The sequence below is a fragment of the Budorcas taxicolor genome, chromosome 5, assembly GCF_023091745.1.
Source record: "Budorcas taxicolor isolate Tak-1 chromosome 5, Takin1.1, whole genome shotgun sequence".
Lineage (NCBI taxonomy): Eukaryota > Metazoa > Chordata > Mammalia > Artiodactyla > Bovidae > Budorcas > Budorcas taxicolor.
Window position 1 is genome coordinate 153700033 of NC_068914.1, and position 53385 is coordinate 153753417.

Below are 53385 nucleotides of genomic sequence, written 5' to 3' on the forward strand. Positions count from 1 at the left end.
CTTAACCTCACGTCCATTGAGTCAGTGATGCCATCCAACCATCTCATCCTCTGTCATCCCCTTGTCCTCCCACCTTCAATCTTTCCCAGCATCAGGGACTTTTCAAATGAGTCAGCTCTTCACATCAGGTGGCCAAAGTACTGGGGTTTCAGCTTCAACATCAGTCCTTCCAATGAATATTCAGGACCAATTTCCTTTAGGATGGACTGGTTGGATCTCCTTGAAGTCCAAGGGACTCTCAAGAGTCTTCTCCAACACCACAGTTCAAAAGCATCAATTCTTTGATGCTCAGCTTTCTTTATAGTCCAACTCTCACATCCATACATGACTACTGTGAAAAACCATAGCCTTGACTAGATGGACCTTTGTTGAGAAAGTAATGTCTCTCTGTTTTTTAATATGCTATCTAGGTTGGTCATAACTTTTCTTCCAAAGAGTAAGTGTCTTTTAATTTCATGGCTGCAATCACCATCTGCAGTGCCTTTGGAGCCCCCCAAAATAAAGTCAGCCACTGTTTCCCCATCTATTTCCTATGAAGTGATGGGACCGGATGCCATGATCTTCGTTTTCTGAATGTTGAGCTTTAAGCCAACTTTTTCACTCTCCTCTTTCACTTTCATCAAGAGGCTTTTTAGTTCTTCACTTTCTGCTGTAAGGGTGGTGTCATCTGCATATCTGAGGTTATTGATATTTCTCCCAGAAATCTTGATTCCAGCTTGTGCTTCATCCAGTCCAGCATTTTGCATGATGTACTCTGCATATGAATTAAATAAGCGGGGTGATAATATACAGCCTTGATGTACTCCTTTTCCTATTTGAAACCAGTCTGTTGTTCCATGTCCAGTTCTAACTGTTGCTTCCTGACCTGCATACAGATTTCTCAAGAGGCAGGTCAGGTGGTCTGGTATTCCCATCTCTTTCAGAATTTTCCATAGTTTGTTGTGATCCACACAGTCAAAGTCTTTGGCATAGTCAATAAAGCAGACATAGATGTTTTTCTGGAACGCTCTTGCTTTTTCCATGATCCAACAGATGTTGGCAATTTGATCTCTGGTTCCTCTGCCTTTTCTAAATCCAGCTTGAACATCTGGAAGTTCACAGTTCACGTATTATTGAAGCCTGGCTTTGAGAATTTTGAGCATTACTTTCCCAGCGTGTGAGATGAGTGCAATTGTGTGGTAATTTGAGCACTCTTTGGCATTGCCTTTCTTTGGGACTGGAATGAAAACTGACCTTTTCTAGTCCTGAGGCCACTGTTGAGTTTTCCAAATTTGCTGGCATATTGAGTGCAGCACTTTCACAGCATCATCTTTTAGGATTTGAATTAGCTCAACTGGAATTCCATCACCGCCACTAGCTTTGTTTTTAGTGATGCTTCCTAAGGCCCGCTTGACTTCACGTTTCAGGATGTCTGGCTCTAGGTGAGCAACCACACCATTGTGATTATTTGAGTCGTGAAGATCTTTTTTGTATAGTTCTTCTGTGTATTCTTGCCACCTCTTCTTATATCTCCTGCTTCTGTTAGGTCCATACCATTTCTGTCCTTTATTGAGCCCATCTTTGCATGAAATGTTTGTTCCCTTGATATCTCTAATTTTCTTGAAGAGACCTCTAGTCTTTCCCATTTTATTGTCTTCCTCTATTTCTTTGCACTGATCACTGAGGAAGCGTTTCTTATCTCTCCTTGCTCTTCTTTGAAACTCTGCATTTAAATGGATATATCTTTTCCTTTTCTCCTTTGCTTTTCACTTCTCTTCTTTTCACAGCCATTTTGCTTTTTTGCATTTCTTTTTCTTGGGGATGGTTTTGATCCCTGTCTTGTGTACATTGTCACAAACTTCCATCCATGGTTCATCAGGCACCCTGTCTATCGCATCTGGAGGTCTCAGTGCCGCCTGAGTTTCTGTCTTTCTAGTCAGACCTCCATGTCATAGTCTCCTTTCCAGTGTATCCAGGATCTGAGGGTGAGCTCAGTTCAGTTCAGTCGCTCAGTCGTGTCCGACTCTTTGCGACCCCATGAATCACAGCACGCCAGGCCTCCCTGTCCATCACCAACTCCTGGAGTTCACTCAGACTCACGTCCATCGAGTCGGTGATGGCATCCAGTCATCTCATCCTCGGTCGTCCCCTTCTCCTCCTGCCCCCAATCCCTCCCAGCATCAGAGTCTGTTCCAATGAGTCAGCTCTTCGCATGAGGTGGCCAAAGTACTGGAGTTTCAGCTTGAGCATCATTCCTTCCAAAGAAATCCCAGGGCCGATCTCCTTTAGAATGGACTGGTTGGATCTCCTTGAAGTCCAAGGGACTCTCAAGAGTCTTCTCCAACACCACAGTTCAAAAGCATCAATTCTTTGGCGCTCAGCTTTCTTCACAGTCCAACTCTCACATCCATGCATGACCACTGGAAAAACCATAGCCTTGACTAGACGGACCTTAGTCGGCAAAGTAATGTCTCTGCTTTTGAATATGCTATCTAGGTTGGTCATAACTTTTCTTCCAAGGAGTAAGCGTCTTTTCATTTCATGGCTGCAATCACCACTGCAGTGATTTTGGAGCCCAAAAAAGTAAAGTCTGACACTGTTTCCACTGTTTCCCCCATCTATTTCCCATGAAGTGATGGGACCGGATGCCATGATCTTCGTTTTCTGAATGTTGAGCATTAAACCAATTTTTTCACTCTCCACTTTCACTTTCATCAAGAGGCTTTTTAGTTCTTCACTTTATGCCATAAGGGTGGTGTCATCTCCACATCTTAGGTTATTGATATTTCTCCCGCAGTCTTGATTCTAACTTGTGTTTCTTCCAGTCCAACGTTTCTCATGATGTACTCTGCATAGAAGTTAAATAATCAGGGTGACAATATACAGCCTTGATGTACTCCTTTTCCTATTTGAAACCAGTCTGTTGTTCCATGTCCAGTTCTAACTGTTGCTTCCTGACCTGCATAAAGGTTTCTCAAGAGGCAGGTCAGGTGGTCTGGTATTCCCATCTCTTACAGAATTTTCCACAGTTTATTGTGATCCACGCAAAGTCTTTGGCATAGTCCATAAAGCAGAAATAGATGTTTTTCTGGAACTCTCTTGCTTTTTCCATGATCCAGTGGATGTTGGCAATTTTATCTCTGGTTCCTCTTGCGTTTTCTAAAACCAGCTTGAACATCTGGAAGTTCACAGTTCACATATTGCTGAAGCCTGGCTTGGACAATTTTGAGCATTACTTTACTAGCATGTGAGATGAGTGCAATTGTGAGGTAGTTTCAGCATTCTTAGTATGAAAAGGACCACCAGGGAAGTTCCTTATTCATGTATTTTTAAAGCATGATGTTGGTATCAAACTGCATGGTATTTAAATTCCACTGGCCACCTGACGCGAAGAACTGACTCACTGGAAAATACCCTGATGATGGGAAAGATTGAAGGCAGGAGAAGGGGATAACAGAAGATGAGATGGTTGGATGGCATCACCGACTCGATGGACATGAGTTTGAGCAAGCCCCGGGAGATGATGATGGACAGGGAAGCCTTGGCGTGATGCAGTCCATGGGGTTGCAGAGTCGGACATGACTGAGTGACTGAACTGGGATGCATTTGAAAGAGTGATATGACAGCTTCATTTAAAAATGTTAATGTTTCAGTGTATCATAAATTACATCCTTTAAAACAATTTAAACTGATAATTTTAAAAGTTTAGGCAGTAACCTATTTTTTCAGAATTTTTTTAGCAAGTATGATTTGAAGGGCATTAATCTAAAAAAGTGAATACATACCAGGTAGGGCCTGAGGGAGCTGGAAAGCCATGCTCCATCTAAAGCAGCTGCTTTACTGTCCAGCCAATTATTGCCAAGCAGAAATTTAGACACAGAGTTGTTGATTATTAACTAATAGAATGTGTGTGTTAGTGACTTCTGTATTAAAGAGGCATAAAAGAATGGAATCCCAGGTGTTTTTCCGTTTTGCTAGTCTGTAAGTGTCTTGTTTCCTATGACCTAAAGACCCAGCTTTAGCTCCACAGTCTGACATTCAGGGCTTCCAAATTCTGCCTCCAACCTCATCACCTCCCTGCTTTAACAAATCTCTATTCTCTACTACCCACCCCACCCCCCGCATTTCCCCCCAACCTTTGTGATTATTTTTTTGTTAATCTCTCTAGAGGCATGCAAATAGGAAAACTCAAGGTTCACTTCTGCTCCTCCCCCCACCTTGGAATCTTAGCTATGTGATCTCTTGTCCTGTGGCACTTAGACACCACCTGAAAATGTTGTTGTTTTTTTTTTCTGTTCTCTTTATAGATAACGGGGGCAGCTGTTCAGTTCCTCCGCTCAACACACAGCACACACGCTGGCTGAAAAAGAGTGTACAGACTGTAGAGCCAGCTCACTAGGGGTGAAACAGAATTACAGAGAGTGACTCAGAGGATATAACAGTATTAATACATCTCGAAAGCTCTAAATGAGAAAGGGGGATAATTAACAAGGTGTGACAAATACTACATTCACACACAAATGTTTGGCACTTATCTTTAGGAAAGCACAGGGTTGCTTCATCCACAGTGCCCTTTGCCTCAGCACATGGACCTTTCTAATCAGTGTGGGAGAAAAAAATATTATTTGATGACAAAAAATTGTTACAGTTCCCTAGCAGCCTTCTAAGTTAGGGAATTCTAATGGCTGAAGCCTCTTTGGTTTGTTGAATATAAATGAATTTAAAGATGGTGTTGCCTTTTGCCTTCTGAGATGGCCCACACTCTGTCTGTGGGCCATGTTTCTCCCAAGGCCATTCTTGCCTTTTGACATGGATCCACTCTATCTATGGAATGTCTGTCTCTCTAAGTAAATACACAGATACACTTCTTACCTTTCACTTTGTATCTCACTGATTCTTTATGAGATGAGACATATACCTACTGAGCTTCAGTCCTGAAACCAGATGGTTCTTATTTTAATTTCTTAAAGATGGGTTTTGATGAACTTCAGACTCCAGGTGGATGATGTTCTTTCTTCTAATCTCTTGGTTCTGGAATCTGATCCTAGTTTGAAACTGAGCAGGACCCTGTAGGGCTCCCAGGAACTAAGGTCCCCACCTAGGTGGAGGATGGCAACTTCAAGCTTAGCTCAAAATTCCTGCTACCTCCTAACCAGTCAGAAGAAAGTCACCCACCCTGCAGTCCTCACCCCAAATTTTGCCTAAAAACTTCTCCCCCAAAACCATCAGGGAATTTGGAGTTTTTCAACATGAGCCACTTATTCTCCTTGCTTGGGCCTGAAATAAAGCTTTCTATGCTCCAAAAATAAAAAGCAAGATAAAAGACAGTGTTAAATGATGAGAATGGGAGAGTAAAATCTAAGAAGCCAGAAAAAGTAAAAAAGTTTTGTATGGGCAAAGTGGGGGAAGAAAATAAGATAATGACTTCACCTTCAATAATTGTTTAGTCGCTCAGTTGTGTCCGACTCTTTGCAACCCCATGGACTGCAATACACCAGGCTTCCCTGTCCTTCGCTATCTCTCAGAGTTTGCTCAAACTCATATCCATTGAGCCAGCAATGCCATCCAACCATCTCATCCTGTGTCATCCCCTTCTCTTCCTGCCTTTAATCTTTCCCAGCATCAGGGTCTTTTCTAATGAGTCAGCTCTTCACATCAGGTTGCCAGCGTATTGGAGCTTCAGCCTCAGTCCTTCCAATGAATATTCAGGATTGATTTTCTGCAGGATTGACAGATTTGATCTCCTTGCTGTCCAAGGGATTCTCAAGAGTCTTCTCCAGCACCAGTTTGAAAACATCAATTCTTTGGTGCTCAGCCTTCTTTATGGTCCAACTCCCACATCCATACATGACTACTGGCAAAACCAGAGCTTTGACTATACAGACCTTTGTCAGCAAAGTGATGTCTCTGCTTTTACTGTCTAGATATGTCATAGCTTTCCTTCCAAGGAGCAAGTGTCTTAATTTCATGGCTGACAACATCAACAGTGATTTTGGAACCCAAGAAAATAAAGCCTTTCACTGTTTCCATTGTTTCCCCATCTATTTGCCATGAAGTGATGGAACCGGATGCCATGATCTTAGTTTTTCTGAGTTTTAAGCCAGCTTCACTCTCCTGTTTCACCCTCCTCAGGAGGCTCTTTAGTTCTTCACTTTCTGCCATTAAAGTGGTATCATCTGCATATCTGAGGTTGTTGGTATTTCTCCTGGCAATCTTGATTCCAGCTTGTGATTCATCCAGCCTAGCATTTCACATGAAATGGGCTCAAGAGGTCTCAAGAATTAAAGATCAGACCTGCCAGTTAGACTATGCCTGCTGGTGCCTGGGAGGCCCTGGGAGTCTCTTGAACTATAGAGAAGGGTCTTGTCTTTGCTGGGAAATACAGACAAGTCTTTCTTTTTCCTTGAAGAAAACCAAGGTGATTTGAGATTCTTGGTTTGCTTCTGACAAGCATAAAGAGGAAAGTCAGTCCTCAAAGGCTGGAGGGAAGGAGTGCATGCTGAGTTGTTTCAGTCATGGCTGACTTTTTGTGATCCTGACTGTAGCCTGTCAGGGTCTTCTGTCCATGGGATTCTCCAGGCAAGAATACTGGAGTAGGTTGCCATGCCCTCCTCCAGGGGATCTTCCCAACTCAGAGATTGAACCTGCATCTCTTCTATCTCCTTCACTGGCAGGCAGGTTCTTTACCACTAGTACCACCTGGGAAACCTAGAGGGAGGGAGTAGGTAAATGCTAAAATACAGACCAAACTCAGTAGCTGAGCAAGAGTTAGAGAGGTGGGTTCATGTTTTTTAATAGATTACTCTGTGTTGCTCAGATAGATACAGCAGTGTTGAAAAGATATGGAGCTGAGTGGAGAGTCAGAGAGGAAAGTTGGCAACAACCTTCTAAGAAACAGAATGGAAAGGAAGAGAATTGACCCCAAAGTATATAATTATGTTACAGTCAATTATATTCTAGAAATAGACTTAATAATGTGAAGAAAAACAAACTGGCATCAACAATTAGAACATAAGGACAAAGACAGTGAAAACATCAATAGGTCAGTTAAACACCAACTGGTGTCTCTAAGATATTAATGAGAAGGAAAATGCTGGTATTTACATAATTTTGATCACAAAGGCAAAATATAATTTGCACACACTTAGAGGAAAACCAACTAGCATTAGGGTTATCTTTGATAAAAGACTACCAAACAAGGACACCAATCCCAAATAAACACACAGCCCTACCTCATACGGAGGTGGTTCATATTGGTACTGGGTGGAAATCAACTGGAATTGAAAGAAGGGGCTTTTGCTTTAGTATACATATGTAATTCTAGACATCTTTGAGAATTTAAGGAAGTGCTGCAGCTCTATTGTTTCCCCTTAAAATGACTCCTGCTCAGAGTAATGAAGGGGACTTACCTGGTATCTCAGTGGTAAAGAACCCGCCTGCCAATGCAGGAGACTCGAATTTGATCCCTGGGTTGGGAAGATCCCCTGGAGAAGGAAATGGCAATCCACTCCAGTACTCTTGCCTGGAGAATCCCATGAACAGAGGAGACTGGTGGGCTACAGTCCATGGGGTCACAAAGACTCAGACATCACCGAGTGAGCACACACACACGCACTTCCTAATACACTGAAAATATACATATGAATGAATGAAGATCAATGTGATGGGCTACCAGAACCCATTAATAATTCAAATTTTATGTCCAAGCAGCCTTATTCTGAATCTGTGTCCATCAAGCATATTTAGCTTCAAATGAACTTGCTCACTGAGGCAATGGGCTGGCTGTTCAGGTCAATCTTCACATCTGGTCTGCCTGACATTATATTCTACTCTTCAGTGTCACTGGCGTCCTGGTATACTCTCCCTGGCAGCTTGTGTGTTTAGTCAGGCTGAAGTTAATTTCTCTAGAAATTAACCAGTACTAGGGCACTAAATGGGCTTCCCTGGTAGCTCAACTGGTAAAGAATCTGCCTGCAATGCAGGAGACCCCAGTTCAATTCCTGGGTTGAGAAGATTCCCTGGAGAAGGGATAGGCTACCCACTCCAGTATTCTTGGACTTCCCTGGTGGCTCAGATGGTAAAGAAACTGCCTGCAGTGCTGGAGACCTTGGTTTGATCCCTGGGTTGGGAAGATCCCCTGGAGGAGGGCATGGCAACCCACTCCAGTATTCTTGCCTGGAGAATCCCCATGAACAGAGGAGCCTGGCAGGCTGCAGTCCATGGGGTTGCAAAGAGTTGGACACGACTGAAGCGACTCAGCATGCATGCACCCAGGGCACTAAACATACTGAAGATGAACGCTGAAGGCCTGACCCTGAGGCATGGAACATTCACCACCATATGAAATCTCCTGGGAAAAAAATCCAGCTAGCTTTTCCAAGTTGAAACCCCTTTCTCTGGGCCTGCCTTCAGACTTTCATAGTCTTTAAAATGTTATTTAAATATTGAAGTCATGAGTTTCTATTTAACTTTCCAAGAGTTTGTCTCACATCCCTGACCACATTGTAAGTTCTTGAAGACAAACGCCCCACCCCAAAGGGCTCAAAACAGTACCCTGTAGAAGACTGTTGTACTGATGACCTCCAAGAAAGCACATTTCCTGGTATTCAAGCCCTGGTGTAATCCCCTCCCACAATGACTCTGGACCTCTTGTGTGATTTGCTTTGGCCCATGAGACAGTAACAAGCATAAGGCAAGGAGAGGCTTGCTAAGCATTTGCCCTTTTGGAACCCAGTTGCCATGTAAAGCAGCTCAGGCTAGACTACTGAATGATGATAGAAGTCTCACTTTTTCAACCATCCCCACGAAGATACCAGGTATACAGGGAAAGCCATCTTAGACCCTCCAGCCAAACCATAAGCTGAATGCAGCTGTATGGGTGAGCTATTTCCTTGCTCCTGAAAGAATACCTTGTCTTTTTCTAGATGTTTTCAAGTTAAGATGTGAAGGCAGAACTTCCATAGTCATCTTCTGACCAAAGTGGGGCTTTTAGAGACCTATAACCATATGAGGGGAAGTGAAAAGAAAGAGCATGAACCCTTGATGATATTATAGAGTTGCTGAATTAACTAACATAGCAGTTGGTTGACTTCTGCACTTTTTATTATATGAGATAGCATATTTCCTCATTGTTTAGGCTACTTTCAGTTGGGTTTTCTGTTACTTGCAGCTGAGGGCATTCTACCTGATGAACTCCTCAACCAGCTTTACTCGTACAAGTATAAAACTCCTGAAGTGCTCTGCCTTGTATACAGTAATAGAAATTTGAGAAATTTGTCATTGCTGAGAAAGTGAAAGAAGATTTTGTGGTAGAAACTGGTTGTTGCTTACCAATAGCCATTTTCTTCCCTCCTTAATTATAGAACTACGATTTTCAGCTGGGGATGCTGCTGCTTACAACAAAAGACAGTATTTCTCACGTCTTTGTACATTGATAGAGCCATATGACTGAGTTCAGGCCAATGAGATGTAAGCAAAAGTGTTTTGTTGGGAGAGGGCTTCATAGGAGCTGACTCAGCTGGAAAGGACCCTTTTTGGCCCTTTTACCTTTCATTTTTATTTCCCCAACTTGATCTCTCTGACCATAGTTCCAGTATCATCTTAGGCTATGAGCTGATGCTGAGAATGGAAGCCAAGAGCAGGATGGAAGCAGAAAGCCTGGAGTCCTGATTACAAAGTAGAGCCACTGTAATTGTTCTGGACTTGCCTGGCTTCAGATTTCTGTCTACGAGAGAAAAATAAACCTTGATTTTGTTTAAGATACTGTTATTTTGGGTTCAGTCAAGTAAAATTCTAATAGTCTTTTCAACAACTTCCCTTTTAAAATATTGAAGACTGGTATAGAACAGTATATGAATAATGAGGAATCATCCACCTGAGTGTTAAGTAAGCCCTTCCTGGCTTTCTTTTTTTCCAGTCCCCTGAAGCAGCATTTGGCTGTCACCTTGGTTGGAGTTCCAGACTGCAAGTGATAGAATCCAACTCTGACTAGTGAAGCAAAGATAAATTTATCAGAAGGACATTAGGAGTCATTGAATTGTCAGGAGGCTAGAGAACTACCATAGGAAAGGACAGGAGTCTAAATAACTGTGCAGTTTAGGAGTCAGAAGCCTGCAGTCTAGTAGCAGGAACAGCTTGTTCAGGTCAATGGCACTGCTGCCAGCCTTCCTGCCCTTTCTGTCACTGCATGTATTAGTGACCTCTAATCCATGCTCTCATCCTTGTGACTGTTGCTCAGTATCCAATGTCTCAGGATAGACTACATGAATTGGGAAGAGGTGACTAAAAGAAAACCAGAGTGTTATTATAATGGATAAAGGAAAACTGTGCAACCAAACAGTGATAAACATTCACCATATCCAATAAGCCTGAGTCAGGTGAAGGAGACAACTGGCTGAAACTTGGTGTCTAAGGTTCTGATCTCTCTCCTCTCCATGAAAGATATCCCTTTTCTGAGGCTGGTGTACCGTATTCCCTATTTTTGGCTTGACCACCCTATTCTGATCTCCTAGCTTTCTGTCCTTGTTTTCCTTTGCTCTTTATTTCAAACTCTTCATCTTCTAAATATACACTAGGTTTCCCCAGATCTTGCCTTCCATGCTTCTGACTAGCAGGTATTGAGTTCAGGTTGTGCATCCTGGTGTTTGACCATTAACTGTGTCTGATTCTTACCGTACTTCTTTGTGTCCGCCTTAAAATTCGTATGTTGAAGTCCTAACCCCAATTCATCAGCGTGTGACCTTATTTAGAAATAGGGTCACTGTAAATGTAATTAGTTAAGCTGAGGTCTTACTGGAGTAGGGTGGGCCTCTAATCCATTATGACTGGTATACTTATAAAAAGAGGAAATTTGGACAAAAAGACAGGCACACAGGGAAAAAACCATGTGACGATGAAGACAGAAATCAGCTTGATTCTTCTACAAGCCAAAGAATACTGAAAATTACCAGAAGCTAGGGGAGAGGCATGGAACAGATTCTCCTCATAGCCCTGAGAAGGAACCAATCTTGACCTTGGCCTTCTAGCCTCTAGAACTGTGAGACAATAATTTCTGTTGTTTAGACTTATGGTTGCTGGGGGGAAGGGACAGTTAGGGAGTGTGGGATGGTCATGCACACATTGCTGTATTTCAAACAGATAACTAACAAGGCCCTATTGTATAGTGCATGGACCTCTGCTCAATGTTATGTGGCAGCCTGGATGGCAGAGAGGTTTGGGGGAGAATGGATACATGTATATGTATGGCTGAGTCCCTTCGCTCTTCACCTGAAACCATCACAGCATTGTTAATCAGCTATACTGCAATACAAAATAAAAAGTTCAAAAACAGTAATTTCTGTTGTTTAAGCCATCTAAGTTTGTGGTGCTTTATTATGGCAGCCTTAGCAAACTAATAGAAACCTACCCTCCCAGGTAAAGTCCTTAGTCTTTATTTGACACTTCTTCATTTGTATTCGTGATACAAACATAATCTCCTCTCATAGTTTAAAGAAATTTGTCAAGTCACCTGTGACTCTGCCTTCTCTTCCTCTCTTTATATTCAGTCTCACACTAAATCTTAACTACCTTTTTGAACTGTCTATCCATTTCATTGCTACCACCCCAGGCCCATTCTTTATCACCTAACAATTGATTTATCATAACTGTTTCCTAAATTAGCTCCCTGATGCCAGTATTATTTCCCTTATCTATTTTCCACATCTCTATCAAATTAATCTTCCAACTCTCCATGCCAACAGCCTCCAATCAGAGCATACCTGAAGCCTTTCCTTCTTTCCTCTATAAAGCCTTCCCATTCTTCTGCCTGCCTTTGCTTCTCTACCAAAAGCAAATTAGGTCACGGACTCTGGCTGTAGCAACTCTGAATAAATAGCCTCTGTTCTCATTTGGTGGTTTTTGCTTGTTTCCACAGAATGAATAATCTATGGAGGAAAAAGGCATGCCTTTTCTAGTGGGATGTAAGTCTAGAGCTACAAGCAGCATTTTGGCTACTTACTATGTGGGGAGAGCCTAAGAAAGAACAATAGCAGCATGCAAACGAGCAGAGCAGGAGACAGAGGCAGAGAGAAATGTCCTGATGATTCTGTCAGACATCTTGGCTCCAGCCGTGGATGGCTAAGGTCATCACCTCTACTTCTGGACTTTTCAGTCTCTTGAGCCAATGAATTCATGTCTTGCATTTGCTAGTTTGAGTTTCTGTGGCTTGCAATCAAAATAGTCCTGACCAACAGCATCTCTTTTTTGCCCCTTGGAATAAGAAGCCAAAGTGATTTCTATAGTCAGATGGAGGAGGAAGACTGGAAAGACTTAATACTTTGGTCAATGGTGGCAAATAGAACCTGGCCTAGAAAAGTTCAGTGAGCACTGCACAATCTGCTGTGCTTTCCCAAAGTTGGGCCCCAAGGTTATAGGCTTTTTCTGTTTAGTGCACATTCACATGCTTAGCTAGAGTGGCTTGATCCAGAGAGGTTTCCAGCCTTAGCCATGTGCCACATTGAAACCAGCTTTTCCCACAGAACCGTAGTCCTTGTGTTTCCACCTCTATACCAATGGGTAAATTCTTCTTTTCTGGGCATACACAGCTTAACCTAGAACATTTTCCTGAATTTCAAATCTTAAGAGCTTTATTTCCTGTCCTACTAAGAAAGCTCTGCGCTCCTAAACAGATTAGTCCATTCCCTCTCCAAGAACTGGCGTAACAAGGAATCTCTTAGAAATGCTCAGTTTTTATCAAGTAGTAAAACCTTCCCCTCCTCAGGAAAAAAGTGTGCATTTATATTTGCACACTAAAAAAAGGCCAAAAAGTGACTTTGCAAAAATATAAAATGACTTTAACTTCTGCTTATTCAGGGGAGCAGCTTCTGAGATTTAAAAATAATAGTAAAATTTAAAAGTTCTTATTTGCCATTACTTCACACTATAAACAATTTCTGCTTGCCAAGTTGGTCTCTGTTCCTAAATCCTAGCTTTTATACATCTGCATATGCTATCCCACAGCTTAACTGTTCCTCCCCCACTTCTGGAATCACAGACTCCAAAGTATTTTTTAATCATTTGCTCTCTCATTCTTTCATAAACATTAGGAGTTTCTTTCAACTAGTATATACATTCTTTTGAGGGCAGGAACCATACTTCTTTTGTAGATTGTTTAGACTTAACATTCACTTGGTGAGTGAATGATTTAATGGATAATCAAATACCTTTTGTAAGAAATGGTACTTTTAGCACTTGAATTCTCATACAAGTGGATGCAACGTAAGAAATTAAACCTTTTTGAGACCTATAAAGACTGTCAGTGTAAATATTATTACTGTTTTAGTTTATAAATATTTTTATTATACATACATTTTGAAAACCAGATTTTATTTTTAACACTTAGAAAAAACAATATTTTTACACATTTATAAAATTAGTATACAAAAATTTTACATTTCAATTAACCCTTAGTATTTTTAAAAAGATTTGAATTCTCTACCCAAAACTTAAAATATAAAAGTCACACTATATTGACCACCTAAAATTGTAAAGATCTTAATTACCTTTGCTTTTATCTTCCCAATCAGAAGTACATTTAAAAAAAATAATTTCAATTTGTCTAAAAGTCAAATGATTTAAAAATTTAGCTTAATTTAATGTTTCATTTCTATTGCTGAAAATGTGAATGTACTGTTTGATATCATAAATAAAAAAGCTTTTTTGTGTGTGTCCCGTAAACATTCCTCCCTCCTTTGTAAGTTTATTCACTTCTGTGTTCATGGGGAAGTTGCAGGAGAAGGGGACATTTCTGAGCTCTTAGACTTTCCATCTGCTTAGTGGCTCACTTTGGAAAGCTAAAGTGAGGTAATCCCTCCCTAACTAATTCTCAAAATGTTTATTCACTCATATACATATTTATATTCCTGAATTGACATATAATGTATAGTTATTATAAATCAGAGACTTTTAAAATAAATATGAGTTAAATCTCTTTTGCTGACTTTCCATTAGTAACACATCAAAAAAACCAAACTCTTACTTCAAGATCTGAAATTTAAGACTGCTTTTCCATTTCTTCAGCTCCTAATAAGCACTAAGAAGCAATCTGCATCAATTCGCCACCTACTCCTTGGCATCCCCAATTCCTCCAGCAGTTATTGCGAAGGTGGCTTCATTTTCAGGCATCTCAGGGCTAACAGAATACAAGGGAACAGAAGTTTATAAAAAGCTCTATTGCTATAAATACTGTATTCATGTCACAGGCATCATATTCCTATTAGTCTGAGTCTCCTGAGACATGTGAGTTGGTACAGCTAAATGTGGATTGCAGAATTTATCTACAAGTATTATCAACTGTCACAAACATTTATAGAATAACTTCTATATAATAACTTCTAAGGTTCTGGATGTCAAGAAAAATTACCCTAAACTTGGAAGTAGGCAACAAGGATAACTGGGTGTTCTTACAGTGCACTATCAGGCATTGTGCAGAAGACCTTTAGGGGTTTACTGATTCTAAATGGTATGTACCTCATACAGCTCAATAACAAAAAAAACAACCCAACTGAAAAATGGGCAGGAGACCTAAACAGACATTTCTCCAAAGAAGACATATAGATGGCCAATAGGCAAATGAAAAGATGCTCATCATCGCTAATTATCAAAGAAATGCAAATCAAAACTACATTGAGGTACCACCTCACAGTGGTCGAAATGTCCATCATTAAAAAGTCTACAAATAACAAATGCTGGAGGGGATTTGGAGAAAAGAGTACCCTCCTACATTGTTGGTGGGAATGTAAATTGGTACAGCCACTATGGAAAACAGTATGGAGGTTCCTTTGTTTTTTGGAGGTTCATTGAAAAACTAAAAATAGAGTTGCCATATGATCCTGTAATCCCAATCCCGGGCATATATCCAGACAAAACGATAATTCAAAAAGAGACATGCACCTATATGTTCATAGCAGCATTATTTACAATAGTCTAGACATGGAAACAACCCAATGTCTATTGACAAATGAATGTATATATGTGTGTGTATATATATGTTTATGTCATATATATATATACACACAATGGAATATTACTCACATAAAAAAATAAAATAATGCCATTTGCAGCAACATGGGTGGATTTAGAGATTATCATACTAAGCAAAGTAAATCAAAAAGAAAGACAAATACCATATCACTTATATGTGGAAACTAAAATAAAACACAAATGAACAAACATATGAAACAAAACAGACCCACAGATAGAACAGACTTGTGGCTGCCAAGGCAGGGTGGTGAAGGGAATGATTGAGAGTTTGGTATTAACAGACGCAAACTATTTTATCTAAAATGGATAAACAACAAAGTTCTTCCTCATAGCACAGGGAACTATATTCAATATCCTGTGATGGAAATGAATATGAAAAAGAATACATATATATGTATATCAGAATCACTTTTACAGCAGAAATTAATGTACACTGGAAATCACTTATACTTCAATACAATTTTTAAAAAATAATAAAATAAATAGTGTGCATCTTTCCACGACTAATATAGGGAAAAACCGTGAAAGACTTTGAAATGAACTAAAAGATTACTGAGTACCTTCAGTGGAAAAATAGGTTGCCTAACACATCCTTCCAGGTTATACAAATCTATGAGGATTCCATGGTTTTCGTTGTCTTTGAGCTATTTTACAACTCCATGAGCTGCAGAAAGCTATGAGTAATACAAATTATTCTTGTCCATAGAAATGTAAATTATGTGAAGAGGAATGCAACTGATTATTGTCCTGTGGATGCTGACCCGTTTTTATCAATTTAGAATTCATTTCAGCATTACTTATATGACTGCATCTGTGTGTTAATTTGATTTTTCCTTTGATCAAGTTATAAAATCTTACTGGTTCCTGCATGACTTACTGAGTTAAATATGATCTTTGACATTTTATATTTGTACGAGTCATGATTACAAGCTCTTTATTTTTTTTTACCCCCCACTACATGCTCTTTTAAATTTTACATTTTAATTTATTTTACAACTCTGTAGGAGTAGGATTTATTTGTAGAAAACCGACAGCAGTGCAAATTATTCTTATGATGCCAGTCTATAACAATGGAAATGAATTTCACTGTGTAGAGAAACAATAGGTTTCTCTCCAGTAGAAACGACAACTTCAAACGTTATAACTTATTGCCTGGTAGGATATTAACCAGTTTTGAATCTATTAGCAAATTTATTTCTTCATTGAATTGACCAACTACATAAATCTCTGTTCCTCAAATTATCCTTTAAATCAGTGGTTTCTTTGTTAATTGAGATGAAGAAAATCTCTAACACATGTCCATCTTACGTTGATTTACAGAAAGTAATGTTTTTTTAACTCTTTGAAAATCAGACTTTAGCAAGTACTAGACCCCACAGAATTTATAAAATTGAGACAGCCTTTACTCTCAAGATGGAGAAGGAAATGGTAATCCACTTAGTATTCCTGCCTGGAGAATCCCAAGGACAGAGGAGCCTGGCAGGCTACAGTCCATGGGGTCGCAAAGAGTTGGACATGACTGAAGTGACTTAGAATGGATGTGTGCATTACTCTCAAGAAGCCTAAAAGGTGAACTATGATATAACAAATATGCAACGTAAGCTAAGTTCCTTAAAGTCAGTATATGTTATAGAACTCTAAGGAAAGAAGAAGTTATGCAAGCTAGGTTACTCAGGAAAGGTTTCATAGATTATAAAAGACTTCATAGAGGCCTGTGAGGCAGAAATGGGGGTATTCCATTTCTAGCATGAATTAAGAATAGGGCCATTCATGTAGTGTTCTGTAAAGCAGTGTGGAGATGGGTTTTTATTCTGACTCAAGATGAGGAGCTATTGGAGGGTTTTAAACAGAGGATAGATATGACGTGACTTGGTGTTATAAAGGATCATTCTGGCGTCTATGCTTAAAATAGACTCTAGAGGGACAATGGTAACCTAACTACCTGGGACGTTGGTTTTCTCATGTGTTATTGTTGTTTAGTCCCTGTGTCCAACTCTTTTGGGAACCCATGGACTGTAGCTAGCCAGGCTTCTCTGTCCATGGGATTTCACAGACAAGAATATTGGGAGTGGGTTGCCATTTCCTTCTCCAGGGGACCTTCCCAACCCAGGGATCAAACCTGTGTCTCCTGCATTGGCAGGTGGGTTCTTTACCACTGAGCTACCAGGGAAGCCCTTCCTCATGTGTAAATGGAGATAATAATCTCCATTTGGCACAAGGCCTAGCACATAGAACCCACTCAGTAAGTGTTAGCTAACATTGCTATTGTTTTTAGCTTCATGATCTTCTCTATTAAAATGTTTTTTCTAAAGTCAAGGAGAATTCTTTGTGAGAAATCTTTAGAAATCATAAAGAAGAAAGTACAAGCTGCACAGAAAACTATTCTGACGTTTTAAGTTCTGATCTGGTTTTGCTATTTTTATTCAAATGTATGGATATTTGACATAATGAACTTCTATGATAACTTTAATTATCCTTTGTTGAATCTGCAGAACCCTAGTGTTCTCTTAGGACCGTAAAAACTGTAGGGGTTATTTGTTCCTAAAAGTTTACAAGACTTGATTAAATATACAAATGATTGAACATGTAGACGGAATTCATTCATTTGTTAATTCTACAAATAGTTATTGAGCTCTTACTAGATGCCAAGTACCATGCTAAGTGCTTGGGACATTAGTAAACCAGACTCAGTCATTGTAGTGAGGGAGATGTACATGTAATTGGCTGATTACAATTCAGGGTGAAAGATAGTTGGGAAAGTTCTAAGCACAGCAATCTGTCCCAGATATAAACCAAGAAATTTTAGTAAAAAGATGAAACAATCTTACTCTCTACTTAATTCAACAAAGTTCATTTGTAACAAATTTCTAGAGATTGCTGAAGCTCCACAAAACATAGCACTTGCATATGTATCATACTCTATGAGGACCAGTGATGAAACATGAACTGGTCTAAAAAAAACCAGACAGAGGGACTTCCCTGGTGGTGCAGTGGATAAAAATCCACCTGCCAATACAGGGGACAAGAGTTCAATCCCTGGTCTGGGGATATTCATGCCACAGAGCAACTAAGCCTGTGCACCACAACTTCTGAGCCCATGCTCTAGGGCCCATGGACTGCAACTCCTGAAGCCCGAGCGCCCTAGAGGCTGTGCTCCGCTACAAGAGAAGCCACCATAATGAGAAGCCAGAGCACCATAAGAGTAGCCCCTGCTTGCTGCAACTAGAGAAAGCCCGTGTGCAGCCATGAAGACACAGTACAGCCAAAGACAAAAAAACCACCCAGATAGATAGGGGAACTGATTATTTAATATTTAATATTTTTAATTACAATACATAATAAGTACTATGATTCATAGCTAAAACCAGATTAAGAGCTCATGTGATTTCTTTTGGCTGATTTTTTCCTCCCTAGGGTTAACAGTTATTACAAATCTTTACCTTGTTGCCCAAGACTGGCTAATCAGTCAGTCACAAATATTGTGCCTCTGTTATGTCTGAGCCACTAAGAATACAGTGGTAAGCAAGAGAATAGTGTCCCTGTCCTCAGGGTATTTACTATCTAGCGGGGATGATATACATAAATCATCACCAATGGAATGTAAGCTTCATGAAGGCAGAGTCTTATCTTTTTGTTTGGTTCACTGCTCCGTCCCCAGAATGGAGAACAGCTGAAGTGTAATACGTTTCTCTGTAAAAACCCACTAAGTTTGTAACTGTTTTCTTGTACTGTTTGATTTTATTGATTTTTTTACCATGTACATCAATTACCTTGTCAAAGTTTATTCATATATTTGCATGTGTCTATATATTATATACATGAAAGTAAAAGTTACTCAGTTGTGTCCAATTCTTTGGGACCCCATGGACTATACAGTCCATGGAATTCTCCAGGCCAGAATACTGGAGTGGGTAGCCTTTCCCTTCTCCAAGGGATCTTCCCAACCCAGGGATCGCACCCAGGTCTCCCACATTGCAGGTGGATTCTTTACCAGCTGAGCCACCAGGGAAGCCCAAGAATACTGGAGTAGGTAGCCTCTCCCTTCTCCAGCAGATCTACCCGATCCAGGAATCGAACCAGGGTCTCCTGCATTACAGGCGGATTCTTTTCCAATTGAGTTATCAGGGAAGCCCATGATATACATATATATATATAAATATATAATACATGCACGTACATATGTACATACATGTGAAGAGCTGACTCACTGGAAAAGACCCTGATACTAGGAAAGACTGAAGACAAAAAGACAAGGCAGCAGCAGAGGATGAGACGGTTAGCTAGCAATGGGCATGAATATGACTCAATGGACATGAATTTGAGCAAACTCCAGGAGATAGTGGAAGAGAGAGAAGCCTGGGGTGCTACAGTCCATGTGGTCACAAAGACTGGTACATGATTTAGCAACTGAACAACAACAGAAATATATGTACATCAACCCATATGTATATACATACATACTCATGTATGACTCCTTTTGAATTTGGACAGAAAACCCCAATGGCTTCAGTCTCCATAGGAGAAGCTGAAGGTGACAGGATTGTCCAGAACATTCCAGCACCATCTTTGCAGCAAGAGACAGGAGAGGGTTAAGATGTACTATGCAAACATTATAGGACATGACAGGTTATTGCTTTTTTAACAACAAAAACACCAGTCTCCTTCCATGCTACATACTTGCAAATCTTGAAAAATTCCATAAAAATCTTTAGTCCCAGCCCCATGCCAGGCTCTTGTTTTGCAGTTCATCTCTAAGCGGCCGAAATATTAGCTTTCTCACTCTAAAGATTGTTTTCTTATTCTCTCCGTTTATTGGCTTCAGGGGCTCAAGGAGCTCTCTCAGGTCAGAGAGGGGCAAGAGCTGGAGCTGGAGTCCCGAAGCCCAGCAACCCTACCAGCTGGGCGACAGCATCCTAGGTGTTGAAGCCCAGCTCCAACAGCACCCCCCATGCCCACCAGCCTCAGGGCTGAAACAAGCGCTCAGAACCGAGGGCTGCTCCTTCCACCTCAGCCTTTCCAGACCCAGTCAAAGGTATGTCTACTGAGGATCAGTTGCAGGAAGGGTAAAGGTCCCCTCCCCTGCTAGTCCTTCACAGATAACAAAACAGATAGGCAAAAATGGGGGCAGTCCACAGAGAAGGGTCAGCAGCAATGCTCAGGAAGGGGTGAGCAATGCCTCCTCAATTCAAATCACTTTAGGTTTACTATTGGCAAAATCTAAGCTTATAACTATTAATTAAATAAGTACTGTGAAAGAATATAAGGTGTAATATAGAGTATTAGCCTAGACTGTAAGGGTCAGGGAAATGTTCCTTGAGGAAGTGCTGTTTAAATTGAAACCTGAAAAGAAAACTAGCAGAAAGAAGAACATCCCTATAACATGCTGTACATTTCCTGCATTTACCTCACTTAAAGTGGAAATCAATTATTTCATTACCTAGCTTTACTGTGGAGAAGGCAATGGCACCCCACTCCAGTACCCTTGCCTGGAAAATCCCATGGATGGAGGAGCCTGGTAGGTTGCAGTCCATGGGGTCGCGAAGAGTCGGACACGACCGAGCGACTTCACTTTCCCTTTTCACTTCCGTGCATTGGAGAAGGAAATGGCAACCCACTCCAGTGTTCTTGCCTGGAGAATCCCAGGGACAGGGGAGCCTGGTGGGCTGCCGTCTACAGGGTCGCACAGAGTCGGACACGACTGAAGCGACTTAGCAGCAGCAGCAGCAGCAGCTTTACTAAGATTTGGAAGGTCAGGGACCAAGTCTATTTGTCAACAAAATCCCCGAATCCCTAGAACCTAGTACATATTAGGGACTCCCCAATGAATTTAATACTTTGTGAGAAGGAAATTCAAGCATGTAGGGTCTGCCCTTGGAATAATTATAGCCTCTCTGGAGAAGTAATTCTATATAACATCATATGCACAATAATCTAATTAAGAATAAAAAAATATTTACCTGTCATAAATCTTGGCAATTCTCAGCTCTCCTCTTCCTTTTCGCAAGCTTATTCTTGTTGTTGAAGCATGCGCCAGAATGTGTCCCCCAATGGGTTTTTTTGGGTCTGCTTGAAAACTGAATTAACAGAACACTTTTCAGGTTTCATCATATGAACTATATACAAGAATACCTGCGATTACAAGGCAACTTTTCTATGGAGAATGGCAAGGGATAAATAAGAAATAAGAAATACCCAACCCTTCTGCATGATGCTCTGATGTAAATGAGAGCAGATTGAGAACCTCTTTCTTGCTCATTAACTGTACATTGGAAACCTTCAATGTTGTACGGTTCTGAATTTGAGAAGAGTCTCAGAAATATATTTATTGCTGATGTCTAAAGTTTATTCTAAAATAGGATACAGGAAAGATAAGCTCTTACTATGATCATATGGATTCCAAAATAAATTATGATTACAAGATTATTACAAATACTGACACTCTTGAGAGATAGATATACTTACTAGGGGATGAACACTCATTTCCAAAGAGAGATGATTTTGAATGAACAAAATGGGAAATAAATGATACAATCTGCAAAAGTGCTAAGAAATCAAAATAGAAAGATAACATGGGGAGAAAATGTCCTAAAAATAACTCATAATGTAAGAGGTTATACTTATTTAAAACAAAGTACAACACAGCACAGTAAACAGCCTTAGCTCTAGAGAATATCAAACCAATTCAAATTTTATTTGTTCCATCAAAGTGTTCAGGATTCTGTGTAGAATTTCATGGGGAATTTATGGCTCTTGACTTTTCTTGTAAGTTACCAACACTTTAATAATTTAATAAAAGATATAAACTCTTCCCCTGAAAAATGCACAAATGTACACATACGAAAATTTTCATGTAAGTTTAGGAGATTCATAGCTCCTTCCTGCTCTGGTGTGGACAGGCATTAACAATAATGGTAACAACCAAGATTTATTGAGTCCTCACTCTGTGGCAGACACTCTTTTAGCTCATCTAATTATTTCCCTTTGCTGGGATTCCATATTTAGTAAATAATTTTGGATTAAAATTTGGATTCTGCCTACAGAACCCAAGGTCTGTAGGTCTGCCCACAAAGAGAGAATATCCTGGTCATAAGAACCTCAAATGAAGTTACATTTTTCTTTATCAGTAAACTGGCCCTCTGATCTTTCACTGAGTCTCATAAATTTGATTAATGTGAGCCTGCCCCTAAGAAATGGATTTGTTCTCAGTGGATGACCAAATCAATCCTCTGTAAGGGTAAGGGCCCTGAACTCTGGTCAACTCAACAGGGTGATGGACACATCCTTCCAAAGCCTATCAAATGACAGCATGCTAACCTTTCCCCTGGCATATACAGCTTTAATGTTCTATGTGGCATAAGAGATTTAGAGTTAGACCTGAGTTCAAATTTTGGCTTACCAGCCAGCCATATGACCTCAGGAAACTTGTTATTCATTCTCAATGTCTGTTTCTTGATTTTAAATGGAGAATAATAACTGTACATAACTGGTACAGTACTTCTAAGAATAAAATGAAATAGTTTAGATAAGGCAGTAACCCAGTAACTGAAATTATTATCTGCTTTCCTAATCCTGACTCACTATCTATGTTACCTTGGGCTAATTATTTACCTTTATGAATCTGTTTCTTTAACTGTAAAATGGGAACCAAAAAAGCCTCTTACTTTTTAGGGCGGTTGTGAAGATTCAAGACGTATTTCATACAACTCATGAGGAGCCTACTACATGCCAGGAACAGCGCCAGATCATTTACAAAGCATTAGCTTTGCCCTTCCAGTAATCTCGGCACACAAAAAACATCCAATAAATGGGAACTATTATTATTTAACTAAATGATTCCATTAAAAGAGTCACTCTTTCAGTGACATGTAAATCAAGAAATTTTTCTTCAAGCCTATTTGAACTTCTTGAGTGTTCTAGCAATTACAAACATGTCTTGAGGTAAAGTGCAAGAAGGTATAATACCATTCCACATTCATTTAGAGGGCTTTAATTTACTTTTATTTCTGACCAAGTGAAAACAGCTTCAGAAAGCCACCCACATCCTTCCTTTAGCCTGTTCTCTTATTTCCCCTTCTTCTATATTATCTTTTCTTCTTTTCTCCCTTTCTCAGGGGATGGGGGACTATGATGAGAAGAAGGAAGAGACAGGGGTAGATGTTAGGAATAGAGAGGCCAAGAAAAATTGTTTCATTTATCCTGCTCTGGTTGAACAGGATACAGCAAGTTATATCGTTGATGCCAAGACAAAGAATCTCCTGATCTTTCAACTTCAAATCAGGGTGCAGGGAGCATAAGATGATGGTGATGGTAGGGCAGGTGGTATTTTTCTGGGATGAAATAGGAAAAACAGCACAGTGAGGCTAAAAGAGCATCAGCATTGCAGTTACATAGTGAATAGTGAAGTCACTCAGTTGTGTCCGACTCTTGGCAACCCCATGGGCTATAGCCCACCAAACTCCTCCGTCCATGGGATTCTCCAGGCAAGAATCCTGGAGTGGGTTGCCATTTCCTTCTCCAGGGGATCTTCCCGACCCAGGGATCGAACCCAGGTCTCCCACATTGCAGGCAGATGCTTTAACCTCTGAGCCACCAGGGGATACCTAGGTTTAAATTCTGGCTCCTGCTTTTTAACTGTGTGATCAATCAAGTAGGCACTCTAAGCCTCGGTTTCCTCTATAAATTAGGAATAACAACAGTGTCTACCTCAAATACTGGCTGGAGTGGAGACCTTGAGGGGTCCAGGCAAGGGCAAACGTGGGAGAAAACTGGTACTCCTGGTACTTTTGACTTGCTAAGGGGCAAGCTTAAAGATGGAATTTTGTAGGAGTCCATTGAGAGACTGAGTGAACATGTCGAAAAGTGAAGAGGATGTTTTGAGATTAGAGGAAGATAAAGAGAGAAGAGTACTGCCAAAAGAGTGGAATTTTGGCAAAAAAAAAAAAAAAAGACGGCTTCAAAAAATACAGTATGTGTAAGAAGTTTTGCTAAATAACCCCACCCACTATTTCCTCTCAAACTATGCAGAAAAATCTACACATTTTTAAAAAGTTTGAAGACAGAATTCTGGGTTTTGGGTGGTGAGATGGGGAGAAATGTGGCAATATTCTGAGACTGGCTTCATAGAGAAGGGAAGTCTAGGAGGTGAGCTAGGGCTTCCTTGGTAGCTCAGCTAGTAAAGAATCTACCTATAATGCAGGAGACCCCGATTCAATTCCTGGGTCGGGAAGATCCCTTGGAGAAGGGATAGGCTATCCACTCCAGTATTCTTGGGCTTCCCTGGTGGCTCAGACAGTAAAGATTCCGTCTGCAGTGCGGGCGACCTGGGTTTGATCCCTGGGTTGGGAAGATCCCCTGGGGGACAGCATGGCAACCCACTCCAGTATTCTTGCCTGGAGAACCCCCATGGACAGAGGAGCCTGGTGGGCCACAGTCCACGGGGTCGCAAAGAGTTGGACATGACTGAGGGACTAAGCACAGCACAGTAGGCGAGCTTTGAAGGGGTGATATGAGAATTACATGAGATGATAAGTGAAAGCATTTGGCACATGGTAAGCAACCAAGAAATATAAGCGCTCTTAATTTCAAATAATTTAAATGTTCCACAAGGTCAGCATGCTAGTGATCTTGGCTTAATGTTTTTTCTCTACCATATTGCCTCTTCAGTTCAGTTCATTTCAGTCCCTCAGTCGTGTCCGACTCCTTGTGACCCCATGAACCACAGCACACTAGGCTTCTCTGTCTATCACCAACTCCCGGAGTCCACCCAAACCCATGTTCATTGAGTCAGTGATGCCATCCAACCATCTCATCCTCTGTCATCCCCTTCTCCTTCTGCCCTCAATAATTTATACTAATGATGGAGAATCAGTAAGTGACATCCTTAAAGAGTAAACTGCACATTTACAGGACTAAAAACATTCTAAGATGACTTTTTGTTTTAGGGAAACAAATACACAAATGAAGTAGGGGACATCAAGGTCTTATTTGTTGCTTATCTGATTATTTGCTGTGGTATGGAGCTTCACAGGCTGATACTTTGACTATTTCCAGGCCTTTATCAACTGGATCATTCTAGTCCTAAAATCTGTATCTGTGAGCCTTATCTAGGAATTACTGCTCTGCTGTATCATATGGCAGCTCCTCGCCTCTATAATTTTGTTCCTTTTTAATACGATGTGCCATTGAGTAGTATAATGCATGGGATATAAGCCTCAATTATTGTCAGTGTACTTGGCGACTCATACCAATTACAGTGATATTTCTCTGACAGGCTCCAGGAGAGCTGCAGCTTGGAGTTCCTTAATACTGAGAAACAAAGATATTTTCTTTATGGAAAGTATTCTAATAGCATTTGGAATTCTTTAGTTTAAAATTTCTTTTTTAATTTAGTTGTGGCAATTTATGTGCTTTACAGGACATGCATTTAATTTATATTGTCATAATATTAATACATTTTAGAATATACTAATTACAGTGAAACTTGTTTCTGTATAACCTGGCTAGGTGGAGGAGATGCTATTTCAAAACAGATTCACCAAGCAAAAATACGAGCCTTTGTTACTTTCTTTGGCTCTTTACCTAGCTTCCTTCATTACAAATCTCCTCTGCTCTCTGACTCTTCAATTATCTTCTTTCTGTCACCTCTTTATTTTTCTCTTACTGGAGTCAATTCAAAATGATTTGATTCTCTTTGAAACTTTTTACAAATATAAGAAAAAGAATCCTATCTGACCTAATTTCCACAGACTTCTTTTGCCTTCTAACTCTAGATCGACAGTTTTGGCCTCTTCAATGTTCCCTCCCGACACCTGAAGAAAGAACATTGCTCTTTTAACTTGTACTGTTTTATTTGAATGCAACCCACTTCCTCCCTCTGAGCCAATGAGTCATTTTCTCTTTTTAAAGTGAGCCTTAAAAATCTTCCATTTCTCTTCAGCTTAAAATTATTCTTTTTGTGAAGTACTTCATGTCCTGTGTATGAAAGACACCACATAAAACAGAGATTGCCCTAACCATTCAAGGACTACAGACTTTGCATGACATATCAAGACTTTAAAATTTAAATTAAATGGACATCATGTATTTTGTTTTTCCCTAATGGAGGCAAGGCAGATAGTCTCGTTTGTTCACTAGTGAATTCCCAGAATCTTGTTACATAGTATATTTTCAATAAATATATATTGAATGAATAAATAATTTCTCTCTCCCCAGTCATTTTAACATGCTTGGACTTTCCTGGCGGTCCAGCGGTTAGGACTCCACACATCCACTGCAGGGGGCTCAGGTTCAGTCCCTTGTTAGGGCGCCAAGACCCCACATGCCTCAAGGTGAGGCCAAAAAGAATGACCAAACCAAAAAAAAAACCATGTGCTTAAAACCTTTCATGTAGTTAAAACTTTTCACATTGGAATCTCTTGTAATTAAGTAGAAAATAAAAATGGTACTGAAAAGTGAGAGCTATATCAAACTGCAGAAGATGCAGCAATAATCTTAGGATGAGTTCAGAAAATGCCTAAAGAGAGATACATTCATTTCAGAACAATGTTCAGAATTTACAATATTATATCAAATATCTTCTTATATATATCAATGATTGATTTATCTGCTAACAAATGACATACTGACTCAGTTTTAAAGTAACAGAACTTTGTACTGCAGCCATCACAGTAATAACTGATTTAAACAGAATCTCCAATAGGGACTTCTCTGGTGGTCCAGTGGCTAGGACTCTGTGCTCTTAACTCAGGGAGCCTGGGTTTGATCTCTGATTAAGGAACCAGATCCCATATGTTCCAACTAAGAGCTCACACGCCCAGTGAAGATGGAAGATCCTCTGTGCCTCAACTAAGAGCCAGTGCAGCCAATAAATCAATAAATAATTAAAAACAAAAGAATCTCCAATAGATGCTAAAATCAATGGGTGCAAAACATGATACTTACATAATCTCAAAGTATCACCCCAGAAATTACTTATTAATTACCAAGGGGAAAAGGTTTTTTACAATGGAGAAATCTGGTGAACACCATCTTAATCACATGATCAAACTTAACATCAGTAATAATGGGACAAACTGAAAGGGTGACGCCTCTTGATATGATATATGGAAAAGTGATATATAACATCACTTATATAGTTTTCCTGTCAAATGTGTTTAACGTTTTAAATAATGAGAAAAAAATAAACTCCACATTGAGAGACATTCTGAGAAACAATTGGCCTGTGCTCTTCAAAAATGTCACATGCTCCCAATGCAGGCAGCATGCACTTGATGACCCTGTGTGCCGCATGGTGCGACAAAAACATCAATGTCACAAAAAACAAAGGTTGAGGAGCTGTTCTGATAAATGGAAACTAAAGAGACATGACAAGTACATGGAATGCATGTTCCTTCAAACTACAAAGGCTATTATTGGAACAACTGGAGACACTTGAATATAACTGTATATTAGACAACTAGTACACCAGTATTAAATTAGCACCCTGACTGTGCTAATTATGTTGTAGTTATGTACAGGAATGTTCTTCTTCTTAGAAGAGATATGCTGAAATTTAAGAAGTGAGGTGTCATGATGTCTGCAAATAATTCTCAATAATTCAGGGAAAAAAACTCTCAAAGGTTTCACAGAACATATACATACATATATAAGCCTGTGTATGTATGCAGTATATATAGAGATTTTACATACACATGCACACACACAAACACATATGTTAACAACTGATGAACCTAGGCAAATGATATTACTTGTGTATTTATTGTGCTAGTCTTGCAACTTTTCTCTGGCTAAAAATTATTATAAATAAAAAGCCATTGAAAAGATCTTTAAAAAAGCAATATATAGATTCAGGGTTATTTGGATTGCTTATCCAGATACATACTGCTCAAAAGTTTTGATGGTGGCAACTAACCTTTCTTAGAATTCTCTGTTTCACTAGACTACTTTCACTCTCCTTATCTTTCTATTCACTGCCATCTTTCAAGAAGAGGCATCAATATGTAAGTTATGTGCACAATACGTCAACAAAAAATGAATATTTCTAACATGGACTAGCATGGACTGAAATTCTGTTTCCTCAAATAGGAGACTTCTCTCCTAGGATCTCTTACAAATATACCCCATGTATATCCTGTAGAGAGCCTGCTTTTCTGTTTTCAGGCTAATAGCTTATCGGTGCAACAAAAACCATTCATGTATTTTTGGTGAGAGAAGTCTCCACATCACTTCCTGCACATAATAAATGTCACCTCCCCCCCCTGTAAGAAACCATTCATGTATCTTATATATAAGTTTTTATTTCCAAGATTTTTTTTATTGTTCTCCAATATCCTTTTAATCTTAGACAAAAAAGAACCCCAAATATCTCTGAAAATAGTTAAAATATTGCTTTGTTTTACAAAGAACTAGAGACAAATAGATCTGGATAACAAATAAGTGATATTTGCAATTATGAAGTAATATGCACTGTGTAAAACATGATTTGTGACAGATTTGTGCCCATATCAAGACTGATAATTTTGGAATTATTTCCTATTCTACACTCTAAACCCTTTTTTTTTCCACTTTAACGCTTCTGATATTAACTTTTGTGAAATACAAAAGCAGAATATTGGGGCTTACGTCATAGTTGCTCCTGGGTCAGCAGTCATTTGATTGGTCACAAACACAGCTACATTATATTCTGCATCAAGAAATAAAATTAAGAAACTAAGAGAATGGCAATATAAATATTAAAAGTTTATTGCTTAGATTTCAGAGTTTAGAAACACTGTGCCATGAATTTCTTTGATAAACAAGATTACATTCCTGTTTTTTCACTGTTAACACAAAGTTATTGTTATATTATTTAGGTACCTTATTGTTTTAGAATCAGTATTTCTGGTTTTAAAAAAGTGTTGTATCCCCATGAAGGAAATTTTATCTTTTAAAAAACAGATTGTCTCCTGACATTATTCTGAGCTTCTCTGCAAAGCTTATTCAGCAAATAGTCAGAGATGCTATTCTAATATCACCGTTTATTTTAAACATCTACCTTCTGAGATTTTTTGGAGTCGGGACAACATCTGGGCCAGTTTTTGCTGCCGTTCAGCCAACTCCCCACGACCACTGAAATCCACTCGGAAAAGTGCCATTATTGAATCAATGATCTGTGCAAAATTAATGTAAAAATAAATAATGCATTTGGAAATGGAAGCTAATATGAACTAAAATCAACAGAAGAAAGGTAATATGCTAAATAGCTGCAGATTGAACAGTATTTAAAAGCTTGTACCAGTAGCTTAAAAATGCCAGCTTCTTCATGGAACTTTGCTGCTACATAATCAAGTAGCTCCATCTGATGTTCACCTGATGGGAAATGCAGTGGGAAAATGTTATAAAAGCTATAAGAAGCGGAGACTAAGATCATGTATGTCCTTGAAACTCAGCAAAAGAGAACCCCTGAAGGATTTCTTAATTATTACTTTATTAAATATGGTAGCATGCATACCAAATGATACCTTATCCAAAAGAATGTTACTCTCCATTTCAAAGACAAAGAATAAGAAATAATTTGAGAGCATTTCAATGTCTAAGGACTTAGATAATAAAATCTGTGGACTGACTAAATCAATCTGGAGAAAAGTAAAATAGAAAGAGAAAAGAATAATGTTAAAATAAAGTATCGTTCAAATAATACATCAATGCTGCCAATCTTAAAACAGCCTAAGCATCCAATTGCATGGGGTTCTTACTAGTATATGCACGTGCATAAAGTACATTGTCCAGAACTGCATTATGGTCTACATTGAAGCGATCAGCAATGTCCCGAAGGCGATCTGGACGGCTGGAGTATGCCAGATTAAGGATCCAATAAATCAATTCCAAAAAGTTTAGACAACAACTACAAACAATAATGCTCTAAGTAAATGAGAGGCAAAACGCTCTACCTGCATAGGTATTCTGAGGATGCTAATAATCACCTAAAATCTATATCAGACTTTATTTTTCCTAAGTGCCTTAATTAGGTAGTAATAACAGTGATAGAAATAATGAGACAGTAATGAATTTAATATTAAATTATCTAATCTAAACAACAACCTTGGAAGTGAGTTATTATGGCCTATATTACATTTTACAAATGAGGACATTGACAGAGATTAGGCAAATGACTCAGAGGTAAGCAGCAAATCAGTTATAAGAGAAAAACTAGAAATTAAGATTTGTGAACCTCTTTTGTTCTCAGTTCTATAAAAATAGATCTCTTCTATGAAGATAATATCACTGAATTATAATTCAAGTCACTTCAAAGTGAATTAATTCACTCATGTTCCTCACTTGTTCAACACGCAACAGTTTAATATACCACTAATCACATGTTGCCAATAAATGATAAATTTGACTACATGAACCAAAGGATCAAAAAAGTCACTTTAAGGGTGCATACAGAAAGGAATTATCATATAGTTTTTCATTTATTTTGGGTTTAAAATCCACTTTCTTCTAAAGGAGTTGTAATAGCATTCTGAAATTAGTAAATTCATAGAGGGGACAAATTCGGCGTACCTGGAAAGGTATTCTGGAAGATGTTAATATTCACTTATATCTATCTAGACTATAAAGAGTATTAATAAACATCTTTTTAGGTCTTTGGTGATCCCAATATTTTCTAAAATGACATAAGATAAAATGCATGTCCATGGACTCATTTCACTTTGTTTACAGTATCTGTGTTAATACTGATCATACTATGCTGTGCTGTACTTAGTCACTCAGTCATGTCTGACTCTTTGTAACTCCATGGACTGCAGCCTGCCAGCCTCCTCTGTTCATGGGGATTCTCCAGGCAAGAATACTGGAGTGGGTTGCCATGCCCTCCTCCAGGGGATCTTCCCAACTCGGGGATCAAACCCAGGTCTCCCGCATTACACACAGTTTCTTTACCGTCTGAGCCACTAGGGAAGCCCAAAAATACTGAAGTGGGCAGCTTATCCCTTCTCCAGGGGACCTTCCCTACCCAGAGATCGAACTGTGGTCTCCTGCATTGTAGGTAGATTCTTTACCAGGTGAGCTACCAGGGAAGTATAAACCAGGGACCATTTATAACCGTATTTGTTGACACTTGGAACTAGTCCAGTAAACGTTGAACTGTCTTTAGCATTTCCCAGTCATGCTGCTGCTGCTGCTAAGTTGTTTCAGTTGTGTCCAACTCTGTGTGACCCCATAGACGGCAGCCCACCACGCTCCCCTGTCCCTGGGATTCTCCAGGCAAGAACACTGGAGTGGGTTGCCATTTCCTTCTATGCATGAAAGTGAAAAGTGAAAGTGAAGTCGCTCAGTTGTGTCCGACCCTCAGTGACCCCATGGACTGTAGCCTTCCAGGCTCCTCCATCCATGGGATTTTCCAGACAAGAGTACTGGAGTTGGGTGCCATTGCCTTCTCCATCCCAGTCATCCTACAGCACTATATATGTTTTCTTCAGAGCTACAGTGACAGCCACTAAAATCTTCTACTGCTGCTGAGTATACTCAGATGTTACTGGCAGACAAGTCAAAGAAGACAAGGAATTGAAAGAGATAAAAAAATTTTTTTTCACTATGTCAGTTTTTATAAAACCAGGTGACTATATAATCAGGAATGTAAAGTTGGGCTTACACTAAAAGGAAGTTCAAGCCAATTTACAAATGTTTTTTAGCAGATCAGCATATGGAATTATCAGCATATTAACCAATTACCAGTACAAGGCACTATGGAGGATTTAAGGAGTCATAAGATAATTTATGCCATAAGTAAGTGTAAAATATAATTATGTAGGCAAAATATAAGCACATAAAAAGAAAAATATCAAGATAGAGCAGTATACATGTAAGAGACACTGAAAGAATGAGAACATTTCACTTGGGCCCTTGCACATCCTTGTTCCCCTGCATTCCCTCTTACACATGGCTCTTAGTTGTTTCTACCATTCTGGATAAAATCCAAATTGCCAAATAGTGGCAGATATTCTTCAAGAACAATTCCTCCCTCTCAAAGAACCATATTTAATCAACTATTTCTGAAACTAGCTGAACTCCAGCTGAGCAATTCTTGCTTCAGTCCTATTGTTAAAAGCAATATCTTCTGAGCCTGACAGCTCCTCAAACTATCATTTCTTCGTCTATTTATTGGTTAATTACACACTACGTCAATTCCTTACTGTTTATTTGCAATAAGTTTCCATCATCTTTCTTTACTGCAAATGGTCTCTTGGACTCCTAATTGCAAATCTCAGTGATCTTTCTCAGTTTACACCCTCTCTCTGTATGGAACCCCTTTTCTTGTTTCAAAAAAATATTTTTTTGGCTTCGTGGTGTCTTAGTTGTGGCAGGCAGGTTCTTTCGTTGTGGCGAGGGCTTAGTTGCCCAGGACATGTGGGATCTTAGTTCTCTGACCAGGGATGGAGCCCACATCCTCTGCCTTGAAAGGCAGATTCTTAACCACTGGACCACTGGGGAAGTCCCAATCCTTTTTTGAAACTTTCCTTATGTTTGGCATCCACCACCAGATTACTTCGTCTATCCCCTCTTTCTAGACATAGGTATGCCCCAAAGTTATGCTCTCCATTCTCTTTCTGTAAACTCTCTTGCTTTTCTCTGGCCATTCCATCCATATCAAGCTGAGTCCAACATTTTCAACTGCCATATGAATGTCTTTCTGTACCTCATATTCAACATATTAAAATGAAACATCATTTTTTCCTTTGAAACATGAGCTTCTGAATTCTGTCATCATTACTCTGAGTGTGTAGACAAACCTATGAATGGTTTCCCAAACCTCTCTCCCTTTGTCGATCAAGTACAGTCATCAAATCTCATTATTTGCCTAGAATACTGCAAAAGTATCCAATTTACACCCATCATCCAGCTTTAAGGCCCTTCATGTCTAAGAGCCACATTTCCAGCCTTGCATTCTGAAATAACTTGATACTTCAACAAAACTGCAATTCTTTTTGTTACCCAAATAGGTTCTTTTCTTTTTCCTTTCGTATTTTTTTTCAGTTCAGACCTTTCCTTTATTTGAGACCATGACTTTAAATGAGTCAACAATCTTCTAATTATTAATCTAAATCTTTGGAGAAGTAGGAGGATTAAAAAACAAATAAGATATAATTTCCTCTCATGTATTTGTTTTGTTAATTTTATATCAAATCCATTTGGAGAAGTGAAACCTTTTTAAATAAAACATGATTTGATCATAGAAAAAAAGCATGGTTACCAAAAAGGAAAAAGCAGTGGGGAGGGATAAATTAAGAGTTTGGAATTAACATATATATGCTATATAAAACAACAAGGACCTACTGCCTACTGTATAGCACAGGGAACTATATTCAGTATTTTATAATAACCTATAAGGGAAAAGAATCTGAAAAAGAACATACACACACACACACACACACACACACACATATGGGCTTCCCTGGTGGCTCAGACAGTAAAGAATCTGCCTAGGTTTGATCCCTGGGTTGGGAAAACCCCTGAAGAAGGGAATGGCTACCCACTCCAGTATTCTTGCCTGGAAAATTCCATGGACAGAGGAGCCTGGCAGGCTACAGTCCATGGAATCACAAAGAATCGGACACAACTAAGTGATTAACACACACACATGTATACATATGTATGTATATGGGCTTCCCTGGTGGCTCAGAGGTAAAGAATCCACTTGCTAATGTGGGAGATGCAAGTTCGATCCCTGGGCTGGAAAGATCCCCTGGTAAAGGAAATGGCAAGCCACTCCAGGATTCTTACCTGGGAAAGCCCATGGGCATAGGAGCCTGGTGGGCTATAAACCATGGGGTCACAAGAGTTGGACACAACTTAGTGACTAAACAGTCACAACACTATACATGTGTGTATATATACGTGTGTGTGTGTGTGTGTGTGTGTGTATCTATATATATATAACTGGGTCACTTTCCTGTATACCTGAAACTAACATGACATTGTAAATCAACTCTATGTCAATAAAAATAAATACACAATTCTTAAAAAGATTTAAGAGGGAAAAAGTGATTTGAGAACTCAACTAGCAACTGTTTCCCCTTGTTTTTTTTTCATTATTATTGGTTTACAGGATAGTTATAAAAATGACACATTTCAAACAAATTCTCTTTTATAGTAATAGTACTATATCACACTATTATGTTTGCAATTTGCATAAATAAAAGGGTTACAAAGTATTTTCTGTATCGATGAAAATAATCTTTCCTCCTGAGTAGCCACCTGCTCCTGGAAGTTGAGCTGTCACTAGGAAGCAATTAAAAATTAATTAATATTAACAAGAGTGAATAAACTCTGTACAAAAGGGTATACAAATTAACATGGGATTTATTCTGGTTGCAACTCTCTAGCCATCTAGCAAATAATAGTTCTAAATAGCATGTTATATTTTTATATTACTAACCAGTGGCAAAATTATAAGTATTCTTCCAGCATAACAGTAATTCAGCAAAGAATGTTAGTATCTTTCACAATGGGAGATATTCATGAAATTTAGTTCTCCTAAAGAACAGAAGTAGAATAACAAGGTCCTAATGTATAGCACAGGAAACTATATTTAACATCCTGCAATAAACCATAACAGAAAAGAAGATATATATGTGCATAAATGAGTCACTTTGCTGTACAGCAGAGATTGGCACAACATAGTAAATCAACCATATTTTGATAAAATTTTTTTTAAAAAGAACAGAGGGAGAATTTAAATATTACTTTCCTCCTATAAGAAATAATCACAAATATAATTTATGCTATGCAACTCATTTAAGTAACTTTTCAATTAATGTATGCATTAATTTTAAATGTATTTTCTTTATATGTAGCATTAACACTAAGGAATTATTTTACATTAAGCACACACATTATTTCATTTATTTTTCAAAACAATCCTAAAATGGCCCTATCATTATTCCTATTTTACTGATGGGAAAAATCTCAAAGGTGAAGCAACTTAACGAAGGTCATGCAGCTATTAAGGGTAGACCTATTTGTATTCCAGAATCCCCTTACTAAACACTTACCCATGTTCCTTCTACTTAGGTCTAAGAAATGCAATACAATGACTTTATGTAAAAGGAGATATTTTTGCTTATTTTAAGTCTTTTTTAGTTCCACCCTTACTCTATGGAAAGTAAGGAATTCTAAAGCCTCAATAGATTCTGTGATATTCTTATAAACATGATATACAAAAGACAGAATAAGAAAAATCGAGGCCATGAACAAATACCTCTCTCCACCAATACATTCATATGTCCATTTACCTCCTCCCTATTTCCATTCAGTCGTTCAGAGTGTGGTACATGCAACATGACCTCATGTATCACACATTTACAGACCAGCTCTGGTATTTGTATAACCGTGGGGAGTTAAGTAATCTCTCTGAGTTTTAGTTTCCTTGCAAGTTTGTTCAGATTACATGAGATTATATATCCTTACCACAGAGGGTATGAGAGAGTTGGGTTTTTCCAGTTCGAAATTCTGTGAAACATAGGGAAAAAAATAGTTAATAGTTAGATTATTTTCATAAAGACTAGATATGGTCTCAGAGTATGGTTTCCTTTTCCAACTGTCAATCTCACACACGAAGTGCCTCTATGTCATGAATGGATTCTGCATATATGAATACCAGTAATAAAAAGAACTTTTTAAAGGTTTTCTTTTTCAGAACTGTCCTTTAGATGATAGTAAAACCCAAATTTTTCTTAGGAATAATCATATAAATGAAAGTGTAAGGCTCCACCACAGGAAAGAGACCCTGGAGTTTTCCCACTGATCAGAGTGAGTGAGTGAGTGAAGTCGCTCAGTTGTGTCCGACTCTTTGTGATCCCATGGACTGAAGCCCACACCAAGCTTCTCTGTCCATGGGATTCTCCAGGCAAGAATACTGGAGTGGGTTGCCATTTCCTTCTCCAGGGGATCTGCCCAACCCAGGGATCGAACCCAGGTCTCCCACATTGCAGGCAGAAGCTTTAACCTCTGAGCCAGACTGGCCTCCAACCTCAAATTGGTGGTATCTCCTAGCTACCAACAAAAGCAAATACTCTCTAGAGAAAAACATCCCCACTATACCAATTTAGGCCTATTGAACTTCAACAGATTAAAATCAAGAAATATGTTCACAAATATCAATAAACACACAAGAAGTTAAGTCATTCAAATGTGTTTCCCAGGTGGCTCAGTGCTAAAGAATCTGCCTGCAATGCAGGAAATGCAGTTCAATTACTGGCTGGGGAAGATCCCTCGGAGAAGGAAATGGTAATCATTCCAGTATTCTTGCCTGCAAACGCCCAAGGACAGAGGAGCCTGGAGAGTTATATAGTCCTTGGGGTTGCAAAGAGTCGGACATGATTTAGTGACCAAACAACAAGCCATTAAGACTGGAAGTCAACAGAAATAAACAAAGATTTATTTCTCCAAGTCAGCAGAAACATCAACACTGAACAAACAAACAAAAAAACAGATTTGGTTCTCTCAGGACTGAAAATAATGGAACTGTCAGGTGCAGTACATAAAATAGCTATGCATGGATTTCTTTTTTCTTTTTGGCTGCACCACGAGGCTTGTGGGATTATAGTTCCCCAAGCAGGGATCAAACTCAGCCCCCAGCAGTGAGAATGCAGTCCTGACCTCTGGACTGCCAGGGAATTTCCAACTTTTTTTTAAATAGAGGATACAACAAAGAGAAAAATCTATTCTCTGTGTTCCTGAAATATGCATTTCTTAAAAATATTAATAAGATCAGTCTCATTATACAACTACTTTCTGAAGGTATGAGAGGAAAAAATTTTCTTCTATAGGAATCAGAGATAAAAAGATGAAAAATGTCAATAAAACTCATCCGTTGATGTTGGAAAATATTTTAATTGTAGCCCACAAAGATCTTGCATTATGATAACTGATATTTCATCATAAGTTCCAAAATAGATATAATTTATCATTGATATGGCTGTGTATACATACATATATTTTTCATATAACAAAATATTAAGCTTTTACCTACCTCCAAAAGCTTCTGTGATTGCCATGCTTTCAATTCCACCTCCTAGCAACTTACTAGAAATAGAAAGTAAGCTTCAGTAACAGGAACAGAAATAGAAATATCAAGAAAGGAGAAAGGGCTAATAGCATTGGTATTATTTCTATCTATGTACTGATGCGAAGAACCAACTCATTGGAAAAGACCCTGATGCTGGGAAAGATTAAAGGTGGGAGGAGAAGGAGATGACAGAGGATGAGATGGTTGGATGGCATCACTGACGCGATGACCATGAGTTTGAGTAGGCTCTGGGAGTTGGTGATGGACAGGGAAGCCTGGCGTGCTGCAGTCCATGGGGTTCCAAAGAGTCGGACACGACTGAGAGACTGAACTGAACTGATCTACGTATCTTGCTATCTATCCAAGATAAACACACATTCTTGGCTGAACAAATGGCTTCCCACCTGCTTAGATCACAGGTTATACTGTGCATGGGTAGGGGGATCAACAAAACAATCTATAAGTCCTGCTGTTCCCACTCCTGTCTACCAATAGGAAATGAGCTATGCAGGCTTTATATTTCATTCTTCTTTAGAATTGAACTGAGGTTTGAATAAATGGTTTTAGTTATTAATTGGGTTTTTCATACTGTGCTGGGACTATGTTTCTAAAAATCAACCAAATATCCAAATTTTTTAAAGTACTGAGAAACATGAAAAATAGATATTAGGAGAATCCAGTGATTGTCACCATGATTGACATATCTCACACAAGCCAAATTCTATGAAGAACATGTCAGAATAGAAAATATTCAAAGATGTGATAGGTACTGCTAGCAGTTAGAAAAAGAACTGTCAGGTTTTGACAGCATGTACTTAATTGGTAACTCAGTGATTTAGTGCATTTGATATATATTCTTGATATGAAAAGGCCTAAAGTTAAACAATCTCATTCATTCATTTAATACAACAATATTAACTATAGTAATTGCCCTAAGATCTGGTAGGAGCACTTTAAAAATCTTTGTAGTTTGTATTAGCATGACTTTTGGGACATGGTCACAGATCAGACAGAGCTCTAAGAGATGCGGATAATTTAACAGATGTACATTTAACATAGTTTGAGAGTAACTTACATGTAAATTGAAGCAATGTTGGAAGTTGGCCACAAATTTAGTGAGAGCTGTGGACTTCAATGAGAAAAAGAAAAAAATCTAGATACTGACCCGCATAAACTGAATCTAAAGGACATGCTGGAGAGACCACTCCATTTGAAAGGTATATTTAGAGATTCTATATTTAGAATTTATTTAGATTTTTATTTAGAGATTCTATAAGTCTACCAATTATTAAAGGAAGTTTTACTTGTCCTGATTTTTCATCTTCAGAAAAACCACCTAAAACTTTGGCTTAGAGAAATTTTAAAGAAATGGCTATAGCCCTGGAAAATCTAAGACAAAATTCCTGGTGGATATTCTGAAAAAATGAATCCCCAATTCAACTGAAAGTGTACCCCAAATTGCTTGGGATAGCATAACTGTTCCCTTGGGAAACTGAAGAAAATTTAGTATTAGGAATAGAAATAGTGCCTTCAAATCTTGAAAGATTTTAAAATAGAGGCAAAAATCAAACTCATAAATTACTATTTTCATATTAATTTTGGGAATAAACTGTGCATATTTGGTACTTGAAAACTCTCATAGTTTGAGAATTTGACATTTTTATAACATATTAGCCTGTAATTGATTAAATGATATAAAGCTGCAGTTTCTAAGTTGGTAGCTAACTTTATACACAGTATTTGAACGTTTCAGAGTGTCTAAGGCTCACTATACTTATAAGTTTAATTTATTAAATTTATAGGGGCTTCCCTGGTGGCTCAGATCATAAAGAATCTACCCATAATGCATTAAATTTATAAGACATTCAAGTAATTGAAAAGATTTTAGTAATTATACAAGCAAAGTTCTGAGGAGAAATATAATTAATTTATAAATATAGGTTAAAATATTCAAGGAAATTTGGTTAACCATATTAGAAAAGTTCCTTAAAATTTGTCAAATTTATAAATGGGCTTGCAGCTTAAGAAAAAATATATTAAGTAATAATATATACTGCTTCTGCTGCTGCTTAGTCGCTTTAGCTGTGTCCGACTTTGTGCGATCCTATGGACTGCAGCCTGCCAGGCTCCTCTGTCCATGGGATTTCCCTAGGCAAGAGTACTAGAGAATGCCCTCCTCTAGGGGATCTTCCTGACCCAGGGATCGAATCCAGGTTTCCTGCATTGCAGCAGGCAGAGTCATTACCACTGAGCCACAAAGGAAGCCCCGATAATATATAAATAATAATGTATATTACTTAATAATATATAAGTAATATATAGAGTAATAATTTCTCTAAGCCAAATTTTAAATTTTTTATTTATTTGTTTGTTTGTTCTGGCTGTGCTGGGTCTTTGTCGCTGCATGTAGGCTTTCTCTAGTTGCAGTGAGTGGGACTACTCTAGTATTTTTGGAGCTCTGGCTTCTCATTGCAGTGGCTTTCTTGTTGCAAAGCTTTGGCTCTAGAGCATGCAGACTTGAGCAGTTGTGGCGCATGGACTTAGCTGACCCGTGTCATACAGGATCTTCCTGGTCCAGGGATCAAACCTGTGTCCGCTGCACTGGTAGGCAGGTTTCTTAACCACTGGGCCACCAAGGAAGTCCAGCCAGATGATTCTTAAACTATGATGTGGTAGAACAACTGGAGAATATCAAGTCATCATTTGAATCAAATTATTTTGATCAACCTGATTTTGACCAATTTGTCTTTTTAAAAAAATATTTATTTATTTTGGTTGTGTTGGGTCTTAGCTGTGGCATGTGGGTTCTTCTCGCAGTATGCAGGCATCATGTGGGATCTTGGTTCTCCAACCAGGGATCAAACCCATGTCCCCTGCTTTGGAAGTTGTATTCTTAACCCTGGACCACCAGGAAAGTACCTGACCAATTAGTCTTGGAGCAAGATTTCCCAAAGACTCTTCTTTAGCTGTTATTTGAACAAAAGGTTCTGTGATTTTAAAAATTTGAGGCAATGCTAGGTTAAACAGGTGTTTTACTTCACTGTAGGAATTCAGACCCTTTAATAAAATGTATAAATCTCTGAGAAATACAGTTTATTGCACTTCCCCAACATATTTTACTATTTGCTTATTCAGTCAATTAGTTATTCCACAAATATTTACTGAACATGTAGTTTGTGCCAGAGATTGCTTTGTGCACTTGGAGTAACGTGTATATGTGCTCAGTGCTCAGCTGTGTCTAACTGGAGTAAAGCAGTGAACAAAAGAGACAGAGCCATCACTTTGTGGAGCTTACATTCTAATGAGAAAACAGACGATAAACAAAAGTAAGCAAAATATGTGGTATGTCAGATGTTATTAGATGGTATGAATAAAAATTAGATCTGGAAAGGGGATAAAAGGTGCAGAGGATGAAGGTAGGAAGTTTTCAAATAAATTTTCAAAGAAAATGATCACAGAAGGCCCTAGTGAGACATGGACATTTTAGCAAAGACCTGAAAAATCTGACAGCAAGCCATGTACATAATGAGAAAAGAGTGTTCCAGGCAGAGGGAATGCTAAGTGCAAACGCCCTGAGGTGGGAGTGTGTCTGCCATTTTCTAGGAATAGCAAAAAAAATAGCACTGTTGGTACACAGTAAACCAGAAGACAAATAAGAGCTTAGATTTGAGATTAGAGAGGATTTTTGGCTTCTGCTGAGTGAGCCTGGGGAGTCATCAGGGTGTTTTGGACAGAAGAGTATTATGATCTGATCTATGTTTTAAAAACATTATTCAGGTGCTTCCTTGATGGTTCAGTGGTGAAGAATCCTCCTGCCAATGCAGGAGACATGGATGGGTTCAATCCGTGGTCCAGGAAGATCCCACATGCCGCGGAGCAACTAAGCCCTGGTGCCACAACTGTCGAGCCTACGCTCTAGATCCCTGGAAGCGCAACTACTGAGCCCAGTGCCACCACTACTGAAGCCCATGAGCCCTAGAGCCTGGGCTCTGCAGCAAGAAAGACCACCGTAATGAGAAGCCTGTGCACTGCAATGAAGAGTAGCCCCTGCTCCCAGCAACTAGAGAAAAGCTCGCCGAGCAATGAAGACCCAGCACAGCCAAAATAAATAAATAAAATTATAAAAAGTTTATCCTGCCATCTATGTGAAGAATAAATGGTAGGGGCAAGGTCTAAAGGAAGGAAGCTAGTTAGAAGTTATTATCAATAATCCAGAAGAGATATTAATAGGTGGTTTAGACCAGTGAGGTAACAAAGGAGAAGGTTGTGAGAAGTAATTAAATTCACATTTTTTTCTCCCTCTCTGTACACACATAGATACAAGTAGGAAAAATATACATATATACTTTGTATTATGAAAAATTTCAAACATAAACAAAAGTAGACAAAAACATTATAACAATGAACCATCATGTACCTTATCCCTCAGCTTCAACAGTTATCAACCATGAACTCATGGCCAAAATTTTTTCCATAAAAACTGCCAACCACTTCCCTCCCTTTTCATATTACTTTAAGCAGATATTAGGCAACATCAATTCATCCTAAATATTTCAGTAGGTATCTCTACAAGATGAAGACTCTTATTTTTTTAATATAACTGCATTACCATATCACATCTAAAAAATTAGTAATTCCTTAATATCAACTATCTAGTAAGTGTTCAGTTTTCAGTCTCATATGTCTTACTTCCTGTAGTGTGTTTGAATTAGGATCCAAAATAATATCTACATATTGAGATTAAGTGACATGTCTTTTAAATGCCTTTTAATCTCTAGGTCTTCTCCCTGACTCCACCTCTTTTCTATTCTTTATAATTTATTTGTTGAAGAAACTGGTTGGTTTATTCTAAATACATCTGAAGACAGAGCAGACAGGATTTGTTAATAGATTAGAGTTAGCGTGTGTGGGGTAAAAAAAGCACCAAGGATGACACTAAGGTTACAGATCTGAGGATTAGGAAAGAGATCTGAGCTGAGGGAGATTTTAGGAGGAGCAAATCTGGGGCAAATTATAGAAATTTGGTTTTGGACCTGTGACGTCTGAGTTGCCTAGCAAACATTCAAATGGGGAGGCATATTTGACTATGAAGCTCTTTCTTTTCTTGGAGTTTTTGTGAGGTCAAGGTTTTGAGGAAGTATTGAGTATTTGAGGAATACTTTGAGGAAATACTGCTTTGTTCAAATTGCTCTTAGAAACTTCTCTAACTTATGAAGTAGTAATTCTGCCTACTAAGGCAGGGAAAAAAAAACACACACTGTAGTCAACTTGCATTGGGAAGATGGGGACTATGTCTTGGGAATCATAAGATGGTAAAAAAATAAAGGTGGGGAGGAGTTAAAACTGCTGATGCTGAAAAGCAAAAACAACATTGGATTATTTCCTCTAAAATATTCACTCTAACAACTGAATTTTTAAAAATATCTCTTTGGTTGTGTCAGGTCTCAATTGCAGCAGGCAGGATCTTTGATCCTCAATGGAGCATGCAGGTTCTTTTAACTGGTTGCAGCATATGGGATCTAATTCCCTGAGGAAGGGTGGAACCTGAGCCCCTGGCTCCCCTGCATTGGGAGTTCGCAGTCTTAGCCACTGGACCACCAGAGGAGTCCCTAACAACTGATTTTTAAGGAAAACCAAAAGTGAAATGGAATTTCCTTGATCAACGGAGAATAAAAAGGAAATGAAAAGTTAAACTGATTTCTTTAATGGCTTATTGATTAATACAGACTGATTCAGAAACTACTTATACTTTGGGTCTGAATTTCTTGTAAGAAAGGTAATCCCATTTTTACAAGCAGTCTAAAATTTATTTGCTTCCGTTGCCGTCTGAAGGGAAAAAAATTCTGCAAAGTAAGAAGCTATTTCTATTGTTATTTATAGTCAAAATAACAACTCAGATAGAGAAAAGAAAGGTAGTATTCCAAAGACTGTGCTTAGTGGTTATAAAAAATATGAATACATACTCAAATTCCTGGCTCCCAGTGGTGATATGGAAAACCATCTTCCTCTTCTCACTATACTCAAATGCAGTCAAGAATCCTGGTTCCTACAGAAAGACAAAAGGAAAGGTTAAAAAAAGATATAAGATGAATATCTTAATTTCAAATGCTGCCAAAAACTATATACTTGATTCTCAGTCATCATTTGCTATTAGCTACAGTTCATTTGTCTTTGAAGGCAGCACAAGATCATGGTTAAGAACACAGGCTCTAGAGCCACCTTACCAAGGTTCAAACGATGTCTCTAATACTTATTAGTTGTGTAATGTGTGGTAAACTACTTAATCACGCTGTATTTTGGCTTCCTCTTTTGGGTCAAATGGGATAATAATAGTGTCTCTCTCATAGGGAAGCTGTAAAGGTTAAATGAGATACGTTTATGGCATAAAGCAGACTCGTACTTTACTAAGTGATTCAGTTGATTTCATTCAATGAGGCTGGCCCTCTGTGTTCTTTATTAGCCACTCCAGATCATTCTGATACATACCACTGTACTATGAAATTAACTTTGTCTCTGTCTCTCCCTCTATATCTCAATCTCTTTCTCTAAGAAAAAACAGTTTCAGTTAAGAGAGGATTAGACTGTTGGTGCATTAGTGGGTACACGAGAAGGAGAAAGATTCTTCTCTGTGGTAATAGAATTACTTTCCAAAGGAAAGAAGACTAATGCCTTGAGCTATAAAGATGCAGTTTAAATCCCAAACCCTGGGTACTGCACTAGGGCTTCATTAGACACCCTGGCAGTTACGGAACTGCCCTGTGGGTATACAGCCCAAGAGTACTCAGAACATAGAGCAACTGAGTTGTGTTCAGACCAGTTCAGTCGTATCCTCTCCAGGTTCAGGGCCACACTGACACTTGCATCTGGAAGGAAACAGTTGACTGTTGGTGAAGAGAGTTTCTAGGACTTGGTAAGAATGAGACTCTCTTATACACAAGTAGAAAAGGAGAAGCCTGCTCTTCTGCAAAGAGAGGCTTTGGCCTTTCTGCACATTCTTATTCCCAGAGGTGCTGCCTCCAGTGGTCCCCAAAAGAGCTACACAAAAACCTGGGTCAAAGGCATGTGCTTTTGCTTGGAGCCTATCAGTGGCACAGGTCTCTTATGGTCTATGGACCCAGGTACAAAGTACAGGTTTCACTTAGCTTTATGCTCAGGTGCCTCAATGAGCACATTCTTGATCCTATCTATCTTAACTGCACAAATGTAGACCCAGCCACTGTTGGTCTTTTTCAAATACAATGTTCTCTTATCAAATGCCTATAACAGGAGAGAGCAATTTCTTTGGTGCTGAGTGCTTCACAACAGCCATATATACAATGTTTGAGGAGATAGTACAGAAAAATAAGGAGTAGGAAGGTAAAAAAATAGGAAAAGGAGGGAATTCCTGGTATTCCAGTGGTTGGGATGTGGTACTCTCACTGCTGGCAGCCTGGGTTTGATCCCAGGTTATGGAACTAAGATCTTGCAAGCAGCACATCCTAGACAGCAAAAGAAAAGAAGGAAAGGCAGAGGCACAGAAAAGGAAAAAGTGATATAAAAGGAGACAATAATAAAAGGTTTTGTAAAAAATGATTGCCTTCATGGTTTTCTTGGTCTCTTAACCTCTGTCTCATTTTTTTCAGAAATTATTGCTTTGAAACTTACATGATGAAAAGTTAACATGGGGTATATAATATATGGTGATCCACAGGAACTCACAGTTCTCACAATAGTTTCTAGTGTACATAATGAGAAAGGCTACAGAGATTCCCAGGGCCCATTTAAGCTAAAACAACAAAGAATGGATTTTGCTTACAATAAGCTTGTTGGCTGCTTCTTTAATCTTGTCCACTTTTGCTTCTGAGAGTCCTTTGACATTGCACAGGGCTCTTCTTGTTGTCATCTGTATCCCTTTGATGGTACAGATGCCTACTGACTTCAGTTTCTTAATGTCAGCCACATTCTGTAAGTAAAAGAATGGGTGCAGCAGATTGAGAAAATGCCAGCCTGAAAGGCTCCCATACTATGTCATGTGCTTTCATGTCCATCTACTTCCATTATGATGCCAATTTTACACAAGCAGCCAGGTGGAACCCACCCACCATGTAGCCAAATGTTCTGGAAATATCTCAGTAGAACATACCCAGCATGCTGCCAAATGTTCTGGCTGTGCCCTGATTTCCCAAGAATGTTAGTGAGACCATGGCAATGTAACAAGGAATTCAAAAGAAGAGTCTGTTGGTAGAAAAGCTAACAAATTTATCACACATTCACCCCCTCAGTTCAGCTCCTTCTTTCTACAGAACTTCATTACCAGTATGTTCTTTAAAAATCTTTTACGATTTTTTTCTTTACCCTTGGGGAATGCAAATAACTACATAACCAAAAAACCAGCATTTTTTCTTGCTCCAACTTTCTAAATTCAACTGAAAGAGAGTAAATGTGAGGGCTTCAAAGGGTGGCATCAGAGAAGTTTTACTGTCAACTGATTGCTATTGAAACTCATCTAGCTTGTTACTTAAAGCCTGGATTTCTGTCACCACTGACTTGATGGACGTGAGTCTGAGAACTCTGGGATTTGGTGATGGACAGGGAGGCCTGGCGTGCTGTGGTTCATGGAGTCGCAAAGAGTCAGACACAGCTGAGCGACTAACTGAAGTGAACTGTATTTACTCTAATCACATGACACAGAAAGTAAATTTTCAGTAGATAGCTCTGAATGCCTTCCGTTGGACCAGTGGTTCTCAACTGTGGGCAGTTTTGCCCCCTGGGGACATCTAAAAATGTCTGGAGAAATTTTTGGTTGTCACAACCAGAGGGTTGCTGCTGGCATAGAGTAAGTGTTTAGGAATCAGGGATGCTACTAAACACCCTACAATGCACAGGACAGCCGCCTCAACAAGAAAGAATTGCCTGGTCCCAAATGCCAATAGAGTCAAGGCTGAGAAACTCTCAAAGGGACAATTTCACAGAGTCTTGAAAAAATACTTACAATTCCATGTTTTTGTAACAGGTCAATGTCTTGAAACAAAGATTCCTAAAGGAGATGGAACAGGAAAAAAAGAGTGTTCATTCTTCATATCCAACTGTTTCACATATTTTAAAGGCTTAATTCAGCATTATGAGTCACTTCAAAATGCCTCAAATTCTGCTTCTCTGGACAAATTGAGGTAGGATCAATAATACTTTTTCAAACATATTGTTGCATACTTAAAAGCAGTGCCAACGTTGAAAGCACTAGGAAGCCCAATATGGCACTCATATTTCCCCTGCAGTGGAAGCACAGGGTCCTAACCACTGACCCACCGGGGAATTCCAACAGTCTCTCCAAACTTTTTAAGACCTTAATCTAAAAGAGTGGAACAACACAAGCTATTTTTAAATATGTTTTCTCAGTCTTCTCCACCAGACCTTGAACTCCTTCCTCTGCTATTTGGTACCAATATGGCCATGCCAATTGTTAAATTACTAAAATACTTTCATGCCAGCTGCTAAGTAGCTAATCTTAGCTCCCCTTGCCAAACAAGTTGTTACATATTTGTAATAGTGCCTCTCTCCAGAACTATGTTTTATTTCTAATAAATAAAAATAGTAGTTAAGTTTCTAAAAGTAGTAGTTAACAGAGAAGGAACTCCATTTTTGTAGAACGACTGAATATCTATGTATCTTTCAACATTCTAGGCATACATCTTCATCTTGGAATCCTGGTTCTTCCAGCACAACTTGATCCTCCTTCATATTGAAGGGTGAACAGCAGAAAAATAATCAATTCTGGAAAAAGAAGAAATATTAATAAGTTGTCACAGATCATATAGTACAAAATCCTTTGCCCATACAATTTTTTATTTCATTTCAGTCATCAAGGACCAGAAAGATAATTAGACAAATATTAGAGCCCCATGAGCCACAACTACTGAGCCCAACCAAGCATGACAATACTAAAGCTCGTGTGCCCAGGGCCCACCTTCACACAAAAGAAACCACTGAAATGAGAAGCTTGCCCACAGCAACTAGAGTAGCCCCTGCTGGCCACAACTGGAGAAGGACAGCAAATAGGAAGACCCAGAGCAGCCATACATAAATAAAATTAAATTTAAAAATTCCTTAAAAAAAAATTTAGTTTGGAATAACTAGGCTGCTGCTGCTAAGTTGCTTCAGTCATGTCCGACTCTGTGCGACCCCACAGACGGAAGCCCACCAGGCTCCCCATCCCTGGGATTCTCCAGGCAAGAACACTGGAGTGGTTGCCATTTCCTTCTCCAATGCATGAAAGCGAAAAGTGAAAGTGAAGTCGCTCAGTCGTGTCCAACTCATAGGGACCCCATGGATTGCAGCCTACCAGGCTCCTCTGTCCATGGGATTTTCCAGGCTAGAGTACCACAGTGGGGTACCATTGCCTTCTCCATAACTAGGCTGGCCTATCTTATTTCTCCTAAGCCTGTGGCATTATTTCTTTTTTCTGGTGTGGTATGTGTGGGTGAGGGGACTAGTTTCATTTATTTCCTCAAAAATGGCCACACTGTATCATCTTTGGATTTCCTATAGCACAGTTACTCATGACTACCAATATCTTTTTGTCGTCTTGGAAGGTTATTTAGAAGTAGAATCTTAGAATTAAATAATGATACTAAACTTTCGTATTTGTTAACAGTCTAAGAACTTTGACTTTAAGTCTTCCTTGCATCCTCCTGGCACCTAGAACTTAAGTCTATCCTCAATAAAAAGATATTATTTTTTCTCATGTACAAGGACTCCCTTCTGCTTTGGAAAGATGAGGAGCTCTCTTGTAACATATTTTTTTGTTTCATAAAACATTAGATGTATTTCATTTTATAATATTAACTAGCTTCAAGATTTTAAGATTCAAAATTATGGTGGATAGTCTATAGGGACACAAAAGAGTCCGACATGACTTAGCAACTAAACAACAATAATCTAGTATTTTAATGATAAAATATTAGGGCCAATAAGCAGATAAAGCCTTTAAGTCAGGAATCTACAAGGCATGACTGTGTTCGTTAGAAAATGTGGTCCAAATAATCAGTTTTGCTCTATTTCATCTCCTCACTGCACACCAAACTAAGTTGGGGCCCAGCCCAGTGGGGAACAAACTTCGGAGGCAGAAGTAGGGTCGTCATCACCTAGTACAAGAAAGTATTCGAGGAGACCATGTAAACGGAATCTTCTGGAATGCGGTCCCTCACGCAAGATAGCTAATCATATACATGATAACCCAAATTCTGTAAGTGACTGTCCTTTCTTTCTTAATAAAAAGATTGTTCTCCATCTTTCTCAAATAGCAGTTGATGGAATGAACAGGTGAATCTAAAGTAGGGCTCCCAAACACCTTGGCTGAGGGCGCCAAAAGCGGTCCCTTACCGTGGCGAGCGCGGTCCAGGTCACCCTCACCGCCTCCTCACCCACCGGCCATTTTCCTGACACCGGACTCCCTCATAAGGGGCCCGAGGAGGCCTCTTAGTCCGACTTGGTTTAAAATAAGGATTCTGGAAATCCCTCAAGAGCACTCGATGGGGTGGGGATGGGAGCCGAAAAGCACAAAGCCACCAGCCTAGGGCCCAGCAACGACCGTCGAGCACGACCTAAGAAAGGAAGCCCCCACTTCCCCTCACATTCTTCACCCGCCTTCCCCTTTTGCCATAAACACCACTCGTACCCACAGTCTCCCCCAGGTTCTCAAGGTATTCGAATCCCGCCCCCGGCCGGGGCTTTCTAGTCCTCAGGGATTCTGATTCGGAACCAGAACGCTGAGACAGGCGTCCAACACGTCGCAGACCTAGAGGTTTGGCGCCAAACTGCTAGTCTGAGCTGGCGCCTGGCGTGGGCGGGGCCAGGACGGTGCGGGGCGGCCCCACCAGGGGCGGGGCGAAGATGGAGGGGCGGGGCCCTAGACTTGAGAAGAACGGAGGTGCGGGGCCGTGGGAGCGTCTTGTGGGAAAGCTTCCCGGAGCCGCGAAAGAACCTGTGTGGGTGGCGCGCTGGGGTGAGAGAGCGACGCTGAGGTGGAGAGAGTGCACAGAGGAGAGGCGCTTTGGTTGGAGCGGAGGCTGGGGCGTCTCTAGAGCGGAGGGAGATGCTGAGGTCAGGGACGGACTCTGAAGCGGGGGGTGGGGGGAGGCTGAGGCGATGCATCGAAATTAGGGGGTACTCATGGGAAATAGATGTGGAAACAGTGTCAGATTTTATTTTGGGGGGCTCCAAAATCACTGCAGTGGTGATTGCAGCCATGAAATTAAAAGACGCTTACTCCTTGGAAGGAAAGTTATGACCAACCTAGATAGCGTATAGGTCCGTCTAGTCGAGGCTATGGTTTTTCCTGTGGTCATGTATGGATGTGAGAGTTGGACTGTGAAGAAGGCTGAGCACCGAAGAATTGATGCTTTTGAACTGTGGTGCTGGAGAAGACTCTTGAGAGTCCCTTGGACTGCAAGGAGATCCAACCAGTCCATTCTAAAGGAGATCAGTCCTGGGTGTTCATTGGAAGGACTGATGCTAAAGCTGAAACTCCAGTACTTTGGCCACATCATGAGAAGAGTTGACTCATTGGAAAAGACTCTGATGCTGGGAGGGATTGGGGGCAGGAGGAGAAGGGGACGACAGAGGATGAGATGGCTGGATGGCATCATCGACTCGATGGACATGGGTTTGGGTGAACTCCAGGAGTTGGTGATGGACAGGGAGGCCTGGGGTGCTGCGATTCATGGGGTCGCAAAGAGTCAGACATGACTGAGCGACTGAACTGAACTGAACTGAGGTGGGCACTGAGGTAAAAACAAGCTGCAGTGAGAGAGAAGGCCCTTAGGTGTGGCCCTTAGGTTCTGAGATGAAGAGAGGCCACTGGAAAGGGGTCAGGAGGTGGAAGACCGTGAGGCAGGGGAGGGGTGCCAAGCAGAGGTGACTGATGTGGTGACAGGTGACGTGCAGAATACTTATCTTAATCAGGATACTCGGGTTAGGAGGTCGAATATGGTGGGGGCACGGGGAGTGGGGGGGTGGTGGTGGTTCTCCCTGCTCAAGGCTTTTCTTTTCACTTCAAGTTTTTCATATCTGGCTTCATAATCTGTACCTAATACCTCAGTCAGTGTTCCTAATTTCTCTCCTTTCTTTGTGACTCTCTTACCATTTACCACTCTAGTCTGTGAGTGAGGCACCCAAGGCCCATTCAGGATGGAGAGTAATATTTCTTCCTCTTAACTTGAAATTTTAAGTAGCCAACAGAAGCCAAACATATTTTGGTCCAGCTTTTAAATAGAAATTTTAGGCCAGACTTCATGCCAGCAGAGCTATCTCTGGCAGCATCATACTCCTCCCCTTAAATGGAGACTGACTGTTGAGGAGTCATGAAACATTTCAAAGAGCATCTGTTGAGGTAGAGGCTGTGATGTGTCTTGGATGAGTATCTATACAAGTAGTTCTTTGGGTTCAAGACCCAGTACAGGGTGACCCTTTTCCTTCAGTGTGTGAATCATTCTTTGCTGGAATAAATAGCAAAAAAATTCTACAATAGCAGTTGGCATTTTGTAGGACTACCCCCCCCCCAACCCTGACCCAGGTGGGCTGTTTAAAGTGCCAACAAATGACTGCCATAGTTCTTCAAAATCTGTTATTTTCCAGAAACATAACCTGTTCAGGTTAAATGGAAACTAATGCCCATTTTTTGGATGAAGTGGATGGTCATAATAAGCTTTCACCTTGGGCCTCACCTAAAATAATTATGGTAACTTTTGAACAAGTTGTTAGATGGAGACATCAACTGTACAGAAGAGCTGCAAAGAGCACAGCAAGATCATTTAGGGAAATAGAACATATGTAGTTTGGTGTAGTGACAGCTGGGAGAGAGAAATGTTCATAATATTTGAAGGTTGTGTGCAGTACACTTAGAGAAACTAAAATGAACTTGGTAATGATAAATTGGTGAAGTGAGTATAAAAATCTTGTTTGAATAGGATATTAATGGCTATATACAACTAAAAAATTATTTTTAAAAAATCCAAAACCCTGGAGTGGTTAAAAAGTACACTTGAACATCTTTTCACTCAAATCAGGACAAAAAACAAACAAACAAAAAAAGACTAGTCTTTAATATCTTACAAAAATTCTGAATATAATGAAGGTGGTATTTCAGATTTGTAAGGAAATGAATTCAGTGAATGGTGTTGGAACAAACTAGGTAGTCATCTGGAAGAAAAATAAAATTGGAACCCTTCACACCTTATACTAAAATAAATTCCAAATGGATCAAGAAATTAAGTCTGAAAAGTAAAAGTGCTAGAAGAAAGCATGAGAAAAAATGTTACTATCTCAGAGTAAGAAAAGTCTTTTTAAGTATGACATAAAACTTAGAAGCCATAAAAAACTTATAAGAATTACTAAATCCTTCATGGCCGAATGCTACTTTCCTATCCTAGATAGAAAGCATGGCAAACCAAGGCTTTGTGTCAATTAGTAACCAAACAGTAATTGTGTCAATTAGCTTTTCCAGTTTCTCAAATAAGTTTAGCAAGTCCAGGAGCTCTCTACAAAATTTTAAAGATTTGTGTCATTTTATGATACTCTAAGAAACAGAGAACAGAGAGTGGAATTACAGAGCAACCTGAATTTTAAACCATTACACTGTACTGCCCCTCTGTGGACAACCACCTTATAATCAAATAAAGGCATATAATTCCACCATGTACAGTTAAGTTTTTCCAAACTGGTGCCTCTAGATGTGTGTATTCTTGGTTTCAAGAGCTCAAATTTGAAAAATGTTTTAGTAGAAAACTAAAGAATGAAGGGTCATTACAAAAAGAGAATGTCATTGGGTATATCTCCTTTTAAATTAGCATTTATTTAAAAAAAAATGTTTATTGAATCCCTTATTTGACAAGGGCTTCACAGGTGGCTCAGCAGTGGAGAATCCGCCTGCCAATGCAGGAGATGTGGGTTCGATCCCTGGGTTGGGAAGATCCCCTGGAGAAGGAAATGCAACCCACTGCAGTATTCTTGCCTGGGAAATCCCATGGACAGAGGAGCCTGGTGGGCTCACAAAGAGCTGGACACTACTGAGCAACTAAGAGCATGCATGCACGTGCACACACACACTATTTGTCAGACACTGTGCTAGGTGCTGGGTGCCAGAGATTCAATAACAAACAAAAATTCTAGTATGGGTTATAGATAAGTTTATAGGCAATTACAGTAGCATATATACACATACATACATATCAGTCATTTGAGGCTTTCTCATTTTTTTAGATTTCTTTCCAAATTTGAAAAGCTTCCAACTTTGGCACACAGCTGCCCAGAGAGGTATGCTTGTGACCGTTTATTTAACCAACATTTATTAAACACTGCTTGGACCCAGCTCTCTGCTGGATATGAAGATAAAGATAGGTCTTTGCTCTCAAGGAGAAATGAGTCTAATAGGGAAGATAGATATAGAAAGAGATAATAACAAACAGGGTGAGGTAAGAGGGATTACAGATACAGATGGGAGCCATGTAGACCTCTCCATGGAAGATCCTCATAGAGGTGGTGACCGTTTATTGGGGACTGAAAGAATAAGGGATTTTCCAGCTGGGTAGGAGTAAGGGCACAGGGAACACAGAGGCTTATTTAGGGAGCTGCAAATTGTTCTGTTGGAGTGAAAGGTACTAGGAAAAAAGGAACTCTCAGAAACCAAAGGTAGCATTTATTGATAGCTAACATGGAACAACAGACTGGTTCCAAATAGGAAAAGGAGTACGTCAAGGCTGTATATTGTCACCCTTCTTATTTAATTTATATGCAGAGTACATCAGGAGAAACGCTGGGCTGGAAGAGGCACAAGCTGGAATCAAGATTGCCGGGAGAAAAATCAATCACCTCAGATATGCAGATGACACCACCCTTATGACAGAAAGTGAAGAGGAACTAAAAAGCCTCTTGATGAAAGTGAAAGTGGAGAGTGAAAAAGTTGGCTTAAAGCTCAACATTCAGAAAACGAAGATCATGGCATCTGGTCCCATCACTTCATGGGAAATAGATGGGGAAACAGTGGAAACAGTATCAGACTTTATTTTTGGGAGGTCCAAAACTGCAGATGGTGATTGCAGCCATGAAATTAAAAGATGCTTACTCCTTGGAAGAAAAGTTATGACCAACCTAGAAAGCATATTTAAAAGCAGAGACATTGCTGTGCCAATAAAGGTCCACCTAGTCAAGGCTATGGTTTTTCCATGGTCATGTATGGATATGAGAGTTGGACTGTGAAGAAAGCTGAGCACCAAAGAATTGATGCTTTTGAACTGTGGTGCTGGAGAAGACTCTTGAGAGTCCCTTGGACTGCAAGGAGATCCAACCAGTCCATTCTGAAGGAGATC

The 53385-nt window shown here is 39.4% G+C and overlaps 1 protein-coding gene across 1 annotated transcript; it reads right to left on the reverse strand.

Annotated features, from left to right (window-relative positions):
- Positions 1 to 14076: 14076 nt before the first annotated feature.
- DMC1 (DNA meiotic recombinase 1) lies at positions 14077 to 46762 on the reverse strand. The gene is made up of 13 exons (XM_052640925.1): positions 46712 to 46762; positions 46017 to 46061; positions 44841 to 44987; positions 43009 to 43091; positions 37010 to 37062; positions 35446 to 35487; positions 34185 to 34257; positions 29730 to 29821; positions 29270 to 29343; positions 29030 to 29144; positions 28618 to 28678; positions 20955 to 21071; positions 14077 to 14146 (listed from the first exon to the last, which is right to left on the reverse strand). The coding sequence occupies exons 1-13, from the start codon at positions 46760 to 46762 to the stop codon at positions 14077 to 14079; spliced, it is 1023 nt and encodes a 340-aa protein (XP_052496885.1).
- Positions 46763 to 53385: the final 6623 nt, after the last annotated feature.

Excerpts from the sequence above, each read along its gene's own strand:
- DMC1 (XM_052640925.1), bottom strand. The coding sequence starts at position 46,762 with ATGAAGGAGGATCAAGTTGTGCTGGAAGAACCAGGATTCCAAGATGAA. Across the intron at positions 43,092-44,840 it reads AAGCAGCCAACAAGCTTATT|GAACCAGGATTCTTGACTGC; the intron begins GTAAGCAAAATC and ends GTCTTTCTGTAG. Across the intron at positions 35,488-37,009 it reads AATCACAGAAGCTTTTGGAG|AATTTCGAACTGGAAAAACC; the intron begins GTAGGTAAAAGC and ends TATGTTTCACAG.